The sequence below is a fragment of the Opisthocomus hoazin genome, chromosome 3 (assembly GCF_030867145.1).
Source record: "Opisthocomus hoazin isolate bOpiHoa1 chromosome 3, bOpiHoa1.hap1, whole genome shotgun sequence".
Classification (NCBI taxonomy): Eukaryota; Metazoa; Chordata; class Aves; order Opisthocomiformes; family Opisthocomidae; genus Opisthocomus; species Opisthocomus hoazin.
The window spans coordinates 46909849-46981937 of NC_134416.1; the positions used below are offsets into that span (position 1 = coordinate 46909849).

Here is a 72089-nt window from a genome sequence, read left to right on the forward strand (position 1 = left end):
CTTATTCTCTTCCCAGTCTATTCTAATTTCATAATTTCTTGTTCATTTGCTTCAGGTTCTTCACATTATAGAAAAGGTGTGGAGTACAATTTCCTTCCTTCAGCCTATTCAGGATTTTCTCTGTCTTTTCATTTCTTTTTACTTGCAGTTCTGATTTCACTGTAACAAAATTCTTCCTTCCTTTTAACATTCCACTTTTTGATTTCTTCTTAATCACCTACTCCTACTCTGCATTGACTCAGACTTTCTTTTCCTCCTCTCTTAACCCTTTCGTGCGTTTCATCTTATTCCTCTCTACATCACTGCTTTTGTACTCAACAGTCCTTTCAGCAATTTTTCTACCTCCTCTACTCAGCTTGTTACCTTTCCTACTTAAATTTTCTCTTTGACTCATTTAGTGTTATTATGGTTAATAATGGTAGAAAAGAAGCTTTCCACAGAGAGCAAAAGAGAAGGTGTCTGCAACTGAACTCAACAATATGAAAAGAGATTATAGAGGCACAGGTGAGGTGAATAGGACTGAAAAAGGCAATGGCACCTAATGGAACAATGAAGTACTTGTTGTTTAGTTCTCCATCATTTTGTTGTTTAAGTAATCTTCTACTAGACAAAATTTGAGCTAGGGATTAAAGTGACAGTGAAGCTCATGTTAGATGGGTAGCTGCTTCAGATAACTGAGTGGGAGTGCTTCGACTGTGTCACTGGAACCATTTGTCAGAGATATCTATATTCTTCTTTTCCAGCATTGTCTGCAATATTTATTCTTCTGCCCTACACAGCTGACACTGTGTCATACAGAAGAAAAAGGCAGGGGTTGGTCTTTTTTCTTTTCTAATCTGAACTACTCTCCAAATATTTAGTAGGGCTTACATTCAAATAAGTTAAACCTGCTCAAATCAGATTTAGTAAAGGTCCATATGTTGCAGGCAGGCGGTGTGAGAGGCTATTCCTACTCTTAGTCTTCCTCCTCAAACAGCTAAGGGTCTTTGTCTGGGCCAAGAAGATCTGCTTATCTTAGATCCACTAGCTTTAGTAACACATTTTTTCACAGTGTTTTATAAACTCTCTAAAGCATCATGTCTGGCAGCTGAAATCTATTTTACAGTTTTTTTATTTAGAAGGGGAGGGAAGAAATGGCTTGGGAAATACACCCTTTGCCTAGCCTTCAGCCGGGTTTTGCGTGTCTTGGTGCTGCCTAGCAGGTGAGGGCTAGCACAGTTGCTGCAGGAGCCTTGTGTGGTTTGCTCAGCAACATATTTAAATTCCTCTGATGATAATGAAATGAGAATTGTAGAGGAGGGAAAACAGGACATGAGACAGGAGAGATGGAGCCATAGTGAACACAGTACTGGGCCCACCTCCTGCTGGGTCAATTCTCTCTTGACCTCCTGAGAAGGAGGGCAAAAGAGCAGGGCATCCCTTGTAAAGATTTTTGGTGCCTTTCACTCTCCATGCACTAATTAATTGCTCCTTCTGCCTTTGGCTTTTATGTTTAGAGAAATATGAGGATATCTTTACCTGTTATTACACATCTGTCAGCATGGTTGAAATGGCCAGTACAATCAAATGCTGTTAGGATGGGCAGAGGGCATCATGGTCTCATCTGCAGCCACGTATTTGTGAACATTGTAAGTCAGCATTGCTTCTGGAAGATGCAGTCCTGCCTTTCCCTTGCTACCAGCTCTTCACTGACATCTCCATGATATCTGCTTCTTCATACCTACAAGGGGAGTTGTGAGCTGCACAGTGGGCTGCACAGGGAAACTGGCCATTAGGAACTAATTTCAGCTTCAATCAGTATGTTGATCCAGTTCAGCAAGCAACCACCTGAACTCCTGTGCCAGCCTAACAGAGGTGGCAGCTCAAAGGCAGAAATTTGCTGGCCAGAGGCATGCAGTTTGTGGCATTGATCTTTTTGGCAGCCATTCCAAATTACATTGGTTTAAATTGTGCATGAAGTTACAGGCAAATAACGTAATTTGGTGAGAATTCACCGCCTCAGGAAAACAGGCCACGGAAAGAAAGATTTTAACAAGGTGTAATAAATGTTCATGCTACTTTCCAGTTATGAAGAGTGGAGTAGTGTTGAGAGGCAAAACTGAGCAGCAGGTAAATCATGGCACATGGACTTTATAGGCTGTTCTCTCTGTCCATGAAACCAGGCACATAACTGCTGTGGCCATTCTTGCAAAAAAAGCCTCTCCAAGTAGGCATTTACCATCCAAAAAGCAGTCACCAACTGAAACCCATAAATACCCTTCCCCAGTGCCCTGGGATGTTCCCTTAGACAAGGCAAGCCTCCCCTATCTCTGTGTCTTTTATTCACCATCTGGGAATCAGATGCTCCAGCACCCATATTTTGCTGTCTGTCAGAGTAGGGTCAGCAGCTTCCTGAGTCTGGTGACGGGTTGTACGTGACAGGCAACGCTGCTTCCAAGCAGCCAAGCAAGCACCTTCAGGGCTGTCTTAACAATTTCTGATACAGCATCATGGTGTGCCTTGCAGTAATCCTGTCAGTGATTGGGAAGGGCTTATACATCCTTGGTTTGGTTTTTTTCTGCTCCATTTTGTGCTTTCTACACCAGTAGAGTGCCTTTTTTGTTACAGGATCCCCAGTTTTAACAGACAGGTGACACTGGTGTAAAGCAGGTTACCTGAATTGAGAAGCCTCTTCAGTGGTGCACAGGAAGCTATTAGGTAGGTGCAGCTTAGATCCCATAGGGTCGCACTGCAAGGATTTGTGGCAAAAAGATGAAACTATTCAGAACAAGGAATGTACAACCTCAGCACAACTTCCAGTTTTAATATGGGTTTCAATTAAACTGAAAATAATCTCCAACAACAATACAGCATAGAATTAACACAGCTTGATTTTCTGTCAGTCAATCTTTATTCCCTTAAAAACGCCCAAGTCAATTTGAAAAAAGAACCCTACACAAAAAAAGAAAAAATGTCACCACCAACAATAAAAAAAAAACTATTACTAAAATTGAAACATTAACAAATATAAAAAGTGTTACTTGCCTTGTTTATTAAATTGTCATAGTTCAGGTTCCAAGAAACAAGTGTTTAGCAGAAATTTTGTGTGTGTTTAGCATGATTTCTTCTTCTCCTTAGTAACAAAGAACTTAGTATATGGCTTTTTGCCTGTTAAAAATACAAGTGATGAGCAAAAATCCGCATGAGTGAATGTGCTTGATATTTTGCCTGTAATGTCATATGTAATTTTAAATGAAAAGAGAAAGAACAGCATGGGGAATGGATGGCTGAAAAGAGGAAGACAGGATCAATCAATGTATACCAAGGAGAAACTGAGGCAGCTGAAGGAATAGGTAAGGAGTATCGTGCCAGAAAGGGAACAAGAAAAGAGGACCAAAAAAAAAGCACAATTGCAAAGAGCTAGGAAGATCTAGCTCTTTTTTTTGGTATGGTTTTGGAGCTGGGTTCTGCAATGATCCAATCTTGCAATACAAGAGAAGGGTAAGAAAAATGAAATGCTTGTTCTTTTCAAACTTATCAGAAAAAACACCTTTACACACTATGTAATCTATTAGTACCACTCATGATCACCAAAAGTTTCAGCTGGGACCAAGCATAAAGAAGTCTTTAAGAGGATTTCTAACCTAATGTTAACAAATTAAACAGTTTATTTTTTTTTGTTTATAAGGCACGGATATAATTTGTTATAAGGTGATTTTTCTCTGTCATTGGCTATAGACTTTTACAAATTAGCTTTTCTTAGAGGATGGACATCTTAAAAAAATAGACAAAATCTACTATCAAATATTTCTTCAAACTGTTATTTAATTTTAGAGAATTAATAAGAAAGCTGGGGGAGGGGGAAGATAAGGCCATTTGTTCCTTAGGTATCCCTTCAATGCTTCGCTTGCTTCACAGGGGGGGAGAGAAGGAACGGATTGGTATTTTTCCCTTCCTTTGCGTCACTGGAGACTTTCACAGCTGGAGACAGTATGTCGAAAAGATCTATTAATAATTCATGAAATTCTCAGCTGCTTGGCTAGTGTATCATAATCACAGGCTCAGATATAAATCAGTCACCAGGGCTGGAGTCATGATGGACTTCTTCTTCTAGGTGAGGTAGGCAGAAGCATTCTGACATTCAGAGCAAGGGGATGACCTGCTTCCTCAGGTCAGTTTATTTAAAAAGTTCCTCGCTCCTGCAAGGGCTTAAGGCTTTGGCAATGTTCTTGATTTTCTTCCCTGACATTCCTTCAGACATTATAGACATGTCTTTTGGCCTATTGCAGGCATTTTAAATTTGCTCTGGACTATTTAAAAATATTGTGTCATCCAAAGACTGTAAGGGCACATGGAGTTCATTTTTATACTCTGTTTGGAGTAGGTCTGTATTGCACTCTTGCTGATAATGTCAGGCTTATAGATGGAATGATCATGATGGTCTTTTACAAATTCATGTTCCCAAATTAAAAAGTTCCCTGATATCAAATTTCTGTTTTCTGAGTAGATATTTTCAGGCTAAGCTCAAGGTTTTCTTTGATAAGCTTCAGTGTTTTGCTTTAACGTATTTTTCCCAAACTTAAAAGCATATTCCTTATTTGTCTCCGGTTTTTGCTATTCTTCCCAAGGTGTGAATTGGAGATTCAAGTGCAAGATCTGAGCAGCAGTCTCAACAAGAAATAGTATTAGTTGAGGTCCTTCTTTTTGGACATCAAGAGCATTAATTTGGTCAGTTAAGACTTCTGTTTTTTTCAGAGCAACGGTTTTTTAGGTAGGAATCCACACTCAGATAGCTTCACTCTGCATCTGGCTGCATCCTGATTGATCTTGTCCTCTTGGTCGCAGCACGCGTATTGGCCTGCAACAGAGACCAGTTTTCTTTACCACTTTCCAGTCTAAAAAACTTTTCCTGCTAAAAATCTCTTCCCAAGTCGACACTGATGTGTGTGCTATTCCACTAAATGAGGATATCCCGCTAACATTTTTATTATGAAGCTTCTCAGTGAACCAGTTGTTAATCCATTGAAATCAGGCCATGATAACTTTTGAAGTTCTTGACTAAACTGTCACGTAGCACAAAGTCAAATGCTCCTTAGAAGTCGCTTGCATCAACGCCATCAGTGTGCAGCAGGTCTGGAAACTTTGCCAGCTTACTGAGAAATCAGACAAGAAATCAGAGGTCATTCACGAAAGACCACTGTGGAAATCCATTTTTGATATAACACATCATCAGGAAATGTCTTTGCTGTAGGGAATGACATCGAATGTCTGAACTTCTGCTCTTGAGGTGGCATGAACCTGACATGGTCAACTTTCCCATTTGGGTTAGTGCCTACAGTTCATTTTTCTAAAACTTTTCAAGCCTACCCCTTCATCACTGACAGGACATTCCCATCCAAATTTTCTTTCTTTTAAGGATGATTAGCTCAGCAGAGGGAGTCAGTGAGCTCTAGACTCAGGCCACTCCAATGCAGCACACCTGCAGTGAGTCTCCACCTGTGGTGAAGGCTGCCATCGAACCTTTCCCTTCAAAAACCCCTAGGTCCAGGTTCTCCTGATCGAAGGCTCTCATTGTGAGAGGAAATTAAACATTTTTTCTGAATCAGAGACTCCAGGACATAAATTCTAGGTCTTCTGCTTGATATTGCCCTAGCTGCCAAGCTCTGAAAATGCCACTCAGTTTTCAGTTTTGGCAGGAAACGGATCTGTCTGTTTAGACGATCGTCCTCATGCTGACCAGACAGAGCTCTTCAAGGAATCCATGTCACATACACAGTTACTCTGGTCACCAGCCAGCTTTTTGGTGGTGTTAATATGTTCCTCTCTGCTGTCATGAAGAGGACATGGTAAAGATATCTTCTGTGTCAGGCAATAGATTTATTTTTGACCCACTGCATCTGTAAATTAAGTCTTTTAACAGCTATAATGACAGCTGTAATAAGCTGCCATTACCTTAGAAACAGGACTTTGTCCTCTGCAGTATATCCAACACAACTGAGAATCCAGGATTGGGTTCAAAAGAGAAAGACTCTAACCAGTAGGAATATTTGGTACCTATATTTGATTTTATAATGGGATAAGATAACAGCAGGTCCTGCTGCAGGACTCTTTGTGGGGTCTGCTATTTCCTTCTGAAATGTAATTCCAGTCAAAATCTGAAGCTGACAATAAATCAAGCATCTATCAGAGATTTTCTAAGATAAACTGTTAGTCTTCAGAGTCATGATAATGAAATAATTGCTTTCAAATCATCCATGACGCAACGTTTGTGAAGGACTGCAAGCAGTTCAAAAGTGTCTTTTGGTCAGACGGGATATTGCTTGGCCCTCAGGACCTGTTCTCCTCAGTACACCACTCTTGAGTCCTGCAAAGTCTGCTGGGGTTTTAAAGTCTTTCCATTTTTCTTTTTTGGAAACTTTGCAGCAGATCTTGTCCAGGGAACAATTTAAAAGGCAAGCAATGTTCATTTCTTGCTCTTAAGTTTCCATTACCAATTGGCCTAAGAGAGAAGGTATTTGGATTAGATTCTTGTGAAATAACACCTATAGACCCAGACTCTGCATTTGAAATCAGTAGTTTCTTCTGTACACTGCCTTTAGCTGAATAGTCCCAGGTGCGTACAGTCAGTCAGATGGTGCAGGAACAAAAGCTTCACTGCTGAAACTGTTTCAGGAAAAATAAAGGGAGGAAGAAGGACTTATTTCACACTCCCACTGGACTCTGCTCCTCCTGGCGTTCTCCCCTATCCCCTCTCTGCTTCCTGCTAAACAACTTGTAGGTTATTTCTGGGGTTTTTGCTTGAAATATTTCAGTCACAAGCTGCTTCATGTTTCCAGCTGAGCCTTCCAGAGCACAGGAGAGCCAAAGGTCCCCCGAAAATGACTCATTATATCTTAATTGCAGGTGCAAAATGCCATCCTAACCCAAGTGGTAGTGACTTCAGGGTAGAATTTCTAATGATAAGGCCAGTAAAGGTCATTATATCTCTGTAGTAAAAAATCTTTATATATATTTGTAATTAGAAAATTAATCTGCTGGTTTTTAATTTGAAATATGATGATCTTTATTTATGGAATAAGTACTTGAAGCCGCTACCTAAAATCTAGTCAAGAACATCCCACTATTCTCTACTGTGCTATTTCTAAAAAAAAAATGCTAAAAAAATAGTATCAAGTTACAAAACGCACTAAGTTTCAAGTTATATATATATATATATATATGGCACACTGATTCTCACATCTCTTTTAGTAATACTGTTTTAATTCAACTGTACGGCCTTCCACTGTCAGCCAGTTCATTAGCGTGTCGTGTCTTAAAAGCTGCTTGCAAAATAACTACAGATTCATAGAAATAAAGGACTGCAAAAGGTGTTCAAGAGATCATCTGATCAAGTCCTCTGCACTGAGGCAAGATTCAGTATATTTATATCCACCTCAACAGGCATATATACACAGATGTTTAAAAACTCTGATTTTAAGGAAATAGTGTGATCTGAAATCCAGCTGAAATCCTCTGTAACTTATCAGAAATTACAGCAGCCATCTATAAATTACTGCCTTGGCTAATACATTCATATTTTTGAGGTGATTTTTCACTTCCTCACCTCTCCTTTAGTAACAACTGTGCATTAAATCCCAGCTCAACACAGTCAACAGGAAAATTCCCATGGACTTCAACAGAAACAGGTTTTCTCTCTGTTTTTCTTCTTGATTCAGCTGAGTGGCCACGGAAATCTTTGGCTGACAGATTTATTTAGAAATAGTGAGACACCTAAATTTTAAGTCTTTGCTTTAGCCTGTCTTTTATTTGAGTGTGTGCTTTGGGAATACATTTAGATAATTTTTATCTTTCAGTGTAAATCCAGAGGTAAAATGTCACTGCTAAACCAACATTTGCCAGTTGTTCATTTAATGGATTTGGGCTGAAGTGTTGAGCTTGATGGGAAAAATTAAAAGTTAGGTTTCTTACTGAGCCCTGATGGCATAGGTACAGTTGGCTCTGCCTTGGGCAATGGAAAGAACTAGATCATCTCCCCAAGTCCCTGTCAGCCCTATGATACTTTGATTTAACTAGTTTGCTTTTAACTTCGGTCAAACATAGACTTGTGGCTAAGACAGTTCAGAAAATACAAAGAACATGCCACAGAAAACAAATGTGATGTACTTGTTGAAATCCATTGGCTGCAAGAAGCAAATAACCAGACTTGTTTAGGCTCACTATGAACAGGTTTTCTGTTCCTAAATAAGATACTGAGGGCAGTCTTGAGACACTCTCTTTGATGTAAATCTCATGCTGAGGTTCTTTCTCCACATAATGACGAGGAAGCACATCAGAGCTACTCACAAAAGGCCAATGCAACTCTGACCTGAGAATGGGTTTTCAACCCACCAGAATTGCCTGGGATTAGGAAAGCAGTCGTCTTCCTCTGGTTGCCATTCTTTCAAATGCTCTCTGAAGAATTCAAGTATCCAAACAGTTTAAGAAGAGACAAGGCTTTGCGCAACAATAGAAAACAATTTTTTTTTTTCTTTAACAAGTATTTAAGGTTCTAGTGTATAGAAAGAATCTGAAAAATCTTCTCAAAACTTGTGATTTAGATGTGCTGTGGCTCTAATTGCTTCTTTTTACTTTAAGGCTTGCTCCGACTCCCACAGCAATGAATGGAAATCATTGCAGTAACTTCAGGGCCTGATAGATCTGTCTCTCAAGCTGCTCTGCAGGGACACCCACTCTTTTGTTTCCTTGACTTGTTTATTCTTTCAAAAATACACAAAGGATAACATTAAAAAAAAACAAAAAAGGAAAAAGAAAGAAGAAAGAAGTCCTGGTAACAAATGAAGCAACCAACATGTCAGTTTGGTTTAATTTAAAACAGTAATTAAAAAACAGTTTATCACCCTCTGGATGGGTATAATGTCAACACAAGGAAAGAAGGATGCAGCTCTTCCAAAGGAGGGAAACAAGTGACAGCAGAGGTAAAGGAGAAGGGTGAAACTGGCTGGCTCATAATGGTTAAGGGCCTAGTTGGGCTCCGATACAAAGCTTTAAAAACCCAAATACTCAACAAGTAAGTTAAAGAAAAAAAATTTAGTCTTCTTAGTATTTGTAAAGTTATTTGTATCTTAGAAACTCACTGAATGTGGGTGACATATTTGATAATCTTTGCTCAAGAAGTCGCAAACTTTCCCAAACTAGCAGCTCCAGGGTGTTGTCCGTCAAGACCACCAGCCAGCTATAGCAGACTGAAGACCTCTTCGATCTTTTTTGAGGATGTGGGGAGAGAAAAGGGGCTACTTGCTTGCCTTTTGCAATATTGCTTTTAATTCTTATGAGTATTCTGCTACCTGCCTCAAACATACACCCAATAAAGACTTTGATTTTTTTATGAGCAGAAAAATTATTCCGTCCTAACAGTGCGACACAGATTTCCTTCCCTCATGACCTGCTCCCAGGGCTAGAAGAAGATGTAAACTTAATCCATGACTAGTTACTAAGGTGGGCAGAGGAGCTCAAGTCAAGGTAATACTTTGGTCATTTCTAGAGGAGAATTCAGTCCCATTCTGTAGTGGCAATACGTGTCTCTGAGGACAAAATAAAAGCCAACAAAAAAAAAGCAAGTGGAGAGAAGCTTTGGGATTTGTTTTCGAGCTGGTAAATTAATATGCAGCTTTATTTCTCAGCTTCTCTGAGAAATCACTGCTCTCTGTCTTCCTCTTCACTCAACCTAACAGTCAGCTTGACCAAACAAAACTCCTTATATGCCCTCAATAAAGAGGTAAAAGCAGGAAATCATGTAGGGAGAAAGAGATTGACACTTCCCTTCTGTTACCCTGTGAATCCACAGGTCAGACTAGTTTACAGTTTACTAGTTTACTACAGACTAGTGCAGTACACTGACTGCTAAAAAAAAATGTGTGATAAAACATTGGGGTGCATTAAGAAGAGTGTGGCCAGCAGGTCGAGGGAGGTTCTCCTTCCCCTCTACTCTGCCCTAGTGAGGCCCCATCTGGAGTACTGTGTCCAGTTCTGGGCTCTCCAGTTCAAGAAAGATGAGGAGCTACTGGAGAGAGTCCAGCGGAGGGCTACGAGGATGGTGAGGGGACTGGAGCATCACTTCTATGAGGAGAGGCTGAGGGAGCTGGGCTTGTTCAGCCTGAAGAAGAGAAGGCTGCAAGGGGACCTAATAAATGCTTATAAATATCTCAAAGGTGGGTGTCAGGAGGATGGGGCCAGACTCTTTTCAGTGGTGCCCAGCAACAGGACAAGGGGCAATGGGCACAAACTGAGGCACAAGAAGTTCCGTCTGAACATGAGGAAGAACTTCTTCCCTCTGAGGATGATGGAGCACTGGAACAGGTTGCCCAGGGAGGTGGTGGAGTCTCCTTCTCTGAAGATATTCAGGACCTGCCTGGACAAGGTCCTGTGCAGCTTGCTGTAGGTGACCCTGCTTCGGCAGGGGGGTTGGACTAGATGACCCACAGAGGTCCCCTCCGACCCCTACCATTCTGTGATTCTGTGATTCTGAAAACCCTTTGTAGCCTTTCATTAGTTAAATCTGCTTTGTTCCCCCATCTCTGTGGCATCACCCCACCAAAGGTGAGTGAGGATGGCACAAGAGCAGGAGGATGTGGGGAGGAAGCTGGCTTCCCATCACCTGCGACAATGCAGCCCCTGCGAGATACAGCCAAGTGTGCTCTGCCTGAGACAACCAGAGATGGGTAGGTATGACAGAGTTTTGGGACAGAGACAGAATTTGGAGGGAAATGTCATACATCAGACAGGCGCAGAATAGTTTAAGTCTCTTTCAAATCTAAATTCCTCCTTTTCACATATTCAAGGATATCTCAAATCCTTTTTCTCCCACTCTTATTAAGTAAATATCTCGGTGGTACCTTCTGACAAAGTGTTACACTTGCAAATTCTGTCATAATGTGAAATATTGTCTCATTTAATTTTAAAAATTGGTATTGCTTTTCAGTCCACACCCAGACCACCTGTATGCACCGTTCTCTGGAAGCTGAGATATCATTCGCTCATTATTTGCTTACATATTTATGGCTCTAGGAGGCAAGGTTTTTAACCTGCGGGACTAGTGGTTTCACTAGGTCAGTACCTTTTTTGCTAGCTTTTCGTTTAGTCTCATTGTCAAAAAGTAAAAAAGCTGTTTTGGAGAAACAAACTTCTACAAGGTCCCTAGTTTGTGAATTCACCCGCCAGAGACAGTCTACCACTTCCCTTGCCATCAGAACAGAACCAAATTTATACACACTTCAGGTTTTGCTCAGGGCTTCCTTGTTCGATAAGAAAAAGGGGGAAAGAAATAGTTTCTCTTGTCGTATTCCTAAGGGAAATCCATCAAGTTAAAGCGTATTTTAATCTCTTGAGCCGGCAGCTTTATTAGTAAGCGTTTCCCAGTCTTCAGGGAAGCCTAATTTCGCAAATAGATCAGAGCCACTTCAAACGCAGCTTTCAGCTGCCATCCACCGGGGGACAAACGGGGAGGAGGAAGTTTGTCAGAAAAGACCTTCTCTCAGCCCAAGAGTGATTACCAGAGGTGTCTCCATCGACTGCCACCCACCCAAAGTCGATAGCGCTCAAACAAGTACGCCGGTGCAGGCTATATAAGCGAAGGGCATGGCCCTGGAGGGCGCATCCCCCCCTCTCCGGGCGCAGCGCCGACCGCCCCGCTCCGCGCCCGGCGAAGGCAGAGGACGGCTCCCCCCGGCCCGCACCCGCTCCGCCGGACCCCCGCCGCCTGCCGGCTCTCTGGAGGGGGCCTTCGGCGCGGAGAGAGGGGGTGCCGCTGCCCCTGCAGCGAAGCCCGGGTCGATCCCCGGTTACTGCCCGGGTTCGCCGTGCGCCCCGGCAGAGGGAAGGGAGGGACGGGAGGAGGGAGAGCCCGGAGCCGTCGGGGAGAGCCGGCTGCCTTGCGGCTCCCGTTAACCCTTTCGTCCGAGAGGATTTGCGAAGGGAGGCCGAATATAAAACAGCTCGTAAGTAACAGAATTTTCCTCCCTCCCTCCCCCTTAATCCTAACCGTTTGCTATAATTAGAATAGCTTACTTAGGGGCATTAAGCACTGCTCGCGGAGCCTCAGCCCTCTGTAATTATTTTTGCCCTTTACGCCCCGATTTGCAGCAGTTCCCGACGTAAACCTTAACTGAACTCCGTCCAGCTGTCCGTCCGCCCGCTCTCGCCCGAGAACCGCCGTGCGGCACTGCCGGGGCGGGGGGCGGGCCGCGGGGGGCTCCGCTCCGCCGGCGGGGGGGGACGCCGGGGGCAAGGGGAGCCGAGCAAATCCCCCGCAAAGCTCTGCACCGCAAATGCGTGCGGCGGGGTTAATACCCTTCCCCTAATCCGCGTCTGCAAACGCGCCCTCCGGGGAGCCGGGCGAGCCGGTGCCGGCCCGTCGGGTCGCCGCACCGGCCTCCGCCCCCGTCGGCGCTCCGCGGGGCCGCGCCCGGCCCGGGCGTTGCGGGAGCAGCGGGCGCGGCATGGGGGGCGGGCGGGCGGGGTGCGGGCCGGGCCCGGCGCTGACCGCCTCCGCTCTCTGCCTCCTCCCAGAGCCGCAGAGATGCGAGGGGCGAAGGGACGCCGGGCGCTACCGGCCATCGTGCTCCTGCTGCTGGCCTCGGCCCCGCCGCCGCCGGGCGCCGAGGGCAGGGACGTGCCCGCCGCCGGGGCTGAGCGCGGAGCGCTCCTCGACCTCCTCCTCCACGCCCTGGGCGACGGCGGCCGCCCGCTGCCGCCCCGCCTGCCGCGGCGGGACCGGGTGATCTCCCGGCGATACAGCGGCGGCGACCCCCCGCCGCCCGACCCCCGCGCCATCGCCATCGCCGCAGCCGCCGCCGCCGCACCCCGGCCGGCCCCGGCCGCCGCCGCCGCCCTGCCTCCCCCACGGCTCTTCGCCGCCGCCGCCGCCCGCCACGGAGGTAAGAGCCGCTGAGCTGCCCGCTCCGCGTCCCGTCCCGGGGATGCAGCCCCCTCTGGGTCCCGTCCCGACGGCTCCTCCGCCGGGGCCGCCCGCCGCCGGCGGGAAGGGGCGAGCGGGAAGCGGGACGGGAGGTGCTCTCCCCACCCCGAGGCGGGAGCCCCCGGGGAGGTTTCTGCCGTCGCTGGGGTCCAGCCCCGCTCCCGTGCGGGAGCCGGCATCGCGGGGGGCGTGGAGGGGGAGCAGCGCGATGCCCCGGCCCTGCTCCCCCGCAGGAGTTCGGCTGTGGGGGGGTCTCCGGCACGCGAGGGAGGAGGGGGTCACTCGGGCTTCAGCACCTTCTGCCGGCAGGTCAGCTGGGGCCGCGGGTGGCGTGGGGTCCCCTCTGAGCAAGCCTCCCAACCTCCCTGCACTGCAACGCAGCCAGCACTGAGGGAGCCCCGTTTCTTCCCAAACTTAGGACTGCTCTGATTTGCACAAAGAGGAAAAGTGACTAATGTGAGGGATGAATGCCTGGACTTCTTCCTTTAAACTTCTTCTTCAGCTTGACTGGCTCTTGCATGATGGGTTTCTCTAGTTCAGCCCTGGTAGGTAGAGGAGGTCGGGTCTGCGCAGGGCGTGGGAGCTGGTGTCACCATCGGGAGGATGCTGGGGCTGGGGCAGGGAGCCATCCCTGCTGCTGGCACGGGTCGAGCCTGGCCGTGACAAGCAGGAGCAGTTCAGGGCCAGAGCACAGCTGCCTGGAGATGTTCACAAGCCGCGCTTGGCCGGGAGACTGGGCAGAGGGTCACCTCCGCCGCAGCTAGTTTTGATGCAGAGCCACGTAAAACATTTCCTACTAGAGTGGAGCTGCCCGAGGGGTTTGTGTGCGTTACGACGGTGCAGTTCAGCAAGAAGGAGGTTATAGTGACTGTCTCTTGGCTGTAGCCCACTAACATGTTTCTCTTGCTGCCTGCCAGAGACCCTGCTGGAGAGAAACAAAGATGAGGGAAACTAGGGAAGTTTGATTTCTTAGGGATTTGTGTCTCTGGAGAGCGCCCTTGTGGCTGGTAACTGGTAACAGGTGAAGTCTCCCCAAGTCACACTGGTAGACTTGCTCTTCTCTGTCCAGTGGTCTATTTTAAATGAAATCAAATCCCGTTTTGGAAAAACTTGAAGTTGGGTGACAAGTTCAGAAGTTAGTAGGTGGGTAACTGATTGGTAGGGCAGGCACTTGCGCAGTCAGATCGCTGAACAGCCTAAGGAAACTGGACTAGAAAAAGGCAAATCAAGCCAAAAGTAATTAATGTTCTGGCCTTGGAAGCTTCTGCTTAAGTGTGATTTGCCCCAAGTGCTGAGCAGTCCATCACTAAGGGGTTGTAGTGTTCCAGTGAACTTACAGCTATTCTTGCTTTTTCAGAGCATGAAGTCTCTGGTAGTAAAGGGAAAGCCAGCCCAAACCAGATCTCCGCAGATTTGTTTGCTGACTGGAAAAGATGCTGCTGGTTATCAACATGACTGGTCACGAGTGATGACTTACAGTGGCTTGAATTCTTATGTGCTGTGAGCAAACCCTCAGAGTACACTTTTCCAGGAAAAAAAAAATGTAAAAAGGTCTTTTCAAGGCAGAATACATGAAGCCTTATATATGTCTTCTTTTCAAGAAAATGAAATATAGACAAGTATAAACCTGAGAGCGATAGTTGCTAGTACCAGGTGGCTTGAGGAAAAAATCTGTTGCGGACAACAGTATCTCCCATTTGAGGTGTTTATTTAGTCTCCTAACTAAATAGTTGTATTGACCTGTAAAACAGAAAGCGTAAATATTTCAAAATATTTATATAACTTTGAAGGGGAATTTTCTTTAATTCATCAGCATGATGCATAATAAGTCTTTGTTTTCTATTAGTTGTTAGTTTTAGTAACTATATTGGATACAAAAGGAGTGGAACAGCTAAACATCTGTCCCTGGCATCGGTGCAGCATCCTATGGGCAGCTTTCTCTCCAGCCTAGGAAGAGCAGATCTACAGAATAAATAATAGTCAAAGTTTCATATTCATTCCAATTTTTATAAGAAACATCAAGGATACAAAGTAGTACCTGTTGTGATGGTGTGTGTTTGTTTTTTGAGGCAGAGAACTGTGACAAAGCTTTTCTTACAAGTCATCAACCCTTTTCTTATGATTCCTGTCACCAACACATTAACAGCAGCTTTTTACTCTGGCTGGTAGTACCCGAGTGTCAGCTGAAGAGAATGGCTCATCTCCCCATCAGTCAGGAAAGGTGTTGCGTTCAGCTGAGTACTAAACCAATCATTTAAAACCAGAGTTAGATGTTTGGATTGTCCGTTACTGTTGAAAATCAGACTCAAGTGTCTGATTTGAAAGAAAAGTAAGCAGCCCAATTGCTTCTGTTGTTTGAAACAACAAGCATCCAGAACAGTGGATGCAAGAAGCATTATCTTTGTGTGGTTTCTCTTTTTTCTTTTCTTTTCTGAGGATGATACGCCATATTATCAATGAACTGAATAGCAGGAGGGCTGAAGTGTGCTTCCCCTCCTTCTCTCTTTCCCTCACTCTCAGAACTGGTTCCAGCTTTAGTCTAACCACACGGTGAGCTAATTCAACTTGCTGAGCAACACCTCCACACACACCTTTCTTTTATTTCATTTTGGGGATTTGGTTAGCTGTTTGCATAGTGAAGAGAGCTGACCTGGTGTGCCACTGGGGGAATTTTAGCAGCAGCAAAAGGCAAGTGGCTGGAGCACATGACCAGGGGTGAGGGCTGAGAGGGGATGTGACCTCCTCCTTATGCCAGTGAGGACCTCTTTTAGCTGAGGCCATAACGGAAAAGGACGGTGTCGTAGGGTGTCTTCAGTGAAGCTGGAAAGAGAAAGGTGAGACACTGTCAGACATCCTTCATGTACCTCTCATTTATAGATACATAAATAAGATGTAAAAGCAAGAGCAGTTGGTCTGTGATGCCCCATCTGGATGTGGCTTGCAGGCAGTTCAAGGGCTGTTCCTGGGCTAGAGCTATGGCATGGGAAGATCAGCTGTGTGGGTTCGTTGGGGGGCAAAGGGGCGCGATAGCACTGAAATAGGATGGATGCTCAAACCTGCCCTCCCATGTTGGGGCAGTGAGCTGCAGTGACCTGCTTGGAAATGGCTCTTTAGGTCTTTTTTTTCCCCTTAATAATCAGGGATGTATTCTGTTTTGTGTGCTTCTTTGGCATATGAAGATTTGTATCATGTCTCTTATAGGACCCAAAAGGACACCCGCATATGCAGTAAAGATACAAGTTTCACCATCACTTTGGCTGTCTGAACTTCTTATCTCTTTTATCCCTACATGTTCAAAAGTCTTATCTCACACAGATATGTCCATGTTTTTCTTGGGGACCTGATTAATGAGAGTGAGCATTTACTCTGAAGAGCATATTCAGCAGAAAGAATGTATTCCAACTAGCCAAAAAGTAATCTTCATCTTTTGCGAGGATTTCTGGTAGTCTGTCACTAAAAATACAAGTTGTTCCTTTGAATTGTTATATCTAGTGGGATTACATTTTCTGTCACAGCATCCTTTACTTATCTCATTACCATGAAGTTTCTATGCTTGAGTGTGGGGTTTTTGTCACGAAGAAGTGTCATAAAGTTTTTAAGCTTAGTTATGAAAGGTCCTCAATGGGCAATCTTTTTCATAACTATCCCCTGTTTCTGATGCACAACTATGGTCTTTGTTTTCATGAAGCACCCAAATATGTGTTTTCACAAGAGAAAATTCATCATCAGGTAATTTTTGAATGTCACATTGGGGTAACTAGAATAATTCATCATTCATCTCAGATTTTCTTTGTTACCTTTGTCCAAATGCTTTCCACAGAACCAAAATAGCTTCCATGTAATTAGATTTAAAGAAGTCTTGGGAAATTAAAAAGTCTGCATTAACTGTTCTTTCCTTACGTATTCCCCATGACAGTGGAGGAATGAGCTATCTAAACTTAGAAGGGGTAGGGGGCTGAAATATGTCTTTGTGCATGGAGACCAGCAAGATATTTTAAAACATTTTGATTAGTTATTTTTCAGGCATGAAGGAATGAAGATAAATATTGCTCTCAATTTACCAGTATGTTCAAATTAGCCTCCTGAGCATATCTACTTCAGCTTTAGAATAACATATCAGAGAAGAGAATTTGGTCATCAAACTATTTAACTTTGAGGCTAAACTTAAGAGTTCAGTTTTATGCCAAAATTTCTTACACATCAGCAGAAGAAAACTGTAAGTTTGACATGGTGCTAATTTAACCATTATTCATAATGAGTTAGATTTGAAAGATAGGTTTGAGGTTTATTTTAGATTACGGTTGAATCAAAAACATGTAACCTTACGTAAGGCATAAGAAAAGTTTTGTTTTACTCACTTGAAAAATGTCCTGTAAGTGTAGCGATAATTACAGCTGGAAGTCCCTAATTCAGCAAGACTTGCTGTGCCTAATACTAAACTACTTCAGCAAATGTAATTTCAGATCTGCGATAAAAAATGGAGACCATTGACAAATGTACACCTTGTCTCTAGGAAATTAAAATGTATGGTACAGCATAACACAGAGTTCTTAGTAATACTTCTGTCTTGTCCAATTATTATTCCTATTAATAAAATAGCTTCTTTCTCTCTCTTTTTTTTTTTTTTAGTATATTGTGTTAATAGGAATTGCTGGACATTCAGGAGGCTTAAAAGAAGATGAGAGTTAATAAAAAAGTCATTCTTCAAAATCACATTTACTAAAACAGCAGTACCTCATAAATTAGCAGAATAGTGGACAAAATTGATTTAAAAGAAGAATAACTGTTACACTGGAAAATCAAAATAAATTTTGTTGGCTTGTAGTACTTATTCTTCATTCCACATCCCAAGTTTTTGTATAAATTATTTTTACAGGGAAGATGGTGGGTAGTCTTTTCTGGAACAGAACCAGGCAAATATATTCTGCATTCAGATGCTTAATATAATCCATATTCCAAAAAATTAAGGGACATATTTTTCTTCATTTTTATTGAAATGGAAATGATATAGGCAAATAAATTATAACTCTGCATATTCAAGATCTAGTAATTAAAATAAAATATATTCTTGTGAATTAATAAACTTACTGAATCATCAGATATTATTCCTCTCAGCAGATAATCTATATGGCAGTCCCCATGGGAGAGTGCAACTGGCTTGGGTACCGCAAGCAGTATAGATGCCATACGACAATATGCTGCCCAGGCCAGTGGTCACTGATGCGGGAATGGAGGGGCTGTGGGGGTCTCAATACATCACGATGCAGAAGTATGAACAGCCCCAGTAAATTCAGTGGAAATAACCCTTGTCTCAGCTTGTACCAAGATTAGATGTCAGTTCTACCCTAAAAATACAAGCAGGCAGGATAGGTTTTTGTTACATAGTATTTATTTGGGTGAGAAGAAAGAATTACTTTTCATTAAATATATTTATAGTATTTTGATCTCAAAGCTATCCTCAAATTTTCCTTGATAAATTCTCCTAAATGAGTTGATAATGACCACTTTTTAATGACTTGTTATTTACTGTTTCCTGTAATAAATAGATAGCTCCATATACCTATAGGCTTAATTCTGACAAGTGCATGTTTGTAACTGTATTTGTATTTGTAAGCATGTTTTGCATTTTCCACCATCTTTGTTACTTTTAATGGAATAAGCCTTGACTTTACTGCCTTTCACTCAGGTCAGCCATTATTTGTCATCAACATTTCCTTCCAGAAAGTGTTACCTTTGTACTAGTTCGCCAAACTGTTAGGTGCCTGTGATCCCAGTGCCTCTAGTTTGCGTGCCGACTTTCTTAGTTTCTAATGTAATTAAGTCCCAAATGCTGCAGAGAGTGTATATTCCTTCAACTTTCAGTTCTGCTCAAGTGCTTGGGTCTAGCATTGTGTCCAGCTCCTTCGTGGCTATGATGCCTTTATGAGCTGTAACCCTGCTGCTACGTTTCTTTCTTTGACTGCTTGGGTTTTTAGGTGTGTTGTGCAATATGCCTTGTAACAACAATATTGTGTGTTTGGCAAACATGACTGCCAGGCAGCAGAGCTAGGCCATTGAACAGAAGGCATCTGAAATGTAGAATAGCCAGAAATCTTCCATATCATCCAAGGTTAAGGCCTTGGACCAACCCTGACAGCTGATCAGTGAGTGAGCAAAGACAAAATTACGTACATTGAGATTTAAAATATAATGAAGTCTGTCAGAGTAGTCCTTCAAAGGAAATGACAACGCTGACTCTCCAAGGGGCTCTGCTCTCACTTCCATGAATCACAGTGCACACAGAGAGTGCTCAATACCTTGCAGTATCAACCTGACGTCCCGCGCTCTCCAGGCACGTGAAAGGCAAGACCTTGTGCAACTGTGGTACGCCGGGCAGCAAGCATTTCGGATGGCAGCATTCCGTGTCACGAGCAAGACAGGAAGTCAGCATATGGAAAAGCTTTTTTTTCCGAGATGTTGCGTACAGGAAGTCAGTGGCTTTTTCTTTATTCAGTACAACGAGATCTTCTCGGTTTGTTTCGGTTCTATTTCATATTTTTATAAGAATTGTATTTAGCATGACAAGAGATACAATTACTAATGTGTAGAGTTCTAGTCCCAAAAGAGTAAATGTCAGAATTTTCACTGAATTACACCAGATTTGGGCCTGAAGTACACCAGGACTCCTCCGATATGCAGGGAAGTGAATAACAAAGGAAATGGAAGTTTTACTTGAAAGTAGATCCAAGTGTGTAACTGTAACACAGGAACTCTAGCATGCTTTTTGAATCAGTCTAGCTTGGCCCTGAGTATTTGAGCTAACCCAAGAGTTGATGTATTTTGTATTTTTTTCTTTGCTTTAGACACAATTTGATTTTTCAGTCAAGAAAGAATGGCAGGTCTCTGACTGGTTTGTTATTTCAGGTGTTAATCTGCTAGGGAAAGCCTCTGAGAGGTGGGAGAATGGTAGTACACGGGTGTAAGGCTTTGCAATACATTTATTGCTTGGCAGATAGGCTTTAGCCTTGAAAATACCCTCCTTCATGTCTGGAGATGATTTTGATTTTTAAATAGCGGTGTGTAGAGGGAGAAGAAAGATTTTAAAAAGTTGTTAAGTGTAACTATACATACGTACATATATATGCGTACGTATATAGGCACACACACCTTTTAATCAGTGGGCTTTGAGGACAATTTGAGGGAGAATGGTGCGCTGTTTTGGACCTACATGTGATTTGAAAGTCACAAAGGTGGCTTATAAATATAGGCTGTGTTTTCCAAAGTGCTTAAAACAGCGTGAACATCATTGCATAGTCGTAGTCACTGTGCAAAGCTATAAGTAAAATCTCATAATCAGTGATGGACCCGAGGAGGACGCATTATCTCGGAAAACAGCCACTGGAACGCTGCAGAGAGAAAGAGGAGGCTAGTTCCATGTCTAAAGTATATGTCTGCTTTGGGGTTATGTTATTCTTAAAGAAGGTCTCTCCTAGTGGCCTGACAGTGATTTGTAGAAGGGAAGAAATATCTGCCTTATTAATATATACCTGTTTTCCAGAGAATTAAGATTTTCAGTGGTGTTTATCTAGTAAGTTTTCACTAAAGTCAAAAAAAAAAAAAAAGGTGAGGAAAGCTTATTTTGGGAGACTTATTTTAAAACATACCAAATTATTGCACGTTAATACCCATAGTTAATGTCTTTTTCAGTAAAGGCATTCAGCAGATGTTGTACTGAAAAATATTTTTTAATAACATTGCTTACATTTGGTTTTGATGGTGAAAGAGAATATTAAAGCATACTGTTAGAAAATAATATAATGGTTTGTGAATGTATACATGCCTAAGCAGTGTTACATGGAAAGAGAAAAATTTTTTTAGTTGCAAAAATGTGTGTTCTCTGAGATTATTTTGTTTGTTTTGACACTTAAGCATTTACATATACTCCTTGCCCCGGAGATCACAACCGAAACTTAACTCTGGTGAAGGAAATATGTCAAAACAAAACTTATGAAATGACTAGAAATAGGGAGAAGATACATGATGGAAAGCATGTTTGCTAGAAAAAGTGCAGCTGATCTCCTGTGTTAGTCTCAGTTGATGATTGGGCTTTTCTATTCAATTTAAGAATGAATGCTTCATTATGTCACTTGTGAATTAGAGGTTGCTACTTTACTGGAAGTCCTACAGGCTATTCATTCATGTTTTGGGCATTTTTAATGTAAGTCAATTGGGAAAGAGTTGCTCCACTGAGGGAATTGACTGAATATTGATTACATACTGAGGGTGCAACTCTTTATCTCTAGGCTATAAACAAGATTTAACACATGAAGGATATAACATTTAATTGTTGAGTGGCCATTTTTATATTCTCCCATGTTTTATTATGTCTACTGGGCAAAAAAATCATTGATGTGCAATGCTTCACTGATTTTATTAAAAGAGTGCATAAAAATGTGTTTGTTTAATACAAGCGTGAATGCCAGTGGAAAATACTGTTTGGAGTAACAAATTGTGGCTACATTTTAATCCTAATATTTTGTTTTTAAAAATACAATTACAAAGGCTATGTAATCAAACAAAAACCCCGTATGGTAAAGACACAACATTGTATACGAAGAATATTGAAACTTATTTTGTAAGGTTTTTTTTTTAAAGTTGATTAAGTCTTTCCTTGTCAGTTCAAGTGAATTGGTGAGATTTCATTTTAGTACATGTTCCTTTATTGCATGATTTGAAATCTGTCTCTTTAGCTTAAAGAAAAGCGTTTAAAGCTGCATCAGTAAAGCAACTGTTGTCATGTTCCTTGCAGATACTGGACAACTTCAGAAGTAACATGGCATGAATGTAATTAAGACTTTGCTTCTTAAATTATGTTCTCCTTGTTACTTGAGCCTGTAAAATAAAGGTGAAAAGCAAAATAAAACCCTACTGGAAAACAGTCAGATACCTTTTTTTTCCTTAACCCTTGCTGTTTATGATATCAAGCTGTATGTGATGTGTTTCAGTTGAAGGAAGCTTTAAAATGGAGTGTTAGGATATGCGTCCTCATCAGTGTATGTGGCAGTACTGGATATATGCACTAGATTAGTAAACCCCTTAAATTCCATTGGATTAAAATAGCTAAGGAGATAGCTGTGATGTTATTACTGTAATCTTGATAGAGTAATTACATCTTCCTTGTCTTTTAATGGCATAACATGCCTAACACATAAGAGACTTCTATTTTGTCACTGAAATTTCAGTTTAGGAAATTTAGGAAAAATATTCTCAGAATTCATCTTTTACATGGTAGACAAAGAGTTATGGCCAAAATATACCAATATGAGAATTTCTTATGGTCTTCGGAGAAATCTTCTGGGTCAGAACACAGTCTAGACCAGACTAATCACTTTCATTTTATGCTGTGGGCCTAGAGTTTGAATGGACCTGTTGGTCAGTACTATTGTAGCAAGATACCCCATACAGTTTGTGCTTCCCGTTAATATATGATCAGATCCCAAGTCTGCACGTAAAGGTAACATACACAGATTTCCTCCCTTTATTCAGTACCAACCTGCTTTTCCAGATCTTAGGCAATTTTCAGACTTTCAGAAAAGAGATTACTACAAATTAAATCATTTCTGTGGGTAAGACCTGCATAGGTACAACAAATTTAACACCCAGGGGTTAACTCTACATCACCTGCATGGTGGAGTCACTCCATGTGTACGTACCTGATTAAACTGCATGGGACTACAGAGGATCCCTTATCTAATCTTCAGCCAGGGCTTTCACGATCCTTAAAATGTATCCAGACTGCACATTTATACTGAAGTCCACTCACCCAGAACTGAGCAGCACCTCCAGAAAACCCTTGTTTCTGCTGCTTTATTTTTGTCTGGGATAGCTGTTCCTTTACTCTCAGAGCAAGGAGTGAAACAAGGAGTAAATCTGGAGATTAAGCAATATTGACAAGATAAATGCTATCATAGAACAGATAGAAAACCTCTTGAATATTGAGGGTAACAGTTCATTTTCTCTGCAGTTACACTCTCCATCTCAGAGTACCAGAATATTGTTACAGTGAGAGCAGTGTTAAAAAATAGAGAAACATTTAACTTGCTCAGTCCCAGGATATGGAAAATGTTTTCTGGTTTTAATTAAAGGCCAGCACTTTCTGCCTAGTACCTTTTGGCCCACTCAAATCTATGGTTTGCATCTATTTCACACCTGCTTATAATCCTCAGAGATAAGACCTCCAATATCAGTATGTGTAAATAGCTCACTATGTTTGGTACATTTATATCTAACACTCAAAATATTTTGATCTTGGTTATCATTCATAAGATGTCTCCTTATGTAACTGTGATAAGGTAAAATGACCGTGCTTTGAGTATAAACAAGGCATATGTTCACAAGGCATATGTTCACTGGGAACACCTTTAAGATAGCAGTTTAGAATAAAGTACTTATGAGGAAGAAACCACAGATTATTAATCTATTATGATATTTCTGAGTCTGTTCTAATTCAGAAAGAAATAGAAACATTTCTAAATTAAGCACAGGAAATGTAAAGTACAGTTAAACATTACCATTTGCACAGCAATCAACCTGGAGCCTATTCATATTTCAAAAAGAGCAGAGTCTAATTAAGCTCTGGCAAACTCAATTTTATTTCCTTTCACTCTGACAGAGTTTGCCTGTTTGTTAGTGCTGAGTTTGGCTTGTCTGCAGTTAAGCACATGTCATCAGCTTTCATTCAGATGATTCAACTAGTTCATATATTGCTTTTGATGTATTGCAGCTGTTCTTGTGTTTAATTTATGCAGATATTCTAGAATCTACTTTTATTAGCAGCCATGATAGCTAAAACAGAATACTTGCATAGAGTGCTGCAGATATGCAAGAAGTGAATTTCCTCTTCATGTTTATCAGTGTGTAGTTTCTATATCCAGTTCTGAGTGGTTCTGCCTTCAGTCAAGAGCTCTCCGCTAACTTTACAGGCATAATTTGGAGTTTCTGGATTCAGCTGATATATCTGCCTTGATAGTTTGGTGATTTCAAATATCTGATAGATGTATGAATGGAAATTGTTATCTATCACAGAAAAAAAATATGAATAGGAAAAGATAGTTTCAGTAAATTAATGCCTTGAATAGTTTGACCAGCCTTACCTGTATGTCTAAGTTTATTCAGTGAATTATACCTTTATAGTTTAATGAACAATTAGTGTTGCAAAACATCTTTCTTCTTGGAGTGAGTGAAGAACATATTCACAGCTTAGTATTCAAAATAGTGCAGGTTTTGTAATGCCATACATTTTCCTATTCAAGTTGCTTGAGGGATATCCTAACCTTTTTATTAGAATCTTTTAGAAAAAAAGACAGCTCTTTTCCAGAAACTCATACATCAGGTCTGTAATTGTTTCGTGATTTTTTATTTTACTTTTCAAAATAGAAACGTACTTCAGTATTTGTTCACATCTCTGACAGAGAAGAAAAGAAGAAAAAGGTGCTTTTGAGTTACGCACATAGTGCTTATCCGTATGTGTGTGGTGATGTTCAAGAGGCTTGCAAAGCAAAGTATCATTGTTATATTCTTTTTTGCCTTTCCTTTTCAAATGTAAAATTTGTCAGAATATGTTAATTTCGTTCTACAACCATTCCAGTTCTGTTTTCTAGAGAGATCGCTTATAGTAACAGCAGAAAAGTAATCGTATACACTACGTTTGTCTTATTTCTTGATCCCACAGCATTTTCTGATGGAAACAGGGATTTACAGAGAGGGAAAAAAAAGAAATCCATGCTTCTTAATGTTCTTTTGCCAAACAAATATAAAGGTCTCCACAGGCAAGGATTAACTAATACAAATATGCTTTCTGAGCAGCTGTTGAAGAATTACTAATAAACATCATTATAGCTGAGTTCAAGATATTCAACCTTGCAAATATATCCTGTTATAATTTCATTACGGTTGGCTGAAGCCCTAGGAGAAGCCAATGTTTCCACCTCTTTGTTCAAGTCTTAATGAATTGTTGGAAAGTGACTGATTAGAAAGCGTTGAATCAGGAGGGGCTGCTGCATTCTGAATGTTACTCTCTTTGATGTTGTTTACCTCCCAAGTTGACTCATTTCCTTGGCCAAAAGTCTTGGTACATGAAGCTGTGAGCATACTTTGCTGCGCCATTATATCCCAGTGCCTGTCTGGAAGTCAAAAGTGGTAGACAGCTATTTAGTAAATGTTGTAAGTGTTCTTTGAAGCTCACACCTTAGAATAGGATTCTGCCCAGAAGCAGCGCACAGCTAAAGGGGATACAAGGGAAGAAGTGAGATGCCCATGTAGAAGTTTAGTTTCTCCTTAGACTAGACACACTTTCCATACTTACGCCCCTACTTGTTTTTTGTATTTGGTGGATCTGCTTGCTTCCTGCTTCTGGTTGCTTCTGACCTCAATGCCTCTTCAGCTGTCCAAGGCAGAGTCTACACTGTAATGGGAAAGCATCTGTTTGTGACACTCAGGCCACTGCATGCTGCTGCTTAAGAGCTTGGGCCTACACTATGTATCAGCATATACTTGAGCTTTCTTTTCTGGAGACCTCCAGATTTCAGATAATGAAACATGAGCACAGGCATAAGGGATTAGGACGTGAGCGCATCTCATCTGGACACTGGAGTCAGATCCGTGACTAATTCCTTGACAATTTAAACACATTCAAAGTGGATGAAGTTTGAGTAATTGGTGCTGCCTTCACAGTGGATTAACGTTGTTCCATTGCTTCCCACAGCACACATATGGGGCAGTGCCTCTGTGAGGATTCACATTACCCCGCAGATCCGTTTCACACTGCGGTGTTGTGTCAAGTAAACTCAAATAAGAGCAGTGATAAACTACATCCATTTTTTTTTTCATCTCCATTGAACTAGTCTCAGTTAAAGATGTTTTCATTGGGTACATACCATAAAATAATGTCATTTGAGCAGCCATTAGCCACAACGATAATGGTCGACAAACACTCTAATCAATTTGTGTAGTTTTTTTCAGATGAACCTCTGCTCTCTTTGGGTGGAGAGGGGGGTTTAAAAAGTTGACTTGCTTGGATTGAGGGTCTTTTCTTTAAGGAAGGCCTTACAATATGGTTAAATTCTTAAGCTTTCTTATCCTACACAGATAGGAGTGACCTGTAGTTTAAGGGTTTAGAGCTTTTGAGAGGTCTCATTGCTAACACGCCTTGGACAGATCCTTGTATGTCTTCTGAAACAGCACAGAAAGACCATGATAATTTTCACTTCAGTTACAATAACCTCTGGATTATTTAAAATTAACTGGATAGCTTTAATTTGAAGAGGCAGGTATGCAGGCTAAGGATATTTGAAGCAATGGTAATGAGGGCTGCAGCCAGGCCTCTTACTCTTTCGCATAAGAAGATGGCAAAAGTTCAGAGAGTGCAAAGGCAGGTGCAAAAAGGGTGCTTTTGCATGTGCAAAAGCAACATGAAAGCTGGTTTTGCCAGACAGGTAAAGACTTATTCATGCTGGGAGAATCTCCAGCTGGGAAAATCTGCAGTTGTTATAGCCTTTGTGCCACCAGAATAGAAAAAAGGGTTGGCTCAGAGAAAAGAATCTGGCTCAAAGAACTTAAAATAAATATCAGATGTCAGAGCTGTGACTTAATTGTTTAGCTAAGTAGATCATGTGAATTACACACAGACTGAGGACCTGCTTTTGCTTCTATTGAAATCAAGGAGAACAGAATCGGGCCATACTCTCAGTGTCTTTCAGCCCTGAAAATTGTCTTATATGAGAGTATGACAGCTCCTAGAATCATTTGTTTTACGAGCTGGGAATCCAGAGAGCTGCTAGTACACAACTGCTTTGTGTTTTATTACTATAGGCATAAGCTAAGACTCTAAATAGAATGCATTTCCTTAGTTGCTGTTGTTTTTTATTTCAAAATCTGATGTTCAAACAATTGCTTCTGTGACTCTAATCATGGAAATTGGAACTCCAGGTTCAGATATTTATTTCTGATAGTAGCCGATTTCAAAAAGATACACTGAGTTGTACACATGTTTTCCTCCTGTTAATGCAGTCTCAGATTACAGCTATGACAGTCCCAGAGTTTAGCCCCAACTCAAAGACATTAGCTTATAAATACCCCCTTGAGAAACTGTAGTTCTGAAAGCCTTATAAATTTATAGAGAAAATTTGTATTTTTCTTCCTTAATGAACATGTAAGAGATGTTTGTTACCTTCATGAATAAAAAGGAAATAAAATGTATTTTTCTCTTATCATTACACTCTTGCATGTTTCCTTTAGTATTTTAATATTCTCTATCAAGTAAAAAACCGCCATGTTTAATCATGAAAGCTTTGCAGGAGTGAGGAAACTATCAGAAGAAAGACATTGGCAGCAGAAAACTTGAAAGGATTGTTTAGTTATAACCAAAATTAAATTACCTGAAGCTGACTGACAATCTTACATTCAGGAAGAAGGGAAAGATTTTGGGAGAAGGCTTCAGATGTGCAGTTGAAAGTATATTTCCATTACCTGGTTAAGAGCCTTCACTTAGTTTTACTCACAGAGTGAAATATTGGTAGACAGGTGACAGAAAGAAAAATGTTTGGAAAGATCTACAGCCTGTGTGAAAACTGACGTGTATTTCTACAAATTCTGGCTGGATGATGAATGACTCTTGGTAGAGTATGTAACTGATGACATTATAAACGAATAGAGCATAGGGAAATTACTTAGTATCATATTTCTGGACACATTCGGAAGATTCAGTAGGAAATGTTTTGGTTTAGTGTCCTGGGTTTGGCCAGGACAGCGTTAATTTTCACCGGACTGCAGGAAGGGGCACAGCCGGGTGGGCTGACCCAACCCCAACCTGGCCAAACAGAGCTGGGTATTCCATACCATGTGCCATCACGCTGGGTTCCGGTGGGGGCGAGCGGGGCGGCGGACACTCACTCGAGGGTCAGGAGGGCACAGCGGTTGTTCGGTCCGGGAGAGAGAGCGGCTCTGTTCTGCTGGTTTGTTTTGTGTATTCCACTTTTCTGTATCGTTGTTGTTCCTGTTCCCTTTGTTTGCTGTTCTGTTAAACTGCCCTTATCCCGATCCACCAGTTTCTGCCTGTTTCCTTCCATTCTCCTCCGCACCCTGGTGGGGGGAGGGGCAGCTGCGTGGCGCTTTTGTTGCCGGCTGCAGCCAAACCAGAACATTTAGATAGAGCAGTTTCTAGGTCCTGGTTTCCTCATTCACACCACAGAGGGCATCAGAGGCTGACAAGCATCCCTGTCCCCTGGCCAGCCAGGGTTCAGCCTCTCCAAGCTCATGATGATGATAATACCATTACTCCAGTCTTTTAACCAGCAGTAAGGTGTGATTTCTTTTTCTAAGAAATGAGAGTACAGTGTCTTGAGTACTTAGCGAGCAAATACTTTCCCTTCACAAATGATGAGTTAAGCAAAGAAAACTATCTATCCTGCCCATCCCCTGTCTGCCTATCCTGACACTTCAGACATGATTAAATGCTTCTTCTGTAGCTTTCGTGAGTTGGCTCCCTCCAGCCTCAGGTTATGTCCTTCCTGCAGTTCAGTGCCCAGGCTTGGAGGAGCCAACCCTAGTGATAATCTGTTGCCCTAAACAGTGTGTTGAACTAGAGGCTGGCAACCCCTTTCATGCTGTTAATAGTCATTGCTCTGCTAAGGTAGGAAGGCCTTGCTGGAATTACTGCTCGTGCTGTTAGTTGTCTTCATAGCAACGACCGCTGCTACCTATTCCTGTCACTCTCTGTTCCCACTCGCAGCCCAGCTGGAGACCAGCCAAGGCAAGGAGACCAAGAGGAGTGTAACAGAGGGGAGAAGGCAAAGTGCAATGACTGGGCAAGAGTAGGGCATGGGCAGGGAAGAGTGGGGCCAGCGGCTGGCTGGGTGCTTCATGTGGATATGAACAGGTCTTTAATATCCTCCCATGACTGCAAGTCAATCTTTTCAGCTGCTAAGCCTACTGGAGGGGCTTAGTTAAAAATAGTTTTCCTCCATACCTTCTGAAGAATTGACCTAGGTATGGGTGAAGGTAGGTTTAATTACTTTTCATGAAAGCAGCAGTGTTTTATGATAAATATCTAAAGGGTTGGTGTCAGGAGGATGGGGCCAGACTCTTTTCAGTGGTGCCCAGTGACAGGACAAGGGGCAACGGGCACAAATGGAAGCATAAGAAATTCCATCTGAACATGAGGAAGAACTTCTTTACTTTGAGGGTGATGGAGCACTGGATCAGGTTGCCCAGAGGGGTTGTGGATTCTTCTTCTCTGGAGATAATCAAAACCTGCCCGGATGAGGTCCTGTGCAGCCTGCTCTAGGTGAACCTGCTTTGGCAGGCGGGTTGGACTAGATGATCTCCAGAGGTCCCTTCCAACCCCTACCATTGTGTGAATCAGTGATTCTGTGATTCTGTGATCTGAAACATCCAGAAAGGAGCTAGATAATCAACATTCTTTTCATAAAAACTAGCTGAATCAGTAGGATGTTACTTATGGATTTACCCTGTGCTAGAAATGTGGCAAGGAGCTTGAGACATTAAATTTCTAATCCCATGTACTCCTTTGTAACGTAGTAATAAATAAATGGAATTAATTCAGAAACTAACTCCATTTAATGGTTTGCAGTAAACAAAGAATGAGGGAGTTAGCAATAAAACACTATAGCAAACAAATGTATTTCTTCTCAGGGTAAACCAGCATGTTTTGCATGGCTCATCATCATGTATTTACAAGCTTGCATAGTCTTTCAGTAAGACTTGGCTTGTAATCAAAAGGACTCTATGGAGGCAGGAGTAGCAGGGATTCCAGGAGAAATTCCTCCCTCTTAGGTGCTCATAGGCCATGACCCAATGCAGATAATAGCACATGGGACATAACTGAGGTAGTTATTTGTTGAATTAAAGCTAGTGTTTCACACTTAGAAGCATATGGCATAAGGCTATTAGATTTATTAAATTCAGCCATCTGCTATTTCAGGCAAAACGTTCTGGAATCTTGTTCATAATGGTTTCAAAGAACTGGAATGTGCCTAGCTAATGTAAGACTTCTCTTGCCCGTTTATCAGTTAGCAGAGATAAATAAATATCCCTTTCTTCTTGAAGAAAGGTCCAAGTCTCTTTAGCCTTCCTTTTCTGTGTTATTATTTATATTGTATGATAGTATGCACAGAATCTTCCATACTATTTATAATAGAGGGTTACTAAAGCTTACTGCCCCATCACTCAAATGAAGGCTATACATCCAACTGAAATCAAGTGTCTAAAGTCAATCATCTGTTTTCTTGGTACCCAACTGAAGGTCTCTGTAATAACAATACAGCTGAAAAATATTTGGGTTGAAAATCCTTTCCATAATTCCCTTGCCACTGCATTAATGGGGTGTTGATGAGTGAGGGGACTACACAAACGTCAGTGAGAGTGGAATTTGACCTTGGTCGGTATGAAAAGGCAGCACTTCAGACTATTTCAAGACTATTTTTAGAAAGCTTTAAAAAAAAAATCCATCCCATACAAAGGGTTAAGAACTAGAAATTTGGAATACTTCAAATCTACTCCAAACTGCAGTGCACAGATGTGAATCCATCAAACAAATGTTATGAGGACATGTAAACATATAGTTCTAAAGACAAAAACAAGGCATGCTGAATTAGGAAAGCGGTATGCCTTTGCTCTTTGAATGTTTTTTGATGTTTTCATTTTCTCACTTTACTATGGTTTGTAGAAGGTGTCCTTATCTGTTTAAATCGTCAGTTTTAGGAATCCCTTCTTACAATACTTTGTGCATTTTAAATAATGTCCAATATTTGCAATACTGCAGTTTTGGTAGAACCAAATAGGTTGCAGTTACTCTCCTGTGACTGCCCTCTGAATATTAATCCGCCTGGGTTTAAGGGAGTAACTGATGTATATAAGGCTTACAAGGGTGAGTAAGTATGACAGGTGAGTGGAGACTCTGGGGTAAGAATAAATGGTTGGCACTACATGTGATGGATTGGCAGAGGGAAGAGAAGAAAAAAACACGAATTGTGACTAAATGCCAGACTGAGATTTTAAAAGCTGGTGCTTCCTTTTATGCCCATCTTCAGTACATTTAAGAATTACAATGATTTTTTTAACATGGTGCTCTTGCCAGTGGTGACTGACATGGTAAACTTTATTAGCCATAATGAAAGCAAACCCTGTTAGGCTTTCTCTTTGAGGTCATACCATTGTACTTCTAAACTGACAGATGTCACAGCCCACTTTATTGCTCAGATTCCTGATGAAAGTTACAGAATAAAGACTTTTAATTTTATATATATATATTTAAAACACCAGATACTGCATTCATAACTGAAGATGGGAGAACTGGAGAATGTATAAATTACTCAGCATTTAAAAGGAACATTATTTGCCATGCTCACATCAGAATAATATTGCTGGAATGAACATCAGGGAAAGTAACTGTTCACTCACTAGTTTGAGCATCATTAGAAGCACTTCTTCAAACCTGGGCAAGTAAATAAGCATGCAAGCATTTATCTGACATGGGATCAGAGCTAGCATTTTAGGACTTGACTAATAAGGTACAATCATATATCACAATGTGCATTCCAAATATTCTCTATAAATAAAGTTGAAATAGTGAGCAAAGATTTTACGCACAGCAAATAAATCCAAAGGGATTAGAATACTGTTTATGTCTACTCTTGGAGAAGCAGAAGATAAATTGATCAAGTCATTCGTTATGAGTTCTTAATTGCACTCTATTTGTAACCCTTAAACTCTAGAGTACACTTTGTATTGCGAGAACTGAAAGGGCTCCTGTTAGATGGAGTAAATGGGAAGCCTAGTAAACACTCTCAGAGTAGAAAGGTATGCATGAGTACATTCAGCATGTTCTACATTCAGTAGATGGCAGTGGTATGCAGTTGTAGATTAATTCAGGATTTTCTCTTGAGCAGATGCTGTCATCTCTGTGAATCCAGGCAGTGTTAATGTGGGGGTTTATTTGAGGCTTTTTTTTTTTTCAGAAAAGACTAAGATACTAGATAATTTTTCACCTACTAGAACAGACAGTGGTAGAAAACGCAAAAAAAAAATTGCTCATTTATTGCAATCTTCGTTACACAGCACTTGGAAGAATCTGGTGAAGTTTTGAATTTCAGACAACAGCATTACATACAGAAAGGAATGCATCTGTCTGGAGCATTGACTCATTTTCCATCTATGCCCTGTGGAACTTTGTATGTACACATCAAAGTCTCAAAATAAAAGTATTCAGTAAGTGGGAACTGTGTGTGTTAACAGAAGTAGTAACACAGTGATATCTTAGAATACTGTGCATGGAAATAGATATTTTCCCTTGTCTAAAGGAATGAATGTGTATCTGTTGCAGGAAGGAGGGGTGTGTGTGTATGAGTAAACAAATTATAAAGACAATTAGATATTATTGTAAAGCTTGTAGTTATAGAAAACTGGAAGAAAAAGGACAAAATAAAAGCAGAAATACAGTTTATGTGGTGGAAACCACAGATGAGGAGGCTGAGACTTAAATTACATCTTTTAAGTAGATGTTTTCTCATATGACAGTTATTTCTAACTCAAATAATAGAAAATGTTTAATGATTTATGATTGTTAATGATGGAAGGAGTTGCTCTCTGTTGCACAAAGCAATGTTTTTTCTTGCCTTCCTATGGGCAAGTGCAACAGAAAATGCATTAAATATATCATCTTATGAACTGAGTTGTAACACAACCACAGATTTGTCTTAAGAATTTCAAGCACTCTTGGACAGACCCCAGAATCAATTGGTGGTCCCCAAGTAGGGAGTACATATGTCACACAGTTTCAACAAAGAGCTATGTACTCTGTTTCCCTGCTGTATCAGATGCCACTTGAGGATCCAGAGAAATATTTTAATCCATATTAATATGGCTATTCTTTGCAGAACAAAAAGTAATACCATTCTGGTAGCAAAGGAACAGCAGCATGAAAAAACCAGCATTTCTAGCGTAGCCAAAGCTGCTGGAAATCCTCAGTTTTGCAGGTAAGAACTTTGTCCAGCCATGGGCCTGGAAGTAAGAGTTTTATGCAGTCTGATGACAGCCCAAGTATAATAATCAAAGTAGGAAATTGAGATGTTTTAATTGGTCAGGATACTGAAGAAAGAGGTATATGTTAATTGATTCAGCTCTGCTGCTGAGGGCTGTGTTAGGAGCCGTTCTCTCGTGCACTGTGAAACCGCAGTGTGGCAAATGTCCTAGCCAGGCAGTGGGATTGACTCCCTGTAACAGCTGCCCACAGTGATGACTAAATATGTCCGTCTACGTCTAGCAGAAATACCTGAGTCAGGTCTCTAGATGCATGCTTCACGCTCCATTTACTCACAGAATATTTTACTGTGTGATTCCCATGTATGACACTGTAGTCAAACACCTATGCTCTATTCGACACCACACCACGTTCTTGTCAAAATGAACATCAACATTTTTTTCTCCACTAGCATGCCTTATCCTTGCACTGTTTTCGATTTTAATTGTTCATTTTGAGCAAAACTTGTTTTCTGTCTTTTGGGGTTTTTTTTTGTTTTTTAACTAAGGCTGTACATCTCTTCCTAGCATTTGTAGAAATTATTACACATGTAAATTAAGGCATACAGTGGAAGGATGGTTTGGGTCATTAACGTTTCTGAATATCTTTTATGGTTGTTTTTTTTTAAGCACTGTTTTTGTGAATATTTCATGCATCTTTAAGACAATCCTGCTGAGGATACTTTCATACTGGCATTGCAATGTCATTCTGTTCACTCGTCTTTCTAGTATATCACTTTACTTGGGTATTTTTCTCTTCTTCCTGTCTATTTCCACCTCTGCTGCTTAAGTTCATCTGACATTTTATCAATTTCTTTATGAATTTACATTGGAAAGATTTTACTATCAGTTTTATCACCATACATTGTATTTTTATGTAAACTAAATCCGTCTTGATGCTGCTGAATGTATGCAAACCTACTACTACTGGTGTTTCACCTTGTAGTATTGTCACAGTAGGCAAGGGCTGCCATTTTTAGGGACTATGGGGAGTTTCTAGTTAAAAATGGTCCATCCAGATAAATGGGATTTGTCTATTTTAACATGTACCAGAGACAGTTTTGCACACAGTGTTCCAGTATTTGTAGAAGCATGATATTTCAATCACTGCAAGATTTATTCCTCTACTACGAACAAATACAACCTTTGTTTAAGTTGAAGCTTTGGAGAGTCTTGTCTTTCTAAATGTCACTTTTAATTAAAACTTTATTAACACGTACTGTGTTGTAAGCAGGTTCATAACATAAAATGATCTTAAAAAAAAAGAATCAAACAATCGCATGGTATTTTTCATGCCAAAACAACATTTTTAGAAGCTGCATCTGGGTTTATAATAGAAGAGTCAGCTGCATCTCACTGCTGACAGTTTTCTTCTGCCACTTTACAGACAGAAAGAAGAAAATACACAATAAAACATTTGTTTTCTAAATGCCATAGTTATAAAACAACTTTAAACAAAACATGTGGGAATTAACTTTTTTTTGGCAAGATTGTCTGTGTGATGGTTGTGCAAAATCTAGATTAATCTATATTAGACTAGGAAAAATTGATTATAAGGTTGGTAATACAAGACCTTTTGTAATGTATTGCTTTGTATTAAAATGAATTTGGCTTGAAAAGGATTATAAAGTAAAAGAAAATACGACTAGGAAGAAAAACCAAAAGCAAAGAAAGCAGGGAAAGTCAAAAGCATTGCCCATACTGAAAAAGAGACAATTACATTAACTCAAAGTGACTTTAACAGAATGAGTAAAAAGCAGAGCAGGGTCATGTAACCATTATGTGATACAGTAAGATGTAGTACCATTGCTACTGACTGAGTCTTGGACTATGTATTATATTGTAAAAAAATTTCTGTGATGTTATAATCATTTGAACTGCCTAACTCTGTTAAGTAGCTTCTTGAAGAGCAGAACAACATAAACCCAAGAAACACCTGTTATTCCATCGTATGACATGGCATTTCAAAGAATGTTGTACAAAACAACAGTGGATATTTTGAATGAACAATGGGTATTCTGGAAAACAGATAATTATTAAACCTGGCTAATAATGCCAAGCTTTAAATGCTGTAACTGAAGAGTGTTGTGGAGAGCACTTTAACACCTGCATGTAAATCTGACAAATACAATTTAGGTGGCAGAAAATGGTATAGTGATAACTAACACCATTTCTGGTTTTATGTCCTGTTGGATATGCCTATGTTTTCCTGAAACATTTACCTGCTGTGGAGAAGTTTTCCAAGAATGGTTTAAGAGTTAATGATTTTTCTTTTTTTTTTTTAGTAATTGAGGAAAAATTTTGTGTTTTATTGGGGTTTTTTTAGATGCACGAATATACTTACAAAAAGAGAATATTATGATTCTTGATGAAGACTTTTTTTCTTACATAGAAGGACTGAGGGACTTGGCCAACAAAGAAGAGCCTGAGCTCTGCTGCTTCACATTTTCTGTGCTTGCCTACAGTACAGCCTGCAGTGAGATGTTATAGATCCCCTTGGTGTAGACCCGGAGTAGGCCAAGATCTGGAGTAATTTTGGCTGTCTGATTTACACTGCTTCTCCGAATAAGATAAAAATAAGCAAAGGCTGCCTGCTGGGAGCATAAACAAATTGAGGTCTTGATTTTTTCTGCCAAGGTGATATCACCTGAGGTTGTGGAGTTTTCATGACCCAGGCCAAGGAACTGTTTTGTGGATTTAGATTATTTCAGTTCAGTGAGCACAGCTCTTCTTGTTATTTGTACTCTACCAGGACATGATTTTTCCAGGCATGATTATGGTGACATGGTGCTGGAGGCAGTGGAAACACAGGGTAAAAATCAGTACCTGCTGTCACAGCTTTGCAGTCTGAACTGACGAAACAGAGAGACCGAAAGCACAGAAAGGTGAAAAGCCTGATCCAAAGTGAAGAAACTGTGTCTTATATTGCAGGTTAAGCACATGCCTGAGCTCAGGAATGTGGCTTATTTAGTCTTCTCCCTCTCTGTAATTGTGTCCAAATTAATGAAAAATTAAACATTCATGTCAGCTACCAGGTGCTGAATAACAGCTGAAAAGTGCACAGAATAATTTCCTAGGGAATTAGCTTAACAACAGTGATTTAAATCAACTTTGGAAATTTTACAACAAAATGAAAGAGTGGGGAGCTGGAGCAGCTGTTTCTCACTGCTGATTATTTCAGACCTTGCTAGCTCTCCCCATCATCCCATTTATCCCAGCATGGGGTAAAACTCAGGCAGATCCAGTCATCTTTTACCTGAAGCCACAAGGCCTTCTGTGAAGTGTCACAATTTGACAAAATCACCAGTATGGATGAGTTTTAGAACAAAATTTTGCAGTATAATCTTAACCATTCTGTCTGTGAAGCAGAGCTGGAATACCCTCTAAATTCATCTTGTCCCTAGATTTTTGTCATAAATATTCTTAGCATTTTAGACAGAAGATCCGGTAGCAGATCTGTTCTACCACTATTTAATAGATGTCCATGGCCATTGCTGTCTGTGGAAGGGGTATAGAGTGGGCAGAATTTTACCCCAGATGAGTGAGTGTCTAAGGACACACATAAAGGTCCTAATGTAAATAAGAAAGAAAACCTTGAACTAAGATTATTTATGATTATAAACTGAGATTACACCCAAGATGAACCCAGGTTCAATAGCACCAATGCCTTTTAACTCAGATGTACTCTCTCTGCTTAGCAGTGCAGATTTTGTAAGCCTGGGTACAAGAGTGCCACAGTCTGAATATTCTCCTAGCTTATTAAAAACAATCAGTTACTGTATCCCGTGGGATATATACTGACTGTATTGTACTAGTTGGTGTAACATGGTCTGGAGGCAAGAATGGATTGAATAAACTCTCTCCACTCAATATTTCCCGTTCATGTGTGCTTCACACTTAAAACATTTTATTCTTTAATTTTCCTGTTTCTTTTGTAGTTTTGCCCAGTGTGACTTTCAAGTGTTTTGATTTTAGTAATGCTTTGCCACTATATCTAATAGTCATGTTTCTGCTTTTCCTTTGTGAAATTAATATGTCAAAGGAATTTAATTTGCATTGTGAGAGTGCAGCTTAAGCTATTTGTCTTAATAGGTGATAGGTGTCACATGACTGGGATAACTAAGAGCTTGCTAGCAACCAGGAAAAGCTAGCATGGAGGTGTTGTCGTGATGATTTTTCACTTCTTCATAAAAGCATCCTGTATGGACTTGAGATCCTGCTTCTGGCTGCAGTGTGATCTGGTCGGGAGTCAGTGATACATATTCTATTAAAAAAAGCCGTTAGTTTGATTGAAATACTAAGTCCTTTGAGATCTCAGCTTCATAGTTTTGTACAGATAGGAGGGCTTGCCTGTGCTGCTGGAAGATGGAAAAAAATTACTGTGCTTGTGTTGGGAAATTCATAGTTGAGGCTGAGTTGCCCCTGCCGTTAGAGCCAGCAGACAAAAGTGTTCCAGTAACCTGTGCTGCCTGTGATTTTCATACAAATGAGCTTAGGTTGTCTTTGTGGAGGGCTAGGGGCTCACTGATTGTGTTTTACCAAGCAACTGCACTGTACTATTGAGAAAATGAACACTCGAAGAAAGCTGAAACATGGGCACATGTTGAAAAGCTGATCGCTGCCTGGAGGGACGGCAGCCGCAGCAGGGGAGGAGCAGGCACGCAGTCGATACCATTCAGCCGCTCACCAACACACGACTGACCTAGTTTTCGCTACCAGGACAGGCATAGCCGTGCTGGTGTGAACCTTGGGCCGACGTAGGTTTCTTGTGGGAAGCAGACCCTGCAGCAGTACTTCTCAGGCTTACCAACACAGCTACAGCTGCAATTTTGTGCTTGCAATATCTAGGGCTTTGCCTGAACATCAAATCCATTATCCTGTTCTAACTTCTGTGCATTTAGGGATGGGATTTTGGCTGTATACTGTGTTACAGACTTTTCCTACAGAATTTTAAGGGGCAAAAGGCAGCTACTGTTCCCATAGGAAATTCTATAATCTTTGAAAGGACCTGGGTCTAATGGTTCTTTGTCAGAGCAAGACAAGCCATGTAATAACAAACCATGTTATTAGTCCAGACTTCACCAGGCTTTGGTTATTCATCAGTACGGGTCCACTTAGGGCATCTCATTTAAAACTCACACAGATTGTTTCACTATTTTGGCTTTTCATACTCTTCATTATGTGTAATTTTAAACTGCCTGACACTTCATGTCCGTAAAATTCTAAGTTTAATGGAGAAGGGGTGGTATTTCATTTGCAATAAGGAAACAGGTAAAACTAAGATTTTCAAGGAATCGTAAGTAAATTAGGTCTCCTAAACTCAGACCTAAGGTATGTAGAAATGATTGTCAGAAAATCTGATAGAGTGTGTTGTAGGATGAGCATTTGGTATTCATCTGTGAATTACTTGAAACTTTTCACAATGTTCTTTACACACACACACACGTACACAAATATTAAAATTAATTTCGTAGTTAATCTGGGAAGCTCTTGGGTGTCTTTACAGCAGATATCTTGGCATATAATGCTTTTTATTGTAATTCCTATATTACATACTTTTTTTTTTCTTCTCTCCTCAGAAATTTTTCCAAGAGATTCCAGTCTAAAAGACAAATTCATAAAACATTTTACAGGTAAGGCAGCTGTTTGTTCTAAATTTACCTACATATGCATATTCTAAGTAGCCACAAGAGTAGTGCCATTAGCTTTTTTGAGGTTCTGTACCAAGTTTAACATTTGAGAAGTGAAATTTGCATTGTTTAGGACTAGAAGTCTTTACAGAACTCTGATTATGTTTATGTTTAAGTCTCTCTTTGAAGAATCTAGCCTAAAATAACTTTCAAAACCTGGTAAGTTAAAACATTCATTATTCAAAATCTATTTTTTCATTTTTATCATCCTATCGTTGCTTGTTGATTTGCAACTACACTGTAAGTTTAATAGCTGTGGGTACTGAATGTATACATGTCTATGCTATAGATACTGCATTGTTTATCTACATGCAAACAATCTGCAGTATGCTGTTAAAAATGTGAGATGTGTGAGCACCTATCTGCCATCTCTGGCAAGTAATATTTTAATTAGAAAGCTCAGTACATTTTTACTTTTAAATATATGTATTTTTTCCACATTTTTTGTCAGTCTTGCTGTATTTATTTTCAAGTTCACTAATTTTAAAACTTCTTATTGGCCTGCATACGTCTTTCAGAAGCAGATCTATGTGGTCATGTAAGTTTTCACTGTATCAGCAAAACACATTTTGTCTTCTGTCTCCTGATGTATACGTGTGGATGTTTGTTTAACAAGACAAACAAATAGAACGAGGGAGGTTAAACAGTGTAAATGAATCAGAAAAGTAATTTGCTATTTCAAATATGGGAGTTTAAAATCATTACAGTCAAGTACCGGAAAACTGAGAATAGTTTGTATAATGCACTTACCTTTGAGACCCTATTTTGTAACAGCTGGAAAAATGTTACACCCTCTGAATATAAGAAAAAAGAATTGCCAACAGCAAGATACTTGCACTGATTCTTTACTCTCCAGTTCCAAATGTTCTGTAATTCAGAAAAGTGGAGGTTTCAGAGTATGACACTGCAAATCTACAGGTGATTTTAAGTTATTTGAATTAGTGAAACTAAAAACTAGAGAAATAATTGGCAGTTGGAGCATGAAAAAGAAAATTGGAAATAATTATGCATTTCCTCTTTGAAAATTCAGATACTCCTTGGCAAGAAAGGAAAGAATTTGTTGTCTCATTTGCTTGGAGGAAGTGTCCTCAAAGCTTTAGGATAAGCACAACTTTAAGGATCTTTCTGCCAACTGCTAACTGCAGCCTAAGAGTATCTACAGGAAATGTGCTACACCCAGCTGGCCCTTCACTCTTACAGTGAACAGGAGTAATTATGAACCTTACTATTTTCAGTCCATATAAGAAAGAAATGGGAAGAACATTTAGATCCAACTGTGCTATCCTATGTAGCACAGGAATAGTGGATATAACTCTCCCAGGAAGGACAGACAAGAAAGATTTGCCTATATTAATAATTAAGCCATTTCCTTTTCATTTTTGACTTTGGAAACTGCTCAGCTACCATAAAAAGCTCAACATAAGAATCTGGGAAAGCTAAATAATGAATACAGAAAAAGTTTCATTACTCAGAAACAACAGTGAAAAACAGCCATGAGTTTTACAGAAGGTATGTAGAGAATACTAAGTCATAGAAAAGATAAAGAGCAAAAATACTTGAAGGCCTGTTTCTGGAGCCATTCATTAAATTAATAGTCCTTTTCTGCATGAGTAGTTGCCATTGGTAGTGCTGAAATTATTTGACTAACATTAGCTTGAATGAATAAAGAAAGCAAGTTCATTCCAAAATTCTTGAAGATGATTTCTTTGTTGTCTTAAAATTTTTGCTGACATATTTTTTCTTTTTTTTTGTACATTGTGCTCGTAAATTCTTCAGTGATGGGTTTTTCTGCCCGTTTTTTTCCTTCCCACAGGTTTCTCACAGCCTGTAATCTGCAAGTGTTTTCTTAAAATATAGCCCAAGTTTGTTTTTCTTGATTCTGTTCAAATTGTAATCCTTTTTCTGTCAACCTTAGTTAAGTAAACTGTTCAGATATAGTCCTTCCTAGTTCAAGAGTTAGAACATCCTAAACTAATGAAGTCGTGAAAAAGAGAGCCTTTACAGTCTAAATTCTTTATGGTTTCAGGGTTAAGAAAATCATTGTACACTTCTAGTATGCCAAGAATAGTAGACACATTTTGAAGCCAAAAAAGAACCGTATGCAGCAGTTGTCAACTATAGGAAAAATCATAAATAATCTTGTGAGTCATAAACCTATCTGTCAATTCAGCTTGAAAAGCCAGCTGACACAGAGTGCTCTGTAAGGGACATATAAAATTAACAGCCTATTTTTGATGTCAAGGAAGAGAGCTAGAAAACCATATATTATCTGAAGGGACATGGAATTTATTTAGTGACAAAAGCTGATGTTATCTCCATATATCTTGGACAATTTCAAATTACTTACTTTCCCTTGAGCTTAATTACTCACTCAGATAAAAAAAGACAACAATCTTCCAGTTCAAAGTTGCAAAGGCTGCTTTGTCAGTTTCTTGAAAATCTTATTTGTGGATGAGAAATTTCATGAAATCTACATATTAGTGTAAAATATATCTAATGTTCAAGTGCGTTCACTGTCATAGAGAGGAATCTTCTCTCAAGCTTGTGCAAGTTTGGTTCCGCTATCCAGACAGAATTGGCTTAGTATGTTTTATCAGGTTGATAAACCACCTTCAAGTTGTGAAATGAACAATTTTTTTCCCAGAAATGCTTACTATCTTCCTCTGACAGGAAAGTTAGTCAAAACAGTGTGCTTCATGTGGATCCTTTTTTAGCACTTCTTGAAACAAGCTATTCTTATTCAGGGTTCCTTTTTGTGCTGAATTTAGAGGATGCAAGTTAAATTTAGTCTTGTTCAGTTAGTGTAATTTTATGTGAGTGTTTTCTGTCCAGATCACAGGAAACTTGTCCTCAGCTGTCAGCGGTAGGATTGCTAAGCAGGTTACATGATGCAAATATTATGTTTTTACTCATACTTATGAAGAACTTCATAAACCATCTATGTGCAAATTAGAAACATTAGTACATGAAACTACTTCATCTTTCCAGGGCTTAGAAAGCATATTTGCTTAAAATGTTGCTTGTATTTATCTTTAGAAATAATGCCTGCGTTCCTTCTACGTTATTCCTTAGAATTCTGACAACTACTGAGCAACCTAATTTCTATTGTAGTTGCACCATTCTATTTTTCACCATATAAGAAATTGCGCTGTTAATTTTGAATTACCAAAATTGCAAGCCTAAGCCAGTCCACCATTTCCAAGGGCCATTTTTCTGTTATTCAGGTCATGAGCATAGTAGCATAGCAATAGTATTTCTCTTGTTATTTCAGTAGCATTGTTATACTTGTGTTCATCATAATTGTTTAAGATGTAGTAAAAAATTAAATGTAAATCTGTCAAGACACAAAGAAATTAATTCTGTGTTGATGTCATTGATTGAAGCTGCAAAGCAGTGACACTGAATGCTTATGGTTAACTCCTGCTTACTTTCAAATAGGGCCAGTCACATTTTCATCAGAGTGTAGCAAGCACTTTCATCGACTATATCACAACACAAGGGACTGCTCAACACCAGCCTGTAAGTAGTAATTAAAGTACCTTGTAATGCTGTGATAGCTGTTTAAGAACAATCTACTTTTCCTACCAAGTGTTTTTGATGTGCTGGTCCTTTTGTTGCTGGTCCTTTTGTAACTGTTGCTCTTTACTTTAGCCCTATACTAAAAAATACCCAAGATATTCTAAAACACAAAGATTTTCTATCAATGCATTTGCAGTCAGCTGCGTATAATGGACTTCCTTTGAAGTGAGACTAACATAAATTAACTGAAAACTACACTCTGAAAAAACAGTTGGGCATGCCTAATGCAGAGGGCCGATATGAAGCCATATTCTCCTTCCTGCTCGCTTTACCTCTACTTATTGACTTGTGCAATAAGATAAAATCTGAACCATTCTCTATCTTCTCTTAGCACTCAATAGCATGGTTATATATTGGGGGTTTTAGTATATTTCAGTTTATGATGATAATTTTCTATTATATGCCCATTTTTAAAGAACATAAAATGAATTAATTCATCATCTGTTACTGATATGTGCAGTTCTTACCAAACAATATTCCAGTATGAGATCCACAGAAGTTTTGCTTTGACACAGCCTGAATTTTCTTTCAGGCACACATTAGCCACCATAGGATGTCTGAGGATGAGTTACTTCCTCCTGTGCTGACATGGTTATATTCTGTACAAACATTCCCTGAGGAAAATAACGCAGGCTAGCATTCAGTCTCGTGCTGTTTGGCACAATTTCTATTAAGCTTTATTAACATACTTATCAAGCAAAAGAAGAAAATTGTATCTAAGTATTTCTTGTTTTACCAAATAGTTAGATCTTTCCATCAGAAAGGATGGCAGTGGCTCAAGGGGCACTTGAACCAAGTGGTCATTTGAACCAAGGACACCAGAAAGAGAGCAAGTAGGACACTAGTATCTCTAGTCTGATGATCATGAGATGTACTTAGACATTGAAAATATGGGTTTTCATCAATGTTAATACTAAGTAGAACAATAAAAAAGTTTGAAAGAGCCTGACCTCAAACTACATCATTGTCTGCTGGTTACAGTAGCTTCCCAGTTAATGAGTTGAATTCCTTCAAGTAAAGTTGGGAGTTGAACCTGGTCTTCTACATCTTAGGAGGAAACTATTTGGTAGAAAATTAATTGCTACTATCACTAATGTTTCCTCTAGAGACCTGACTAGGATAAGGTACAATCTAATTTTGCACACATAATTTCATGAATTTCCACCAGAGAGCGGTTTCACTGTGTAGAGTGTCTGCAATTCTAGTAAAAATTCTACATTTAATTTTATGCATTTTTGAGGGTATCTGGCAACTGAGATTCATTATTGCTGTGGGTAATTTTGTTTTATAGATTACAAAAGGTGTGCAAGGTTGCTAACAAGATTAGCAATGAGCCCTTTGTGTACACAGTCCTAGGATGTTTGCTATGTAAGTATCATTTTCCCACTCATTTTCTGATTTGTTGAATGGTCTAGTGATTTACTTCACATTTGTACCTTGTTATCAGGTGTGCATACAGAAATGTGATATTAACAGAGTGCATCAACATGAAGCTCTGGCATTGCTGTAAGGACTGGCTGGTTCCTCATGTAAATACATAGAAGCACAGATACCTCTGACAGGCCCCACTGTAATTTCCTACAAGTTACTTGTGGCACTATAGTCCATAATTATGCACGGGTGACCTCCTACTGTTCAAAATGTTAAGGAGTCTGGCTGGTGAAAGAAAACTGCACAAGGACTTCATCAACGCATTGCCTTCAGGCCTTCAGAAGAGGTCTTTGTTGTTAATCCGTGGAAGAAGCAGAATGTTTTGGTCTCATCTGCCAATGCAATCTTCATAGATATCCTGTCACTTAATTAATCTTTGGGACCATTTTTAATTCCCAGATTGTCTTCTGAGAATTTTTCTAAAGTTAATACCACTTGATGGTGTTGGAGCTAAACTGAACATGAAGATGTGACAAAGCTAAAGTCTTAAAGGAACAGACTGTGGAAGGAACAAGTCCAGTCTTGTTGATGAATAGCACGTTAAATATGTTAATTAAACAGTATTGTCACTGGTGAAAGGAACATCTTAGTGAGCTGTTTTCTCCAGTTTGAATATCAGCAAGATGGTTATATTTACAACAGTAATTTGAAAAACTGCACTGGTTATTATTGACCAATAAAATATATAAAATCAGTGAATTTAATTTAATTTATTTAAATTTATTCAAAGATGGTTTCCTTGCACCACCTCCTCCTGACAAACACTGAAAGCTTGGAGTTTGGGGGAACTGTGTATGTCACTTCTTCCTGCATCAAGACTTCAATTCATACTAATCAAGAATAAGAAAGGAAGAGTAGGATATGAGTCAGTGTTAGCTGATTTGATTTCCAAGTGGAGGTGGGATTCATTCTGGTGGCTGTGAGAAAATGCTTTGAAGATGGCAAGATTTCAGTGCTGAGAAGAAATGACATCACTTCTCCTCTTTTCTTAACTATTTTCAGTCTGTTTGGCCTCTTGCCTTCCAGGTCTTGCAGATGGTTTTGAATATATCAGGGGCACTGAAACAGAAAATGATTAGGTGTCTCATTACTTTGCGAGGATCTCCTTTTCATGACTAAAGGGAGAAATCCTTTCTGAACGCCCTTTTCTTATATACTTTTTTTTGAGGTGCCAAATTAATGTTTGTTTGTTAGTGTTCTCTTTCAAATCTCAGCTTTCTAAAATGTCCCAGCACTCTCTCTGCACTTCAGAGAGCACTTCTTTCTGGACTTTCACCTATTTAGTCTGTGGTTTTCCACCATCTGTATCCCTTTACACCTCTGAGCTCCTGGCTCAGGGCTTCCAGAAAGATTTATGGGTGTTCCAGTACTTTTTCTGCTTTTCTTTGAAAAGGATGAGTCAAATCTCTGCCTCCATATCCACAGTACAGAAGCATCTATCTCAAACTATTTCCATCTGTAAAATACAAAAGGATCAAAAGTTGCTGTGATTTGCAAATCCAGGTGTTCTAATTTGCCTGCCAAAAATACACTCACAGAAATGGCATGTTGGGAAGGGAGGGTTTAAATGGTAAGCAATGCTAGCAGCTCATGTGAACTGTGTTCACTTAAAGTTTTATCTAAGCTGACTTTCCCTCTGCTTTGCTAAAAATAGAGAAAACATTATAGATAAAAGTAGAGCTATGATCTGAGTGTTTCCTAGCTGCCTTTGTGCTCCCTCACCCTGTTCCTCCACCAAGTAGGTAGAGTGGCTAGTTTCCCCTAGAGGTAACACAGGCTCATGTCTTCATGATTACTCATATCCAGTACCTTTTTGGAATGGAAACATTTTCCTGAGCAGGATGAAGAGTGCCAGGAGTTTCTCTCTCTTCCCTGGGCAACACAGGAGTTACATATGTTTATCCCTCATAGCACTGCATTTCTGGCATGATTCTGTGATTACTTCTACTCCATCTTCAGTACAGAGGATCTGTTTTCCTCACTTGCTTAGAGAGGACAGGGTCATAACTCCTGTTTGCTGTAAGAAAATTTGCATTTGCTTTAACATCTGAGAGAGCCTTGGACATTCTCTGTTGCCTTGAAGAAGGAGGCTTTCCCACTCGAAGGAAAGACAACTATTATAAAGCATTTCTCCTGCATGAACTTAAATAGGATACATTTTCTTCATTAAAAACAACTGCGGTGCTGTTCTGCAAATATTCTCCTCCCTCTCCAGTAAGTGCCCGGGTACAAAAAGGAAACGTGATCTTCTCCTATTAGAAATGAAGTTTTGGCTGGGAAAAGCCGATCTGCCCCGGGAGCTAGCCGCGCATGCTGTGAGCGGGAGTGGCCGCGGGCTGTTTCAGCACCATGGAGAAGGGCGCAGAGGGTGCGCGCCGCCGCCACCCGGGGACGCGCTTTCTGGCACTTACTCGCCGTTACGGCTTTTAGCGTTTTGGTCTTGTTTTTTTTGTTTTGGTTTGGTTTTTTTTGTTTGTTTGTTTGTTTTTTTTTTTCTAATTCAGATGCTTGCAAGTGGAAGTGAAGCATTTGATGAAACCCAGAATCTAGAAACGCCGTGACTTTATGCATGAGAAACTTCCTTGTAAGATGCAGCAGCAGGGACCACTGTGTGTTAAAACTCTCCCAGCAGCAACGCTGAGGATTTGCCACAGCAAAACTCGTTAGTGTTCACGGGAGGGCAAGACCCACTGGCATTCTGGACTTAATCTTAAGATCTATGCAATCTGCAGGAAACTGTGATTTATAAACAGAATTATACTAAGCAGTCTGCTTCTGTGTTCTGAAACTAGCTGTAAAATGGCATGTCTTTTTCTCTTGCAGACTTTCTACTAAGGAGAGAATTCTGATTTGCCAAGAAAGTGCCTTGATATCTTCCAAGACAGAGAAGACATCTTTTACCTTTTTGATTTATGTTTTGTTACTAGATGCATTTTATTTTCATATACTTTTTGGACATTCCATATTTGTGTGAAACATTGTTTTATTTTAATTTGTAAATTTGTTGCCTATAGTTCAGACAAGCCCATTATTTAAATACATTGTATATAAAGAATACTAATGATATACTGATTAAGTGTTATAACCATACGCAGGGAGTTGGTAAAATTTTGCTGTTTCTCTTGTTCCATAGTATTTACATCATTCTGCTCAGGCTCTTACTTTCATTATTTGCACTAACTTGAAATGCAGAAGTCTATGTAACTGAAATACGAATAAGCTGTAAGTGGGGAAGTTTTACTTGCCATGGAAGATATTTTATATTATGAAGCTTTGTTAATATATGCATATATATTATCACGCGTCCGAAAAAAATTGCTCAGAAATGCACCTTGCTTTCAGGAACATTTGTATGACTATTCTGGATTTTCATCAGTTACATTTGTACTGGCACTTATGGAAAGAGTTGCAAATAATGTAAATATAAAGACTGGAAAACTGCAATGCAGTTTTGGTGGAATAAAGAACATAAAATTAAACTATTTTCCTGGAGGGATTATTTAAATTTATTAAGATATGACTTATTTAATATATAAATGCAATTTATCTGGTGAACTTGAAATAAGTTTCCACTGAGAACTTCAAACTTATGGGTTTGTTTTTTTACAGCATTTAATTTTCAAGTGGTAAATTTTATAGAGCTATTTATTCTTCAGCTGAATGAGTTGCAAACAAAAATACATCATGCATGCACTGTGAGCAACAGAAACATTCTGTAAGGATGAAGAGAGGGTAATAAATAGCCCAGTGGAAGAGAAAATACTTTAAAGTATAATATCCTAGACCCAGGGTGTATAATGAATTAATTTGGCTGGTGACACATCAAGCTTGACTATTTGGGAATCCAAAGCACTGATTTAAAATCAAGTTGCGATGATAACATTTGATACCCATTTGTCTCAGATCTTTCATTGCGAGCTTATATGATTGCTTTACAAAGAACTTAGTATGAAGTGCGGTTTTTATTGCCAAGCGCAGAGTAATTGACCACACATGTTGATGGCTGTGCCCAAATTGCAATTCTTGTGGTTAACTGACCCTTCAAACTAATCCCATCAGATTACATGTTGTCTCTATCCTTTCCCTCAGTGTGGTCTTCACGAGCTGCTTAGCTTCTATAGCCAGCACTTTACCCTCTACAGAAAAACAGGGAAGCTCTGCACTGGGATTCCTTGACAAATAGCAGACAACTACCTTATTATCCAAAGAGATTTTGTTTCTTCTTTCTACATTGTTCAGTGTGTTTGAGCACCAAGGTTCTGCAGTGTCCTGTGATGCACCAGGCAGTCCAACCCACAACTTCTGCTGGCACAGTCATGTTCTGTCTGGGCAACAAGATGTTACAGCAGCTGTTTCTGACCAGCTGCTTAGTCACAGCTGTTGAAGCAGTTAATCCCACTGTAGTCCTGGTGAGAAGGTTGTCCTGTGCTGTTTGTGTTTATGCTAGACACGGTTGGTTTTCAAACTTTTTGCCACCATATTCTTTTGGTAAAAGCAAAATTTTCAAGCCTCATTTTAATCAATACTGGAGGCAGTATTCATACTGAAGATACAATAGCATACGATAAATCCTGGTGGCTGAATGGTGAGGTGGATAACCTTGTTTCTCTGTAACATACTTCATCGAAGGATTATGTGCCAAAACACTTCAGCCAGAGGAGAAACAATGAGGCCCAGAACAGAGATCAGAGACTCCAAGAAAAGTGTCTGTCTTTAGTCCTGCTTTTGTATTTCCACTCTGATTTGTTGTCTTCTCAATTTTTAAAAAAGTTTCTCCTTTGTCTCCTCAAGGGACTGAAACCAATGAAAGGAGAAGTAGAAAAAGTGTTTTTTCTGACTATGACTTTATGTGATATCTGAATTCCAATGAGAAAACCTAATTTGGGTTATTTAATATATTTTTGGGCTCAAATCTAATAAGCTAAATCAAGAGCTTCGCCTTTGTAAAAATAAAGACGTCATCTTCCTGTTGAGTAGAAAAATGATCAATTGCCTATCTTTGAGGATATTCACAAATACTACAAGATATTAAGTAGACATTAGTATGGCAATTTAAAACATTGATGAGGGACAAAAAAAAAGTGCATGAAAAGAATAAGAGGATAAACCCCCCCACTTCTTCTAATTTCCTAAAAGTCAAATGACTTAGATTATTTCTGGAGGTGAGTTATTCTTTGAGACAGCTGTGGCGTGGATTCCTGCTTTCTGTTTGGCCCTAGAGACTTTTTGATGCTCAGTATCTTCTGAATGGTTGGAATTAAACTCAGCTTTTCTGTACCTTCCCTCTATATGTTCATCACCATGTTTCATCATAGTTTTTAGATGCAAAGCTACTAAAGTTAGCAGTATAAAAATCACAAAGTAGCATAGCATAGTCACTTTGTTATTTAACCTGAAAAATACCTTGTATTCCTTTTGTTCTAAAATTTGTTAATGGACCTGCATTTTAGGAATCAAATCCAGAGGGTAGTTATTTGGAGACACAATAAAGAACCAAGTGTCACAGAAGCTGAGAGGAGATGATACACTTTTACTTAAGTTGTGGTTTTTTCTGTGAAAAAATGACTTCACATGATTGTTTTCCAGCTTTCCTTTAATTTTTTCCATATAATTAAATCTAAATAATATTTTGGCTTCAGAAATGAGGTCTGCTTGTGGCTTTTCCATGTTGTCCTTGCATGTTAAAAAGGTTCTGTCTAATTTCTGTCCTGATGGAGAATATTGGGTAGTGACAGGACCAACGGCTTTGGTAGTGCCTCATCCTGATCTTTCACTCCAGTTAACTGATTGCCTCTCTCAAACAACTTAATTGCTCCAGACTTCTGAATTTGTGAAGAGAACCACTGTAGGCAAATAATACCCTGCCTCTGGTGTATTGCACAGGGATTCACAAGGCCACCAGAAATTTAACCTGGATCTGAGTGAATGGAATCTATAAAACAAAGTTCAATTTTTTCTTTTTGTTGCTAAGACCATCTTATTTTTTTATTACAACACTGTAAAAGGTGCCCTGGTCTATGTTTTTCTCCTATTCTCATCTCAAAGAGGTTAAAGCCTTAGAGTAAGACAGTGTGAGGAAAGTGTATATGGCAACAATGACCTTGTGCTGGTCGGTGAGGTGGATAATCGCTCCATTGTGAGCTGTCTGAAGGAATCACCCAGACATTTGAGAGCAGAGAGCAAGACAACCAAGCAGTTTTGTAAGGAATTCTTCCCACAATGAGGACTGTGTTCAGAGAAGTGATTATTGGAAGCTTTTCTAAAAAACAAAAAAACAACTCTGAATCTACATAGGCAATAAGTGATGGTATAAAAACTTTGTAAGGGTCAGAAACTGAACTTTCAACATGAAATGAGACATTAGATTTAGAAAGAACATAATAACCATGGAACACCTTGAAAATGAGAACAAGCAAAAATATAGACAGCAAAAACTTGAAGAATCACCTTGGACACCTTGGTCACCTGTTGTGAAGACCAGTAAAAGTGATGGTGGAGTAACTGAGATGTAAAATAACAACACGAATATATATGCTCATATCATATCTTAAAGATTATACAAATGACAGTAGAGTTTTTCAGCTGGGGGGGCAGGGAGATGGATGAAATTGAGACTTGGTGACCAGATAGATGAATACAGTGGGCACAGGAGACCCCTGATGTAGACATCTTAATTATTTCAATCTGGCCAAAGAAAGCAGCACCTCACAGACTTCCCTTTTGATCCCATCTGACGCTTCTGCTCCACCATGGGATCCTTGCCTCACCCAGGTCAGAAGCTTGCATTGGTCAGCAGAAATAGAGACAGTGCTCCCAGACATGTCAGAACAACGCAGCACAAGGTGGTTTAACATCAGAGACTCTGAGCTGTGACATCTGGTTGGTGAAGAAGGCTAGAGTGAGTGGCTGCCATGCTGGGAAAGGAAGTATCTGCCTGACATATGTCCCGCGGCTTTCACCATCCCATGGCCAGGGATTACCTGCACTGGACCTGAGCTGGGAAAGATTGCTAAGGAGAAATAAAGGAGAAGTGCAAATAAAAGAGATGACAGTAGGCAGCACTTATTGCACTGGAGTATGGGATTGAATGCCCCATGGCAATATTTGCTGATGGCCTACATTTCATTTCTTTCCTCCTCCATTAACCATCCCACAGCTGAGCTTACCACACAATCTTGGACATTACCTTCTCGTTTCAATGAAGACGAAAGACTTATCACCTGCTGACAGGCAGGTGTTTAAAAAAGATTAGACATAAGCGATCATTATTAAAAATCTATCAGGTCAAGATTTATGAGGACGTAATAGAGATGACTTCAGAGGAAAAACAGGGTGCAAAAAATCTGTGAAGCTTTCATGTAGCTCCACTATAAGAAAACAGTACTTAAGTACTTTGACAGACAAATTTGTACCATTCGATAGGGTGTGTTTTGCATTTTGACCCAAGGACCTGTATTATTTTCAACCATATCAGCGTCACTTTACTGTCCATTTAGAGTGTTGTTAATGTAATAGCATTACATAATGTAACGAATTTAAGTAATTCAGCTTTGATTCTCATTTGTCCTTATCACTCCCGTAAGAAATGCCATAATTCTGCCCTTTGCTTTAGTATTGGATTCATTTGCTTACTTGCAGTATCAGAAAATTTCTGTGCCTTTTTATTAAAGACATTTCTGCTAAAAAAATAGTTCTGTAACTGAAACTGCTGTCCAATTTTACACGGAATATGGTAATTGTTGCATTTTTTTATATGAAGCAACAAGTTCAAGGAATGATTGCTGTCTCAGTTACTACAAACAAAATTGATATCTTATTTGAAATGTTCCTTGATGGCCATACACTCTTACTTATAAACCATATTTTGCAGTAGTCTTCTGTCCTCTGCAATAGGAACTCCATTTATCCCATGTGCCGCCTGAGAACACATTGTCTAAATAGTACTTCTACTAAATGTTTCCAGTTTATGTAACTGATATTCCTTTCTTAGTAACATTCACGTTGGTTACTGCTGAGCAATGAACTTATGTTTTCATGGAACTATTTCACTTCCAGGTATCATCCTTTGGTATGTAAAGTTGGTTCAAAGCCCACCATTATATGTGTACAGAAGCACATAATATGACTTTTCTTTTCTGCAATGTTTCTTGTTTATCCACACAGAGTTTAATTTTCGAGGCATTTCCCGGTTTCTTAGTATCTTAAGGTTTGTTAGCAACCTTTCACAGGTCAGTTTTCATCTTTGATACCCTGACTGACTTCTTATCATCAACAAAAATATTTACAATTGATCAATTTTTGATCTTGCTTCGTAAGAGAGAGTCATATTTTGCATTTGGTCATAGGAGAGGGCTAAGAGAGAGAACAAACCAGTCTTTCCTTTCTTCTCCATTTTGAAGCCTACTTCTCCCAGTAAATATACTTCCGCCTTACAGTGTCTTCTATTTCAAAAGCAATAGGTCCAGCACCCAAGCTGCCACATCTGCCATTTGCCTTCATTCTATGCTCAGATAGGACTGCACCAATGTCTAAAACCTGGAGTGTGAAGATAAGATGTGACAACTGCTTGCAGCTGACTGCATAGGGATCTCAGCAGGACACATACCAGTACCACCTACTCTGCAGATAGAGCTCCTCTGTGCCACTTGCCTCAGCTCTGCAGCATTCCCTCTGTTAGGAGGTCAGGACCTCAGTATTTCTCACTGTAGGTCTGATTTCCTTGGAGCATTGTAGAATTGGTACTTGGTGCTCTTCGGTAACATTCCTGATACCTGAAGAGAGACAGTGCAAGAACAAAAGTAATCATGCAGCAAAACAGAATCTGTCCCTGATCATTTATGACCTGTTGAAATCTGGAACTGGCAGGGTTTAATGTGAATACTGGTTTGGAGAAAATAGCTTGTATGGGAAATTCCCATGGGAAGATCAAAGCTGCTACTGAATGGCATGACACTAATGTATAGCATGTGCAGAGAAGATAGCTATACCGCACAGTAAGAGAAACAAGATTCTAAAAGAGACAGAGGCACTGAGCATTTGGATTCCTGAGAGCTACAGCATCCCAGCTTAGGCAGTCTTTGCTGAGCTGTAAAGAGACAGGAAATTTGCTTCTCATACAGAAACACTAGTATAGGGCACAAGTAGGACCACAGGTGGTCTTTCCCTGACCACGGTGGGAAGTAAACAGAGCACAGTATTTATACCCTGCATGGAGAGTTATGCAATTCAGTTCTGCTCTTCAGTCTTTTTTCCTACCATGTTTGCCTTTTGGAGATGAAGACACCAATAAAGCTGTAAGTGTTCTGCCAGTTTTTGCCTAGAAAAGGAAGGGCTCAGACTGAGAATCTCAGCAGATAGTAATGATAGAGGATTTTACAAAAAATCTTTGTAGTCTATTCTCATTAAAAAGGTCAAAATAGAAGATGGAAAATCTTCACTTTGGGATGCCTGGATTTTTATCCTGAAGGTTGCAATGCAGGAATACAAACAAAGTATAGAATAGGTACTTTTTCAGGACAATATATAATTTCAATTGTTTTAAATTATATAAATGCATAAGTGAGTGATTTTGAAACAGTCTGTCATACTCTGTTACACAAAGATTCATGAATTTATGTCACTAAAAATGTCAGCTTGGCCCTTATGAAACAAAGAATATCTGAAGTAACCTAAATAATGCCCTGTGGTAAGGAAAAACTGACAGTACTAACAGACAGTAGAAGTTAATTTTAGCACTGATGTTTTAAAATGTGAAGTCAAAAATTCACTTTAATTCTATAGTCCTTTAGGGCTTATTTAACTTGTGGATTGTACAGCTGATCCTGCAAGTCACAGAACTTACATTAACTGTTGAGGTTGTCTGGACTGAGTAGTTCAAGATATTTTGAACACAGAGCAATGAGTTTAGTCGACTAACTTCCATGTTTGAAAACTTATCTCGCAGTTGTCACCATACCACACATGATCTCAGCATCTTTACTGCAGTTCACATACAGCGTAAGTCACTAACTCCTTGGCACAATTCACTGTCTGAAAAGTCTATATGCTCTCATACTCTACATGAGTTGGCTATAGATAAACTTCAGGATGATGTCTAGAAAGTCTAAGACCCTAGTGAATTTAACTGTCAGATTCTGAAACAGCCTTCTAATGGCATTTTTTAACATATTTACGATGAGACTCAATATGCTTATGAATTAAAACATTATGAAATGCCTTCTTATAATAGCTAAATTGTCATCTCAAGAGGTCGCTCCCATTCCTTTGCCACAAAGAAAGGCAGTAAATGAAAGTACTGACATCAGAGACTGAGGTTTGCAAGATGGGAGAAAGGGTCTTAAACTTCACCTGCTCTTGAAGAGTTCCTTCATCCTTTCACACCCTGAGATTAACTTGTACCTCTCTTACATGAAGTGTGCAGCTGCCAGGGCACATTAAGCAGGCACATGGTGTATTTACAGATGATAACTAGGCACAGAGCATAAAACCAGTGATTCTGAACACTAGAGGTTTGAACATACCCAATCACGCACAGACCCATGGTACGTAGCAGACTGGCAGAGCACAGAAGTCACCAGCTTATATTTGGTTGGAACCTGAATAACAGGAACGTGTTTTTAAGTTTATATATGGGGCTGAACTGTTCTTGGTGAGACTGGATTTTGTCAGTTTATGGAGTTGTATTGTACCTTCTCAAACTAAATAAACGTAGCCATGATATTGCTTGAATTCTTGCAGTTAATCCATACACAGGTTCACAGCTGAAAGGTGACACCAAACTGAGTGACAGATTTCTGAAGGAACTAGCTTGTTCTCCACTGACTGATATCCCTGGGCTAGGATGGACAGCAGTTCTTCAGGCCCAATGCAAATTTAATGGAGAGTGGCAGAGTCATTGTCACTGCTTTGCTCATAGAAGTTTTTTGAACTGAAAGATTTTTCTAATCATTTTTCATTAAGACTCAAAGGCATCACTAATAGTAACTATCTGAGAGAATTTTCTTTTCAATTTCAATCATCATCCACTTTGAATAATAACAAGAAGCACTGATTGAGTCACAGTCAATCTTTTCATCACAATAATGATTTTTGGAGAAGAAGCAAGGAACTTGGAGTCTTATTAGCATAAGAGAAAGCAGTGTATTTCAGGAATAGCTTCTAGTTTGTTAGATTAGAACTGAGCTAGAATCTTCCTGGACTCAAGAGATGCTGGAGACCTCACAGTATGGTGAAGACTAATGTGCTTTGAAAGAGAAGTAAGCCTTGCTTTCATATGCGTAAATGGTTATTGGAAAGGAAAGGGATGAAATCCACACAGGTTTGTGTTTGCAAGCAGGGAATGATGCTTAGAACTCCCAAAATTAAATTATATACCTTTAATTTTGTGAATAGAAATTAAATGCATATGCCAATGGCAAAACTTCTCTGAATAAGTCAGGGATGAGAAAAAAATCCTATATTATTGACAGAACAAGTGATTATGGAAATGATAAGAACTCCTGGAAATTCCTAAAATGTGAAATCTAAATAGAAGCCATCCTTGAGCTCTGGAAGGAGAAATATGGGGCAAATTATAATAAATCAAATAGAAGGGAGTCCAAGATGGCACAAGCCAGTGACAAAATGTATCAGGAAGTATACAGATACAAAATTTAGAGCATACTTGCTTTTCCAGGTATACAAGGCAAGTCCACATGGGAATTGTCAGAAACCTGCTGTCTCAAGTGTAAGCTCAGTAACATGTATCCTCTTCCAGTAAATAAAACACAGTCCTTTTTGGGGTGTTTTAATTTTAACTTTTCTAACATAAAAGAGTGAACTAAGATATTACTTAATGTTGGTAATACTTGTGGTGGGGGGACAAGGAACAGCAGAGGAAAAGGTATGTGATGTTTTCAGTAGACTCTCTGGTGGAGTAGGGAGTACATATTCCAAGGCATCTTTCCAATTGGTGCTTTGCCCAGAATAGAAAACCCTAAACCAGAACCACAATATGTGAAGCTGCTTCAATAAATCTGGCTTACACAAGTGCTGAAGTTTATTAAGACTTCACTGCCTGAAAGCTGCTTGGAATTATTGCTACAGCTGGATTATTACATTCTCTCACTAGTCCAGTATTCTTTCCTCCATGGAAATCTCATAACTTGCATCTACTCCATCATGATGATTGCTAGCTTTGAGCCAAGGGAGACACATGTACGACAATATTTTTGTCATGCAGAATTTTTATTTTTAAATCAACAGAAGGTCTAATAATAGCTTGCAACAAGATATTTGTAATGCATCTCAAGGAAGCTGAGATCTAGTCAAAACTTCCACTAGAAGAAGCTGTCTGTACACTAAATCTGTCACTCCTAAATAGAATTCCTGTCACTTGTTAACTAAAGAAAATTCAATGGTAACAAAAAGATTTGGAAGTGACCTTCAGACTTGACTTGCTCTCTACAAGATTTAGCACTCTTCCTTGGTGATAAAAATTAGATTAATTTCTTTTACCTTCTGGCATCTAATCATAGGAAAGAAGAGACCTGGAGAATGGGTAGAAAGTGATGAGACTTTCCTAGGCACAACACAATCGGTAACATCGCAGCTTTTAACTGAAATATTCCAATCCTACCACATGTCTTAAGAAGTGCATTCAGTGCATTCAATCAGGCTGTCCTGTGTTTCTGTGGCTGTAGTCTTTGCTAAAGTCTTTGCAGTCTACCTTTTTACCATCTCCCAGTGCAAACTCAGGTATGTGAATAAGGAGAGAAGTGTAATTTGTTTTTGTAGGCTGCCAGTCTGGAAAAATCAATGAGAAGTGAGAGCAGAACGTGTCTATTCACTTCGTTGCCTTGCAGGCTATGATAAAGACGATATTAGGGGCACATCATGAAGTAAGGCCTGTTACTGGGTCTTTTTTCCTAAAATTCTGGACATATTTATCTGTATGAGTTTTATATGCTAGATTGGGTGAATTCCAGCAGCCGTTCTTAAAAAGAAGGCAGTATGTACTCTTTTCTCATTTTAATATACTTTCTAATTTCCATGATCTCACTTATATTTTGTCTTCTGTGTTCTACGTGTTCTTCATTTTATCTGTGTAACATCCAAAGACAATTTTAGACAGATTACAAATAGCTAACAGACTGATCTTAAAGGAATTGTCAATGAAAACTTGTTATTAATTGGGAGAGTTGTTGAAAAGGATAGAATATAATGTTTTTAGTGCCTATTAAATACTTTTGATTTATGATTTGGAAGTATGAAGTTATTTCTAGCAACAGTCATGTTAAGCAATCACAAAAAAATGTGGTAATCCGATGGATTATTTGATGACAAAACTGATTTATAAGACAGGCCTGCTTTAATATTGCTTTAATATAAACAAAACTAAGGCTAGACATCTAGAAATACGGAATACAGACCACATATACAGAATGAAGGATTACATCCTGAAAACTCTCTGGAAAGAGTTCTAGGTTCATATTAGGTGTGCTAAGAATCTTTTTACTGAGAGACAAAAGTGGCGCTACCTTTGTAATATGTTGCATCACGGTGTTTATCTTATCTTTATAGCTCCACATCTGTATCTTCTCTGTACAGCTCCAAAGTATGTAGATTTGTTTCATAAGTGGACAGAGAGCAGGGGAGGAATACAAATGTCTGGGAATTGGAAAGCATATGTTAGAATGACAGAGTTAAAGGGCTCATTCTGCCTAGTTGATTTTTAAAGGCTACAAAATAATGAATAGATTTCCATGTTTAATTATTTTCCCAAGGGAAAGGCACAAAGGGACTTCATAAATTTGCATGGAGAGGTGCAATAAAGACCAAAGCTGGAAGCTGGTGTTATGCAGATTCAAATTTAGAATGGCCCTAAATCACTAATCGTCCGTTCAAAAAGTTGATCTGTCGAGGTGTGTTGGATTCTCTGGAAACATGAGGAAAAAATTAAAGATGGAGATTTTCTAAAAAATGTGCTAGGTTAATTCATAGATTATTAGGCTTAGTAAGTAGCTGAATATATTAAGATATCTTGGCCTGCAACACACAGAAAGTTGGATAATATAATGATCCTTTCTGGCCTTAAACCCTATGCTTTTCACTCTGCCTGTTTCTTTCTAAGTAGGACTTCAGGAGGATACTGGCCATGGTTATTCTCTATAGTTAGGTAGTCCTGTAAAATATGATAGACTTGCCCTTTTCCACAAGAAAATGCAGTTTTATTGATACTGTACTTACACAATACAAATAACCTTGATGTATCCAAAATTTCAGATGCAAAGGCACTTCTATTGGAAATCATGGCAGGGTAAAGAATAAAAATGGTTTTGATTGACACTTCTCACCTATTCCCTAAACTATTAAAATTAAGTCTCTTTCTTGACAGCTTTGTTCTAGACACAGAACAGACATGAACAAGCCAAATATCCCTGTTATATGACCGAGTTAGTAGGTAATGACACATCATACAGTTTTGGCTTTCCCTCTTAGTGGCTGTGTATGTCACAGGAGATCAGATAGACAAAACAACTGTTCTGTGTAACTTAACTTTTTCTGAAGTTGACAGAACACAGTGAATGTTTCTTTTTTATTTAAAAATATTTAAAATACTTCCATGCTTTCCCAACATTATTCTAATGCAATATTTGATGTGTGTGTTTTGTGGCTGACTATGAGCAGCTATGTGAGGCCTGTACCATTGCTATTGAGATAGAAATGGAAAAGGCAATGTCTCTCCAGAGTGATCCAAACTACAATGCCACCCAGGAATTCTTGCTGTAGTGTGATATTAAATTGTCTGAGAATTAAAACCAGGCTAAGATTAAAAATGTCAACCCAAAAATTTTGTAAAAAATAAAATCTTATGGTATTTTAAAAGAATTTTCCGATTTTTTTTTTTTCTCTGCCTGCCTTGCCCTAATATAGCATACTCAAAAAAGAAATATATAACAGTCTTTGGCCTAATTGGTCACTACGGGAGAGGATCACTGCCAACATTAACATACTGACAATGAATAGCAAGGTGGTATTTTATGCACTGAATTTATATATGTCACCATCACATGTGCAAATGTTTCTGATGTCTAGTACAAAAATAGAGAAATAAGGAGTCCTGCTAGCACTGTTTACTTTGGCTGTCATGGAATAGGCTATGCATCTTCTTCCATGCTGAACATCTTCTACATAAAGGTCTGCTAATGTCTAGAAGAGTTCCCACAGTCTTGGCTTTTGATGAAAGTGACCTTCTCTCTGTGTCCTTCATGGCCTGCTTCCCATTTGGCCAAAATTGAGTCTCTGCATGCCAGAGATCTGTGCCATATATCCTTTGTATATCTGAATCATGACAAGGATCAGCTGATATAAAACATGAGGAGAGACATGAAGGCCATGTTCACAAGAGCCTTATGACTGCAGGGGGCAGATTTGCACTAATTCACATCAGTGGTGTGTGTCTTCAAAGAATGTGAAGCTATGGTTATGTGCAGAAGAAGAATATCACATTAGCAATATGTATGCCATCTGGCACTCAGCAGCACTTGTCCACAGTGTTCACTGTGCCACACCTATTCTGCAATAGCAACACATATATTTTGACCCTTTGATCTTAAGGATAATTAGATAGATCATCATCACTTAGGAAAACGCTCTATTCTGTAGCACAGATGTGATTTGAAAACAAATTTCTCCTGTTAAACAGATTACTCCCATGCTCTGGATCATCAGGGTTGACTGCATTCCTTTGTGAAGGAAATTTTGACATGTCAGAAAACTACAAGAATAGGTAGACAGTCTGAAAGCAATAGCATAGTGTGGATTTTAGCATATCATTAATGACTTTGTGTGTAATACATGAGCAGTTCCATACACTTCTTTTGGTAAGCTGCACGGAACTTGTGCTTTTCTGTTATACTTGTGTCTTCTTGTTTGCTGTTGTTGACCAGAACTATATGAGCACACTGTGCAGTGATACTTTCATGTAAGGATCACCACTAGCCTTTTGATACCAACAGTTCATGTGATGTAAACTGTTTAACTCCTCAGAATAGATCAATGAAATGCTAGTGAGCTGCTAGAAAGAATATATAGTACATAAATTGAAGTCCTGTGTTTGCTTAGCTATTCCCCCTTGTTTTCACAGGAAGGATTTTATTCTTCTGGTGTCACCAGGCAATGCTAAATGTTCTAGCTGCTATTTCCAAATAAAATTCTGTTGTCAGGCACCACTTGCTTTTCAAGTAGTCTGGATTTGTCTGGCCAGCTCAGAGTACTTTCCTCCTATATTTTAGCAGAGATGGAAAGATTGAAGTCTGTTTTGAAAATGCTAAGGAAGTTTAGAATATTAGCTTGTAGAATAGACAGAACTAAACACCCTGAGGCTTTGTCTCCGGGTATCTTTAATTAAGTACAGGAAAGCTGAGTCCTATACCTGTGTAGGAGAGTTACTGTTCAGTATCAGAAAGGTACATGAACAGGATCTGAAAATTTCTTTAATCCGCCAGTGTACCTAGAAATTATTGCCAGAGTAGTCCATGCTGTGGGTGCTCAAATGGAAACCAATTCTTTTGTAACTGATCTGGAAAATCCTTTGTATCCTTGTGAAAAGAAAGTGATAACATTTGTTTCTTGTATTTATACTACTCTGTATCCTTTTTTTTATCTGTTTGATAGTTCTTTAGCTATAGAGAATCTTTGAAATTACAACTTAGTTTTTCTGTCCTCTGGGCTAAAGAAATAAAACCTTATGCAATTTGAGTGCTTTTTCTTGTTCTCTTACATGTTACTTGCTGAATAATTCATGATGATTTGCAAGACAGTAAAATTGCTCTTTCCAAAGTCCCTAGATGGTTTAGGTTAAACTTTCATCAGTGTCACCTAACTTGTTGCCCATCTTGAGAAAGCTGTAAATTCTGACAGCACTTAGTTACTTTTGTCACTGGCTGCTTTGCCCAAAATCAATTAGCAAGGCTGGAAAAATACAGTGCTTCTTTTGTTTATATTTCTATCCTCAAAAGCAATGCCTCAAATTCTATACACCGAGAAACTCATAAACATTCTCTAACTGGCAGCATTGCTGGAGTTGTTGAGTTTACTCCTAGGATTTGGTCATGTGTTCAGGGATGAATGGATCCTATCTAAATTAAGAGTAAATTTGTCTGATTTCCCTGCATAGTAAAAGAAGAGAGAGAGGTGGAGACATTCCATGAGTCCACATAAAACCAAAATTTACAATCTAACTCTGACTGGAGAAACTTGTCCTTCCAATTGATATGTAGGGATTTTACAGTGAAAACACTATTCTCTCAAATTGATGAAGTTGGATGGATAAATCCTGGTGCTGACGTGTAAAAAGAGATGACAAATTACTGGTATCATGAGGAAGATAAAAAAGGAGGAGGAAGGAGTATAGAGGATTTTGTAAGTTGCTGTGAAAGTGTTCCCTCCTAACTGAAGGAAGTGGGGGACAATAGGAAATGTAAAATATGAGCAATGGAGCAAATTGTTTCCATTTGTAAGGAGAAGGTTACGTTAATGCTGCCATTTGATACAGTGGGTGTATGTGTAAGGCAAGTTCCATTTTGGTATTCATGCAGTTTCTTTGTTTTTTGTTTCTAGTTTGATTTTTTATTTCCTGAGTAGAACAGCAGCTTTCATGCAGTTGACTAAGGGACAAATGTGTCAAAAGAATGCATTGCCAGTGAGGTGGGAAATGGGGCAAGCATAAACTGTTTGGCACAGGAATGAGACTAGGGCATAGTGCAAAGAGAGGGAAAGAGGAGAAGAGGACCGTGGCCGTGGAACTTGCTGAACCCACCTGGAAGGCCAGCCTGTAAGATAGAAGACAGTTTCACTATTTATGGGGAAGAGATACTCTCATTGTATACTTTTGGGCGAACAACTCAGAAAAAGAATCATTAGCTGTCCCCAGGCAAAACTCTTAACTGCTAAGTGAAAAATTCGTGGCTGATACACAATACTATTGGCAAAACACTATACTTTGCAAGATTAGAGTTGTCACTAACAGAATCAATGTGTTCTAGGTCAATTGGTAAAAGGGAAATAAATGATAATGTATGGCTGCTAGAGCTAAGTGAATAAATAAAGCTCACAGAATTACATAGAATTTGATGTTTCTAGCCGCCAAGCAAAGTTGCATGGTGTATCTTGATGTCATTTTAGCCTGGAGTCTCCAAGCACAGCTGGTCTGGGTAAGTCTACCCAAGCCAGAAGGTTAACTATTCCTTAAGAATGGAATAGTTTAAAAATAAATACTGTTTGTGTTTTTCATTCATATTTTTACCACCAGAAGAAGTAGAAGTTATTCTTGTGGCTGTCTGAAATTAAGTATTTCTTTCTGTCGTAGTATTGATTACCATCCATCCCTTTTTGTATAGCTTAAATTAAAAAAAAAACATATATAAAATGAGAAGTTTGCATTGGCTTATTCAACCAAATAATTGACTCTACTGTCTCCTGAAAGCAAGCACCTGAGTCTTCCAGCTTTCGTGAGTTTGAAGTGAAGATACTGCAGAGAACCTTGGTCGCATTTGGTCTTATTCCAATGGTGACAATCTGCTGTGGTTGGTTCATGTCAAAGTTTCTGGGATCTGTTCCAACTAGCAGAACAGCACCACAGCCTCTTTTAAACTGCTGTATTGGGGCTGCAGGGCAGTGGCTAGGTTGCTAGAAACAAAGCAAATTGAACAGAACGTGAGAGACTTTTGGCCGTGACCAACAAGGTAAGAAGCCAGGATAAGCTGCTGATGATGATACAAGGGAGGGCTGGTTTTCACAGGGGGTGAGGGGGGTGATGTGAGAGCCATCCGAACCTACAGACAAAGCAAGGGAAACGCTGGGGACCTGCTGGTGATGGCAGCTGTCAAGGCTGCCAGGAACCTGTCCTGTCCCCCCACCCCAACCCATCTCAGCTTACAAAGATGCTGCAGAAATGTCCCTCCGTAGCATTGAAGGATGTTCCCCCACGCCAGACCAGCATGTTATCTACATGGGAGCTGCATGGGAAACAGCTGAAAAATAGGTCGCATTGTCTCACTGCATCAACAGATTTCCAGGGTACCTGGGTCTCCACGTTCACTTCGTGTCCTTAGCATCCCTCATATCCTACTCCCTTTTCTTCTACTTGCTTTCTGCATACTCACCTGTCAGAAGTGCTGCAGGTATACATACAAATGTGTATGCATATGTATACACTTCTCTATGGTCTAGATCTGACCTCCATATTTACAGACCTGATTTAGAGCTGGCCACAGCCCAGATCTGAAAAATTGGACTAGATCTACAGAAGTTCCTTCCAGCTAATATTTCTGTGATTTTTATATTGTCTATGTACCTCACTATATTCAATTATCATCTTGCAGCTATCAATTTGTACAGTATTGTCTGGTAGAAAGTCCAGCTGCTCACACAGAAATGCAGTTAATATTTTTCATATGAACAATCCAGCTTTCTTACTCAAGTTGCTTATTCATTACAAATCAAGTTAAATGGAGAAGACAAACCTGAATCTATTTGTAGTACATTGAAACATTTATTTTTTACTGTGACATCTGAGTATTTCTCAGTTTTTAATTTATTTATTCTCACAATTAAATTTTGGAGATAGAAAATCTGTGTTAACTGCATTATACCTCTAAGAAATGGAAATGCAGAGATAATGAGGACTTATGGGCCTATATCTGATGTTAGATCCTCAAAGTCACTTTTTAACTGCTGCCAGCCCTGGAAATGAGTATAATTCTGAGGTACACAAAATCTCATCGCACACTATTTCCATAGCCACCAGCACCCTGTAGCATCTGTCCTGTGGACTAAACCACATAGTATTTATAATGAATTTGCTAAGCCTGGAAAAGGCCAAAATCCTAATGTAATACTTGTAGCAAGCAATGATACTATTGCTCTGTTGTTTTGGTTTGGCCTGGATAAATGACAGGTGTCCACCAAAACTGCTCTATCACTCCCCCTCCTCAGCTGGACAGGGGAGAGGAAATATGATGAAAGGCTCGAGGGTCAAGACAAGGACAGGGAGAGATCACTCACCAGTTACTGTCATGGACAAAACAGACTGAACTTGGGGAGAAAAGGGAGTTTAATTCATCATCAATCAAATCACAGTAGGATAGTGAGAAATAAATCCAGATCTTAAAACACCTTCCGCTCACAGCTCCCTTCTACCCGGGCTCAGCTTCACTCCCGTTTCTCTCCCTCCTCCCCCCGAACAGTGCAGGGGGATGGGGAATGGGGGTTACGGTCAGTTCATCACACGATGTCTCTGCCACTCCTTCCTCCTCAGGTGGAGGACTCCTTACACTCTACCCCTGCTCCAGCGTGAAGGATCCTCACGGGAGACAGTTCTCCACAAACTTCTCCAACGTGAGTCCTTCCCATGGGCTGCAGCTCTTCATGAACTGCCCCAGCGTGGGTCCCTTCCAAGGGGTGCAGACCTTCAGGAACAGGCTGTTCCAGCGTGAGGTCCCCCCAGGGTCACAAGCACTGCCAGAAAACCTGCTCCAGTGTGGTTTCCTCTCTCCATGGGTCTGCAGGTCCTGGCAGGAATCTACTCCAGCGTGGGCTCCCCACAGGGTCACAGCTTCCTTCAGGCATACATCTGCTCCGGCGTGGGGTCCCTTCCACCAGCTACAGGTGGATATCTGCACCACTGTGGACCTCCATGGACTGCAGGGGAACAACCTGACTCACCATGGTCTCATCACTAGCTGCAAGGGAAGAATCTCTTCTCTGGCATGTTGAGCACCTCCTCCCCCTCCTTCTACACTGACCTTGGTATCTGCAGAGTTGTTTCTCTCACATCATCTCACTCCTCTCTCTAACTGCTGTCTCCCCCAGAGTTATTTTCTTCCCTTACTTAAATGTGTTGTCACAGAGTCTCTATCATCGTCGCTGATTGGCTCGGCCTTGGGCAGCGGCGGGTCCGTCTTAGAGCCACTAGCACTGGCTTCATCAGACATGGGGGAAGATTCTCGCTATAAGAAGACACCCTTATAGCCCCTCCTGCTACCAAAACCTTGCCACACAAACCCATAATATCCGTTAATGCTGCATGCCCGTAGTTCAAACATGGAGATGGAAAACAAACCCGAAGCAACCTCTCCCATCCCCCTGGACCAAGCTTTTGTCTCTAGGCTCTGCTGTACCGTGTATATGAAATTATCATTAGTGGGAGGACTAACCTCTGTTGTCTACTCAGTGTAAGTGCTTGGACTATTGGTTATTCTCATAGTTGCCTTTCTGTATCCTGAGGAACTATTTTAGTGTATTTTGTAGTAAAAAAACTTCAAACAGACAGAGAAAGCTACTGATGCTGAAGGATCCCTGTGAGCAACAGGTATGGATTCAAATCTAGTAAGAAAAAGTGAAGCAGTAATATAGATTTTGGGGTGGGGGATTGTGTGTAAGATAAAGAATTTCTGTCTACTGAAGCCTGATAAAATTGCATCCTTTTCTTGCCATCTTGTGCTTTGTAATGGAAAGGAATACACTGGTGGCAAAATCTGACTCCAGGAAAGGGCTTGTGTTTTTAAGTCGCAATTGCAGGGTAGTGCCCAAGTCACCCTCCTCAGTGTGTGTGTGAGTGTAGTCGCTGTTTGTTTGTTTTGCTTTTGCTTGTTTTTTAATGAAATCCAGTTCTTCAGCTGTTAGCTTTACCACTGTTTTGTACGAAGTTTATGGGGAGTTTTTCTACTTCCTAACCTTCGATACCTACCTTAGGTTCTCTTAGTGGTAAAGGGAGAAGTTCCACTGAATGTTGTTTTAGAACACAGTTTCTCTCCATTTGCTGTAAAGAAAGAGTGAGGAGACTGGCTTATTACATTCTCTGCCTAAAGTTATAAAGTAAGTCACTCGTGTGTCTCGATGACTTAACTTCAGAGGCATCAGGAAATTTGCTACAGAGCAGCGATGACTCGTACTACTTGAATTTTTACTCAGTTAACCTTTTTGACAAAATATATATTGCTGAGAGTGTAGAAACTCCTATTGTAAAAATATGTTTTAAAAAATAGCTAAATTAAATAGTTCAGGGATAAACCAACACATTGTCTAAACTTTTAAATGGAGATTGAATCCTGCTCAAACAGAAATACGAAACACTTGAACTCCAGCTCCCGGGATGGAGACTGTCTGAAGCTCCCATTTTCAGAAAAACTGGGTGCTGCTGTATGGATGGGTGGCCAGGGAGCCATGCAATTACTCTCTCACACAACTGAACAGGAGACTGCACAGGAGACGAGAGGGAAGAAGGAGAGAGAACACAGCTGTCATTGGTAAACATTGCCCTCGACAACACACCTCTGCTTTGGGTTTCTGACAAGTTCTGTTTTAGACAAGTACTACTGTTTGTTTCATGAGGAAAATCCGTTTTTTTCTGCCTTATCTGATTTTTTTCCTTGGCTGTGATTTTCATATCTCTAGACAGAACTAGAAATCCCTATTCCTACCTAAAAAGATTGGTTTACCACTCCAGGTACTCAAGCTTTATTTGAGCTCCTGTTATCTGAGCTTTGTTTCAATTACTAGGCAGAAGAACAAATCAAATAACTTTAACCTTTCAGTTTATATTATATTTTAGAACTGACACAGAATTTGTTGTCAATGCTGTTAACAATATGGTAAATCTCAAGATAATTCTGTATAGGCCAACAGTTCAACATGTGTTATATAGAAGGAAAAAACTTCAGTGCTGTTGTCATACCATTGTATGTGATGGAAAGAGATTTGCAAAGCCTGTAATCCCAGCTTTGTTCGTAAAGCCCTTTTGTCTTCTGTGAAGTTTATAAAGAATATTATTATTTGGTGGAAGCACCATTTTCTCTGATGAATTTTAAAAGTGTAGACCTGAATCTCAAATATCAGGTCTGGAATAGTCTCTGTTGGGGAAAGAAGTTCTGTGTTGAGTCATCATTTTCCCAGGCCATGTGTAGTACTATGTCCAAGCAGACCTTTCCTGCAAGTCATGTGGAAGCCCGTTCTGGCGAGGTCAGGGAGGCCCAGATCAGCCAGGCCCTAATCTACTGCTGAGAACAGGAAAAACTGGAAGTGAAAGGCAGTTTAGGTCTGTGAAACAGCAGTTAGTATTTCAGTACTGAAAGGGTATTTAAAAGTTGGCTTTTTTTAACTTTGAGGATAAATAGTTTTGAATCTGGTTCCATAGCTTTCAGAACAAAACTGAAGCATAAGAAAATAATGTATCAATAGACAATTTTGAAATTTGTACAGAGGAAGACAATATAGACTTTGATGCAAAATGTGGTGTGCATATCTCAAGACCGATTTGAACAACAGGTCATAGGTTCTCTGTTAATTCAGGCATGGAAACCAGGCTTTGAATGAATATTTGTATGATTACTTTGGCAAGGATATAAATCTGAAATCTGCCTAAGGGCTGTAGGCTCTAATTATTTCCCAGGGGATTAATTACACCACATAAACTTTTGAGCATGGAATAAGTTAATGAGATGAAAATAGGATAACAATAATATTTTCAAATATAATAAAATCAAGCTATTTAATTTTCTTTCAGGTAAAAGGTACTCCTACTAAAACTTTCAAAAGGCATAAAATATCATTCAAAACACACACAGTAAATGTGAGCAAACCATCACACACATGAGGCAATGGTCTGTCTTTCATTTTTCATGTTTTCTGTGGATGTTTACCCATCAGTGCTTTTCTTCATTTGTTGTCGTTAATGTTGTGTCACCAGTTCATATAACAGGATCTTCTTAATTGGCCTTTTCTAAGTGACTGATGTGTGATTTTTTCTTAAGAAAATTTCTAGAATAATTTGAAAATACTAAATATGGAGAACAGTAGAAGAATACATGCCAGCAGCTTTGGTAGTACTCTTTTCAGAATAAGCTATGTTTGCCACCAAAAGCAAGCTTAGGGACTGGGGAAGACAAAAGAAATTGCAAGTTTACTAGGCAAAAGGAGTATTGCTTGAACAAATACTTAGAAACATATCTTGTAGCGAACACTCCTGCTATCAAAAAATAGATACCATAATCTAAAAGCCGTTGCTTTTGAATTAGATTCTGCTCTCAGGAGCTCTCATCACCAACAAAATCTTGCAGAGCTTATATCTGTCTGCTGTACCTGGTCTGCGCAGCGGACCTGAGCTGGATATGAGTCTATGATCTGAGGGTTATTCGAAATAGTGGGGTATCAATACAATGTGTTGCACATGAAAAGGTCTGTATGTGAGTTTATTAGGGGTCCAATGAACTGTGCATTAACTTCGTTTATATATCTTCATTTTCTGTGTGAGAGTCCAACAACAGCAACTGATGAGTGGGTGACATGCAATGTCAAAAAATAATCAAAGATAACACAGAGATCAGCAAGCCTAGGCGATTAGAACTTGAAAGGATAAGTGTTATTAGTATACGTATGATTTAAAGACAGGTGGTGCAGAGTTGAGCTGAAGGAGATTGGAAAAACACAATTGGCAAGCAATGTCTCTATTTTGGTTAATAAGACATTCAAGATTGCACAAGCTATTGGAGAGCTCAGTTTGATTACATAAGAAATGTAGAAGATGGATAAGGTTAAGCTTCTGCACACACTGGATTCATTCCTCGGCTGTCTCCACAAAGGCCTAGAGACAGATGCCCTGCGCTCTTCCCTGGCCCAAGTGCTCTTTTCCCAACCTCTCCCCCAATCCCCTCCAGTCCCTCTTCCATTCTGTAGCAGAAATTGGAGCTAAAAAGCAATTGCACTTACATTCCCTTGCCTAAGGGCAGGCTGATGGGATCACAGAACTTTCCCAAGATTTCCTGGCCATGCTTTCTTCCCTGCCCAAAATGCAAACCTGTAGAGGCAATTCAGGGTGTAACAGCAGGAAGAAAAAACTGCTGCCGGCTGCTCCAGTATCTTGCTTCAGTCTTTGGAGTACTTTGTTTCTGTTCTGTAATATGGCTTGTGCTTTGCCCAGAGTTGCAATCACTGCTTTTGTTCGAGGCTCACAGGCTTCGTCTCTACAGTGCTGGATAGTAGAACAAACACTTAAAATATCTTTATAATTGTATTTTTCAAAATGTATTCTTTTAAGCTCATACGGGAACATAAGAAAGAGTAGGAGAGCAATGCTTTCTGTGGTTCAGTAGGAATCAGTTCTTTAAGATATCCATTGCTCAGTACTCTCTTTCTTTAAACCACCTCACACAGGGTTATGTCCCTGAGTCTGAGTAGCAGTTTATTTTCAGTTGCGTCTTGCTACTACTGATCTCCTGCAAAGTCATTCTCACATCTACCTTCTTAGACTGCCAATCAAAGCAATCATTTTAGTATTTCAAAGTCCAGTAGTCAAATCCCTGAGACCAGATATGTGAGTAGCTTTTGGCCAGCCTGATAAAATGTTGGAACTGTATTTGTATCCACAAATGTTTATATTGTATTAAGCTTATTTGGCTAGAATAAAACAATTTTTACTCCAGAAACTTGACCACTAGTGTGAGAGAAATATGACAGTAGAGTAGCAGTGGTAAAATGTCAGTGGAAATTAAGGTTATTTATTATGTTTGGGTGTATGTTGATGGAAGGACACCAGTTGGTTAGAAGGCTGACAGCTGTTGAAGTCACAGAATGACGTGTTTGTGTTACTTGCAGCACACCTATAATTAAGGATTATTAAAATCAAATAAGAATTAACACCTGAGTTGGGGTTGTGACAGACACTTAAACAAGCAGTGGCAAAGCTGAAGGTAGACTAATTACAAATTGGTCTAAAGTTTCCTGATTAAAGTGTGTTTTCATGCATCAGGGGCAGGAAAATATTCCTGCACTTCCATGTACAAGGAAAGAAGAAAGCAACAATGCTTAAAAAGAATTCTAGGAGGGCTTGTGTGAATTTTTATTGGCTGAATTCCTATGGATTTTGTCTGTATTTATTTCCTCCGTTTGTTTTTCAAATCATATTTTATCAAATCTACAGCTGTAACTTAAAAGCAACTTACATGTTCTAACTAGCTTTTCAATTTTTTTTCATCAATAATATTGAAGCATTTGGAACATTCTCTTAAATATTGAGATACAGTGGTTTCTACAGTGGCATGTTTAAACACGATTCCTCATCCATACCATGAAGGAGGTGACTCAGAGGTAGGAATCTCACATCATTCTAGATGCCCTTGGTTATCCCACCTAGTCAAAAATGCAGAATCATGAGGTTCCTCATAGATCCTCGTTCATATTTGCTAGCCCAACACATATCAGATACCTGTGGGAGTCTAAAATTGTACCTCCTATTGTGAAAACACTTCCTTGTTAGTGATACCAAGTTTGGATCAAAATCTGAGTCACTTATATAGATTTAGATTAGTCGTATGACTTGAATATCTTCATATAACCAAGATCAGTTTTGGCTCACTATATTGATTGCAGCTTGTCAAGTTTTAAAGAAATTATATTGCATAGTTAAAACAGAACTATATTTATTCTCCAGATATTCAAAGTGATTTTATAAACAGAAATAATATTTCATATTTGAGCAAGTCACTAGCAGAGTATTACTAAGTTTTACGTTTTTATTGTTTTTACACATGTATAGAACTGGAATCTCAGTTGTCTACAGATATTCTTATGGCTAAATGATCCTGGCTAGTATTAATTAATCCATCTTCAGTAGCAAGAAAATAAAAATGTATATTTGAAAATGTAACAAAATTCCTTCGCACAGGAAGTTTGGTCATTGTCAGCTGATTAGTCATGCTTTGACATTTAATTTGACATTTAACTTATATTTTTAATCATTTTGTCCTCAGGGACTGAAGAAAAGATTTTGAATGGTAATATTTTCTTCTTGCTTGGTACTGTAAGGAAATACACAACTTCTCTTGGATTAGAGAACAGAATAAAACAAAGATAAACTTCTGTTGAAAGCCTATTCTGTATCTATTTCAGACAGTTATGCTGCTTATATGCATATGACTATTTATCAGACATAGGAATATAGAAAATGGTAGAAAAAGATCCATGAAGTCCACCGAGTAACCTAATCAGTGTATTTTCAGATATTTACCGTGCTACCCAAGTAATGTTTGAGTATGCATAGACATATTAAAAAGTCTTTTTTGAAATGTATTACCATTCTGATCATCTGATCTGCATGCCTCATCATACGTGAAATACAAAAGTGGCTGAATTCTTTGCAATGACTTCTTTAGAGGTTATTCAAAATAGCAAAGTAATAATGACAGCAATAGCTAGCATATCAATCATGGTGTAGTAGCAATTAGTCTGTTTTTTTCCTCAAGCACAGCACTAAGAATGGCATGTGCACATTTTAGATTACTAATCCTGTCTACTCAGGCATCCAAGATTTTCTGATATCGATCCAAACTTTACTCGTGCTACACTGTTGTTACTAAATAAAATAATATACTTCTGTGTTTTGTTGCGTTACTATCTGGTTAATATGATGCACCAAGTGTTTTTTCCCATTCATAATATATATCAGGGCTGCAATACTTTCATATAAGCAAATAATATTCCAGCAGTAATCTCAGACCTCTGTGAAATGCTTGTGATCTACTTAGCAATTACACTATCATTCAAGTATCTGTAGGCATGATTTTTTGTTTTCATTCATCCACCCAAACTGTGAACAGATGAACTACTGTTTAATCTGGTCACTGGCAGATTTGAACCTGAAACTTGCAATTAAAATCCCAGAATATTCAATAGAACTGTCTCAGCCAGAAAATTTATATATTTAATTCTTATCAGTCATGTGACTAGGATGGTGTGTTGGCTTAATTAAATTTTTTTTTTTTTTAATCCAAAGCTAGTAAAGCTCCCCCACAGCTGACTCTGTATTCAAAATTATTCAGACAGTGTATTGGAAATGTCAGCTTGCCTTTCTGGGAAGATTCTGAAAACCAAGAGCTTTTCTACCATGTGTAGTCTCTGTAGTATATGTGGTAGTTGTGCACAAACTGGGCGGAAATAAAACAGTTTTTGTTTTGTCTAACATTTTGACATTTTCTATAAATTTGTGTCATTAATAACCTAATGAGGCTGAGTAGAATACACTAGTTTATACACTATATAAACAGAACACTTAGTCTAAATGCTATTCAAGGTTATAATGCATTAATGTGCTTCAATCTAAGCTTATTCAGCTGCTTCACAAGACTATGAACTAGACGCAGAAAGGAGGCAAAGATGCTGTTGTCCTAAGCACTTACCTGGCACTCAAAACCTTTCCTATGCTTGGGGAAGACTAAATTTCTCTAGGTGTATAGAGCTTTCAGCAGATAATTTCCAGGGGTGCCTGCCCATCAATCTTGACAGAACTGATGAACTCCATCAGCCTGAATAGCTGAGGGACTTGCAAACAG

At 39.5% G+C, this 72089-nt stretch overlaps 1 protein-coding gene across 1 annotated transcript; it reads left to right on the forward strand.

Annotated features, from left to right (window-relative positions):
* Positions 1-11880: 11880 nt before the first annotated feature.
* On the forward strand, positions 11881-47175 carry ALKAL1 (ALK and LTK ligand 1). Its single transcript, XM_075415275.1, has 6 exons — positions 11881-11972; positions 12544-12911; positions 38605-38658; positions 42154-42234; positions 43586-43662; positions 46549-47175. Exons 2-5 carry the CDS (start codon positions 12554-12556, stop codon positions 43648-43650), a joined length of 558 nt encoding a protein of 185 aa, XP_075271390.1. The 5' UTR covers positions 11881-11972; positions 12544-12553; the 3' UTR covers positions 43651-43662; positions 46549-47175.
* Positions 47176-72089: the final 24914 nt, after the last annotated feature.

Coding starts and splice junctions, on each gene's coding strand:
- ALKAL1 (XM_075415275.1), top strand. CDS start 12,554: ATGCGAGGGGCGAAGGGACGCCGGGCGCTACCGGCCATCGTGCTCCTG. Junction 38,659..42,153: donor ATTCATAAAACATTTTACAG/GTAAGGCAGCTG, acceptor ACTTTCAAATAG/GGCCAGTCACATTTTCATCA. Junction 42,235..43,585: donor GGACTGCTCAACACCAGCCT/GTAAGTAGTAAT, acceptor TTTGTTTTATAG/ATTACAAAAGGTGTGCAAGG.